Here is a 71,849-nt window from a genome sequence, read left to right on the forward strand (position 1 = left end):
TCCAGGAGGAATTCCAAAAATGTCCTCCCTTTCGAGCATCACTAAGAAGCATGAATTTATATTTATATGAAGGGTTTCAGCTTTTACTGGTCATGTCCTCCATTTTACTTGAAAGCCCTACATTTTGCAGTGCCTTGTCCTCCTTTGCGGTTAGTACAACTGGTCACCATGGGAGCCAAAGGAAGCTAAAGTGGTGTCAAACTGCAGCCCTGGTCCTCTCACCTGGTGACCCTACTGGTTTTCTTTCTTGTGACACTCTTTTCTGCCCCTTGGGTGAAGATGTTTAGTTTTCAGGGGTCATACATGGACCACTACTACCCCATAAATTCATGGGATGGGACCCAGATTTTCCCACATCATTAGAATGAATAATGCTTCCAGATTGCAAAAGGAATATGTGTGCATTAGTCGCCATTCCAAATATCACAGCAGTCAATTAACTTGTAAAAACCTAATTGGCTTTTTGACTAATTCTCAGTACTGTGATGAGAGATTGGAACCTACGTTTTATGTCATGTTTAGCTTTAACAAATGAAACAGAGGAAATCAAGGAGTGAAAATAATTATGAGGAGCGACAGGGGTGACAAAATATTTCTCGCCTAGCGCCGCAAAATACCTAGAGCCGGCCCTGGGAACAACTGTCCCCAAGCATCTCCATCTGGAATCTGCTTGAGAGCTAGGACTAGAACCACCACAATGCATTGCCCCCTATCCTCAGTTTCCTCAGACCCTTCTGGATGCCATGGTCGATGGTATCAAAAGTCGCTGAGAGATCTAAAAGCACCAGCAGGGTCACACTTTCCCTGTTGATATTCAAGTGGAGATCATCTACTAAGGCGACCATAACAGTTTCGACTCTGTATCCCATCCTGAAGCCAATTTGAAATGGTCTAGATACTCTGCTTCATCCAAGACAACTTGGAGTTGAAGAGCAACTGCCCTCTTAAGCACCTTGTTTAGAAATGGAAGATGGGAGACCGATCTGTAATTGTTCATGTCCAAGGGATCTAGGCAGGGCTTTTCCATAAACGGCTGTACCACTGCTTCTTTTAAGCAAGATGGACAATAGCCCTCCTTAAGAGAAGCATATCTCAGGTGAGTCCTAAGTGCATCTCCTCCTTGGATGACCAGCCATGAAGGGCAAGCGTCCAGAGGGCAAGTTCTCTTCTTCACACTTCCAAGGAGCTTGTTCGTGTCCTCGATATTCACAGGTTCAAATTCACCCAGCATGGACACCTCACCTATAGCCTCTGCAATAATGCCAGTGTCCAATTTGGCTCTTATCTGAGAGATGTTCTCTGTGAAATAGTAATTTAAATTGTCACAGTGAGCTGTGGAAGGCTCTAATAGTGAGTTCTGGGGGGAAGGTGCCTGAGTCAGGTCCCAGATGTCCCCCCCCCCCCCGACTTCAGCACTCCCTTTATGCTTTTCTTTCCTTGGCACTTTCACTCCATTCCTTCCTTCTTCTCCCTTAATATACATCCCTTCAAGGGAGTCCAAGGCCCTTTCAGCATGTTTCCAGAAACGGGGGGGGGGGGGGGGGGATACGTTCTGGGGCTGAGGGTCTCTCCGCTGGTCCTCCTCCACAGGCTTGTTTTGAAGGGAAAGGTATGTATGTTGGGGAGTGCCTAATCTGGAACCTGTGGGCCTTTAAGCCTAGTTCCCAGGTTGCTGGGGGGTGTCAGTCACCCCAGAAGGGGCTTTGGGATCCCTCCATCTCCCTCCTCTTGGCTTTGGCCTTTATTTGGGTCTTCTCTCCCCCCAGACAGAGCCCCATCCCCCCAGAGACAACTCCACCCCCCCGCCCCCCACCCCCGAATAATGTTGTTTCCAATGCTATTGAAGTACCTGGGCCCCAAGGCCATGCTTTTCTCCAAATATCCCCCTGCCCTCTTTTCTCATAATAACCCCCCAAGTACCTGGGCCCCAAGGAATCCCATAAGGAGGGGGCAGTGTTTTGTCCCAAGAGCAATGCTATGTACTTTGGGTGTACTAAGGCCTCTGGCTCTTGGGAACACAGCCAGAACAAAAGGCTTGTCCACAAATTTCTTAAGTTTTCAAAGGCTTTACTGGTTATAAACACAAAAACATGAAAGTGATCTCTTTTTTCTCAGTAGTCCTTCCTAAATACCTTGCTCTCTCTTCTTGGTGGACTCTTATCTTTCTTCTTCTGAGGACTATCTTTCTTCTTTTGTGGACTTATCTTTTTGTCAAAGGAAAATACTCTCTCCAGGTCTGACTTGGCTGAAATCTTACTACACACTGAAACTAACTAGACAGCATAAGACCCTGGGATTTTCCACAATCCTTGTCTTTCTTAAAGCTGTAGATTTCTATTTCCCCTCCTAAACTGATACATAGAAAGCCTAAAATAATCTCAACTAAATATATGTCTCAAGAGCATCAAAGATGCTCTGGAGGCATGACAATAATAATAATGTCTCTTGTCCACAAAACCACAGAGCCTTGTGAAAACTGAAAGACTAACAGAGATCCAAAACACACTATCCAGTTTGGGACTGTTTAACTCCTCTGGCTCAATGCTAGGGAGTTCTGGGATCTGTAGTTTTGTGAGACATTTAGCCTTCTCTGTCAAAGAGCTCTGGGGCCACAATAAACAACAATTCCCAGGATTCTCTAGCATTGAACAAAGGCAGTTAAAGCAATCTCAAAGTGGGTTATTTCTGCCGTGTGACTGGGACCTCTGTTAGTCTTTGAGCTTCCACAAGGCTTTGAGACCACTTTAGCTGCCCTGGCTCAGTTCTAGGGCATTCTGGGAAATGTTGTTTTGTGAGAAAGAGCTCTGGTGCCACAATAAACTACAATTCCCATGCATCTGAGGAAGTACGCTTAAGTCTAGGAAAGCTCACACTGCCAACTTTTCTTTCAGTGAGTCTCAAAGGTGCTACAAGATCTATCTCTCTATTATCATCACAATTATTATTATTATCATTATTAAATCCAAATGCAGCTGAAGAAATGGATTTAAATTGGCAACACTGATATAACTCTTTCTCTGGGGCTGTGATCTGGAACCTCAAACCAGGGAATCCTGGGAATTGTAGTTTGTTGTCACATGTATATATATGTGTGTGTGTGTGTGTGTGTGTGTGTTTGACTGTATATATATATATATGTGTGTGTGTGTATGTAATATATGTATATATTATGTGTGTGTATATGTGTGTGCGCATATATATAGATATAGATATATATAGAGATATAGAGATATAGATATATAGATATAGATATAGATATACCTTGAAGTCTGAAGAATAGCCAAGAAAATCCGACAAGAAAGAGGGCAAGGTAGGGCCTGAGGAAGAGGAGGGAGGAGAAGAAGGCTTAGAGGAAGGGCCTGAGGAGGAGGAGGAGGAGGAAGAAGTCTTAGAGGAAGGGCTTGAGGAGGAGGAGGAGGAGGAAGAAGAAGAAGTCTTAGAGGAAGGGCTTGAAGAGGAGGAGGAGGAAGAAGTCTTAGAGGAAGGGCCTGAGGAGGAAGAGGAGGAGGAGGAAGAAGGCTTAGAGGAAGGGCTTGAAGAGGAGGAGGAGGAAGAAGTCTTACAGGAAGGGCCTAAGGAGGAGGAGGAGGAGGAGGAGGAGGAGGAAGTCTTAGAGGAAGGGCCTGAGGAGGAAGAGGAGGAGGAGGAGGAAGAAGGCTTAGAGGAAGGGCCTGAGGAGGAGGAGGAGGAGGAAGAAGTCTTAGAGGAAGGGCTTGAGGAGGAGGAGGAGGAGGAAGAAGAAGAAGTCTTAGAGGAAGGGCTTGAAGAGGAGGAGGAGGAAGAAGTCTTAGAGGAAGGGCCTGAGGAGGAAGAGGAGGAGGAGGAAGAAGGCTTAGAGGAAGGGCTTGAAGAGGAGGAGGAGGAAGAAGTCTTATAGGAAGGGCCTAAGGAGGAGGAGGAGGAGGAGGAGGAAGTCTTAGAGGAAGGGCCTGAGGAGGAAGAGGAGGAGGAGGAGGAAGAAGGCTTAGAGGAAGGGCCTGAGGAGGAGGAGGAGGAGGAAGTCTTAGAGGAAGGGCCTGAGGAAGAGGAGGAGGAGAAGGAAGAAGTCTTAGAGGAAGGGCCTGAGGAGGAGGAGGAGGAAGAAGTCTTAGAGGAAGGGCCTCAGGAAGAGAAGGAGGAGGAGGAAGGTTGAAAGGAATAAGGAGAAGAAGAAACAACTCCTGGGCAGAATCCTTTTTGGTTGTTGCTTATTATTATTATTAAATTTAATTTATTTGTTTATAAAGACTTATTTATAAGGATAATCAGGGAGTTTCTATAGCATCACATTAGGAAAACATTTAGATGTTGTTAAGGCCTGGAAATGCTGTTTGGGGTCCCTTCCAACTTTCCAGCCCTTTCAGCCTCCATTTTCGGTTCCCTGAAGCCCTCAAACTGCCAAGTGATCAGGCAGAGGTGGCCATTTTGTGTCCTGGGGGCCATTTTGTGTCCTGGGGGCCATTTTGTGTCCTGGGGGCCATTTTGTGTCCTGGGGGCCATTTTGTGTGCTATTTGTGACTGTGGGGAATAATGTTCCGGAACCTTCTTTGAGGCCTCAGTTGAACAGAGGCTTCTCTTTCTCTCCTGAGGCTCCAGAGTCAGAAGGAGGCCAGGCTCCTTGGGCCAAAAGGAAGGAAGTGTGTCTCTTTGTGTGTCTTTTGTGTCTCTTTTCTGAGAGGATTTTCTTATTACAAAGCTCTGCTCCTTTTGGGGAACATGGGTTTTAAAAGGGATCATAAATGGGGAGGATAGTTTTAATACAATCCTTATTCTTCTTCTTCACAAACATTGGGCTTTGGTTTCTAAAAGGAGGCTAGTTCCCCAAAAAAGGCCATAACTGGCTCCTTTGGGAGGTTTTAAAGTCTCCCCAGTTTCCTTAATAATAGATTTTCAGGCAAGAAGGAAGCTGACATACCAGAATAACTCATATTACCAAGAATGATGTATACAATCATACAAACAAACAAGAACAACAAAAATAAGGTTTGGAGACTAAAAGAAATTACTTATTTTTTTTAAAGGAAAACCATTATTAGGAGGGTAAAAACAAGAATTGGGTGCTTCTACCCTTTTACAACCAACTCAGGCTGTATCTGCACTGCAGAAATAATCCAGTTCTGAAGTGAGTTAACTCTTCTGTTTCCATCCTATGGAATCCTGGGATTTGAAGTTTGTTGTGGAATGACAGCTCTCTGGCAGAGAAAGCTAAGTGTCCAAAGGTAAAATCCCAGGATTCCATAGCACTGAGTGGTTAAAGCGGTGTCAAAGTGTCATATTTTTATAGTGTGGATGTAGCCTTCTTGGAAAAGGGGCTGATGATGGAGAAAGCGCTGAGGAACTCTGGAGGTTTCAGCACATGATTTATTTATTTATGATGCACTCATTTCACATCTAGCTATGGGGACATAACCAGGGCCCTCTCCAATTCCCCATCCCCTAATCCCCCCCCACTCTAAGAAGGCATGGAGTATCTGTTGTGAAGGGGAGCTGCAGTGAATCTATGCTAGGTCCAGGGGGCTTTGTTTAGGGCAGAAGGAGGAAGGGGATGCCCACCTCTGCATTGGCCCAAAGGAGGCACATGTCACCTGTGTATGTCACCAGCAGGATGCTGTTCTCTGTGTCTTTGAGTGCTGCAGGGTTTCTTGCCAAGTCAATCCTAACCCTGGTCCCTTTTCTCAGGAGCGTCATCTCAGACTCCTTGTACACGTCTTTGGGGCCTGTCTTTCTGGAAGTGACCCAAGTGCAGGACCACCAGGACCTCTGCCCACCTGATGGCCAACACAGAGGCCAACCAGAGGGAGTTGGGCTCCAAGAGAAGGAGGCTGCCGAGGTACAACAACTCTTTGGTGAGTCACTATCCTATTAGCTTCATCTGTGTCTCTGCTGAACTAGTTTATGAAAGGAAGCAAATAAAATACTGCCCGAGTTTGGCAGAGACAGTCCTGGTTAATCCTCTGTCACCCCATTATTTTGGGGGCTTTTAAAATGTCCTGGGTTCTTTTTCCTCCTCCCACTTTCTGCCTTCTTCAGCTCACTTCAATTTCTGCATAAGGAGTGCAAAGGAGTTTGCACCACATCAACTCAAAAGTGGGGAGAGAAGAGGAAAGAAGGAGGGTATGGCCCTTCCCAGGAGGCTGAAGCAAAAGCAAACTGCTGTGCACTTCCTAGCTTGTGTGATCTTCCTCATAAACAACTTTGGCCATCTTTACTGCCTTCTGAGTTGCTTGTCCACATTTGTCTTGCTTTTGCAATCTGTGAAATGTTGGGGGCTATGGGAGAACATCTCTGGATCTAAATATGGGGTGGGCCCATTGGCCCTCAAGCTCACAGTGCTCCCCAGAACAGTTGTTAAAAATGATGTTTGCCTCTCAAATGTGGCAAAAAATATCTAAATGCACCATAATTCTTTGGTGGCTAAATATACTGTATGTGTTGGGATAGTCAGTATCCTAATCCATCATTAATATCCCAAACATGTTCTCAATTATATTGTGTATTATAGTGTATATTATATATTATATTGAAAAGCTTCAAGACAAACTGGATTTCAAAGGCAGTAACTTTTTTCTTGCTGACAGAATTTAAAGTTTATTTCCTGGACTGAATTCTAAAGTGATCAAATAATATTTGGGATGAACCATGTGCTTTCCTCCCCTTTTGCTTAGTCACTCTGTGGATGAGGGCTATTTTCTGTTGCAGGTGACCTTTGCGGATGTGGCAGTATATTTCACTGAGGACGAATGGAAACTGTTGTCAAAGAAACAGAGACTTATGTACAATCATATAATGATGGAGAATTATGAGAACGTGGCCTCTGTGGGTAAGGAACCGGAATCCACTAGCATTATAGAATCATAGAGTTGGAATAGACCACAAGGGCCATCCAGTTCAACCCCCTTCTGCCATTCAGGAATACACATTCCAAGCACCATCCAGCCTCTGTTTAAAGACCTCCAAAGAAGAGGACTCCACCAAACTCTAAGGGAGTATTTTCCCAGCAGAGAAGGAGCCGAGCCTCCTTGATATTGGGGTAACTCCGCCTCTATGGCACCTGGTAGGCAGGGAGATAAAAAACAAAGGCCAGGGGCTGCCCCCCGCCTCTATGGGCGGAGTTACCCCTTGCATCCCCAGTCTTCTTCCTGCCTCGCTCCTGCTAGGACGCATCTTCTACAGCTCTAAGCTTCTACTTTTGGATTGTTGCTCCTTGGCTCTCCTGGCTCATCTGACTCTTCCTCCCTACCTTTTTCCTACCTTAAAAAAAAAAAGATTTCCTATCCTCCCTTCTCCTTCCCTTCCTTTTTTCCCAACCCTTCTTCGAAGATGGATCTAGTCAGGGAGGACAGCCCTCAGGGAGAGCCGGTTTCCACCCTACCCGGGCCAGCCCCGGCTTTGCCGGCTGCGGGCCCTGGGTCTTCATCCTCGGATGGACCGGTGGAAGCGCGGCAGCAGCCGACAGAGGGGACCCCCCTCCCTTCGGCTGCAGAGGCCGCGGCCTCCCAAATGACCCGGCTAGGGTCCGTGCAGGGAGAGCCCATTCCCATCGACTCTGAGGACCCAGAGGACAACGTGAGTAACCCCCCTTCCCCTGGGACGGTGCGGTGGCTCAGGTCATTCATCCGCCGGGAGGCCCCATCCTTAGCCAGGGCCCACCGGACGGAGACCGACCCCACAGGGTTGCGCCCCTTCGGACCCGGCACACCAGGCTGGGGTGGGGGAATTTTCCCGGGGGGAGGGCCCCTCTGGATGTGGCCGGGCACCCTTCCCCCATTTGGCCCCCCGTCGGGCAGCGTTTTCCCCTTCCTCCCTGGCGACCTCCACTCCGCTGAGCCATCTTCTGGGGGCCGCCATCTTGGCGACGTCCACCTGCAGGGCCGCATGGCCCAGCATGGGGGCTGCCATCTTGGGGCGGACCCAGAAGTCCGCCAGGACGACCGCGGGCTATCCCATGGGGGCCGCCATCTTGGGGCGGACCCGGAAGTCCGCCAGGACAGCTGCGTGGCCCACCCTGGGGGCCGCCATCTTGGGGCGGACCCGGAAGTCCGCCGAGACGACCACGCGGCCCGCCTTGGGGGTCGCCATATTTGGGACGACCCGGAAGTCCGCCAGTCCAACCGCGTGATGCGCCATGGGGGCCGCCATGTTGGGGCGGACCCGGAAGCCCGCCATCTTGGCCAACCAGACTCAGTCGGCTCCCAGCCCCTCCAAGAAGGGGGCGACAGGCCCTCCGCCCACCAAAGCTCCTCCCATTCCGCCAGCGAGCCTTCCCAAAAGGCCCCACGGGGGGAAAAAAGGGGGGCTGCCTCCATTGTCCCTGATAGGAGGGCCAGGACTTCCAGTGAGGGTTCCGGGGGTCGTTGGGATCTGGCCTCGTCTGGATCCAGACCAGATGAAGGCAGTGACTCCTGCTCGGGTTCTGAGTCAGAGCAGTCCTATCGCCCCCCTGCCAAGAGGGCCAGACATGCTAGAGCCACCTCTAAACCGTTACGCCCCCGCTCCACCCATTCCTCCGAGGAGGAGTCCTCGAGGATTCCTCTGGATTCATCAAACTCTGAGCCTGAAGAGGGTGAGCTGTCCCTTGACGAGGGCGACAGCGCCAAGGACACTACCATGTCCTCGCGGTTGTTGAGGCCAGAGGATTATGCCCCACTCATCAAAAAGACCACTAAAACGCTGGGCATCAGCCTGCCTTCTAGTCAGCCAACCCCCCTCGAGTCAGATCTGCCCAGGGTCAGTGAGGACCTTTTCCCAGTCACAGCGCCCTCGGTCCAAGAGATCCCATGTCCCTCTAATATCATGCAAATTATTAAGGACGAATGGAATAGCCCCGCAGCTAGCAGACCCTCTCACAGCGTTACCAGAAAACACTATATCCTTCAGCCTTCTGTCATGGACAGGCTCAGGATCCCCGTAGTTGATGCCCCGGTGTCCGCCCTTGTCTCTTCGGCTGTCTTCAGCAGAGATGGCGAAGATACCCTCAGAAACCAGGAAGATAGAAGGGCTGAGGGCGCCCTCAAAAGGGCCCATGAGGCCATGTCTATAGCCATTAGGGCCGATACCACCGTCTCCATGGTCATGCATGCCAATCTCCAGTGGTCATGGGACCTACTTGATCTTCTCCCCAATGCAGATACCAGGGTTAGGCAGACAATCAATAAGATCATTAAGGCATCAGCCTTTGCAGCAGATGGCACACTCGATGCCATACAGCAGACCGCTAGAGCTCAGGCGGCGACCGTGGCGGTCAGACGCCAACTCTGGCTAAAAAATTGGAACGTGGACACTAAGTCCAAACAAAACCTAGCCTTTACTTCCTTCCTGGGCTCTAAGCTTTTTGGGGAATCTCTAGAAAGGACAAGAAAAAGGCATTGCCTTCAGCCAAGAAAAAAGAAGATAGGAGACAGTTTAGGAATCGCTCTGCCTATCATTCCTCTAGGCCCTTTTTTCCTGCTAGCTCCAACTCTAACTCCTTTCGAGCCAGGGAGCCCAGGTCTTCCAAGCCACGGTGGGGGGACTCCAAGTTCCCCAAACACAACAAACCCTCCTTCCCCACCAAGGAGGGAGGAGGTTCAAAGTCTGCTCGAAAAAACCAACAACAATGACGGGGTCCCTCCAGTAGGGGGCAGACTACAGGGGTTCGCACACATTTGGGAGACATCCACGTCAGACAAGTGGGTCCTCGACATGGTGCGCCACGGCTACAAACTAGAATTCTACACAAGACCTCACGACAGGTTCGTTCCGTCGCCAAGATCAAACGACCCCTCAAGACATCGCCTCCTACTGGAAGAAATCGATCGACTTTCATTCCCAAGGTTAATTCGGTCTTCCACTCATCACAAGACATCATTCTTCCCTCCTTCTGCCCTCGACCGTCCGAGGAATTAGAAAAGATTTGGCACACCCTGGATGTGCGTAGGGCAATCAGAATCTACCTAAAAAGGACTGCGAGTTTTAGAAAGTCGGAAACACTGTTCGTCTCTTTCCATCCAAGGTCCCAGGGTAAAACGGTGTAGCTATCGACTCTGTCAAGGTGGATCAGGGAATGCATCAGTGCCTGCTACAAAGCCCTTGATCTGGTGCCGCCACAGGGCATCACCGCCCACTCCACTAGAAGCGCGGCCACATCAGCTGCCTTAACTACAAATGCCCCCCTGGCCGAGATCTGCAGAGCGGCCACGTGGAAGACCCCTTCCTCATTCATAAGACACTACAAGCTTGACCTTTTCCAGTCAGCCGAAGCAGCCTTTGGCCGCAGGGTGCTCCAACAGATCGTCCCTGATTTGTCCGTGGGATCAGCAGGCCCTCCCTGATTGGAGTTGGCTTTTGTAAATCCCAATATCAAGGAGGCTCGGCTCCTTCTCTGCTGGGAAATGGAACGTGGGTTCTTACCTGATTACGTCCCTTTCCAGCAGAGAAGGTCCGAGCATCCTTCCCCACCCTTGCTCTGCTGATGTTCGCGGACAATATCATCGGGCCTTCATATTTGTCTCTGTTTAGAGGTTCAAGTTGGGCTCATGTTAAGTTATGAGGTCCCTATTGACTGTTCTTCTCTACCATGCTGGTCATTGACTGGGGATGCAAGGGGTCACTCCGCCCATAGAGGCGGGGGGCGGCCCCTGGCCTTTGTTTTTTATCTCCCTGCCTACCAGGTGCCATAGAGGTGGAGTTACCCCAATATCAAGGATGCTCGGACCTTCTCTGCTGGAAAGGGACGTAATCAGGTAAGAACCCACGTTCCAATTCCACTGTCAAAGAGCTCTTACTGTCCCAAAGTTCCTCCTAATGTTTAGGTGAAATCTCTTTTTCTGTGACTTGCATCCATTGTGGTGTCTCTTTTTCTCTGTAGCAGCAGAAAGCAAGCTTGCTCCATCCTCAATACGACCCTTTCCAATATTTAAACATGGATATCATATCCATTCTTAACTTTCTTTTCTCCATGGTAAACATACCCAGCTCTCTAAGCCGCTCCTCATAGGGCTTGATGGTTTCCAGATTCACCATTTTCCTTGCCCTCCTCTGGGCATGTTCCAACTTGTCAACATCCTTTTTGAATTGTGGAGGCCAGAACTGGACACAGGATTATTCCAAGTGAGGCCTGACCAAAGCTGAATAGAGTGGCACTATTACTTCCCTTGATCTAGAAACTATACTCATATTGATGTAGCCTAGAATCACATTGGCCTTTTTAGCCGCCACATCACATTGTTGGTCCATGTTCAACTGGTGGTCTACTAGGAGTCCTAGATCCCTTTCAAGCGTAGTTTAATTGTGATAGAAACATCCTGTAGAATATTTTAAGTTGTAGGTCAGTGAGGCACTATTGCTCTCCACTTTATAAGGATTCTTAATACCGCATTGTAAACTGCCAATTGTCAGAACCAACTTCTGTGGTTAATCCAGAATGGTATTGGTGTTTAGGGGGGGATTGTTAGTAGTTTAAATGCTAGTAGATTTAGGTAGTTGGTAAGTATAATGGGGCCTAGAACGGCTTGGGGAAAGGAAGCAGTTGTGGAGGCTCTTAACTGACTGTTTTTCCTTAAGTTCTTTACAAGTGGGTAAGCCTGCCAGAAGAGATCCGTCTTAAGTGCTTTCTCGAAAGCATCCAAGGTGGTGATAAGACAGATCTCATTCAGCAAGTTGTTCCATAACTTGGGGGCCATGGCTGTGTACGCTCTGTGAGAAGTTGTTAAAGGTAATAACCAACACTTAGTATTGTGCCCTGAAGCTAATTGGCAGCCAATGTAGGGATACCGGTGTTATATGGTCTGACCTAGATGTTCCAGTGACCAATCTGGCTGCCGCGTTTTGAACTAACTGAAGCTTCCCAACTTGGAACAAAGGTAGCCCCATGTAGAGCACTGAACCTAAGAACTGAACTCGAAATCAGGCCCTTGTTTTCATACATATTAAGGGTTCCATTTAGCAATTATGAGCAATGTCTATGAAGAGAGGAAAGAGTAACACAAAAATTCCTTTTTCTCTGATGTTTCTTTTCCAACCTGAGCTTGCTTAGTTCCATGGTTGATTCCAGAGGTCCTTTGTCACTCGAAATGCTGGAGTCTGGGGAGGACAAACCCAAATGTTATGCTTTTAGGGGAATTTCATACTTAGCTCAAAGGAGAGATTGAGGCAACAGTGACCTCAGGATTCATCCCAACTATACCAGGCCTGAAAGAACACAGAACTCCAGAGGCATTTCAAATAGGTTTTTGTGTTTTATTTAGGGGAAAAGCAAAATATATGCATACACACACATATACACATATAAGTGTTCACGCACACACACAAGAACTGGGTAACAAAGGTGGGAGTGGTAAATAGTGTAAAGCTTTGCTAATGGTAATACATTACCTAGATGGATCTTGATCCCAATTGCTGAGGGTCCAGGAAGGGGAGAGAAGTGAATAACTCCAATGGCAACTGGGGCTGTAGTGAGGTGTTTAGCAATGTACACCAATGGACTGTCTGTCTGCAACTGGACTTACGCTGAAGAACAGCCAGTTGGGGTTGATATTTATACTGAAATTGTTGCTTGGGGGCAGAAACAGAGCGTTCAAAGAGGTTTAAAATGTTTTAGAATGATTCCTGGGTGGGGAAAGTATTGTCTGAAACTGAAATGAATGTAATGGGTGCTTGGTAGAAATACTTCAACCAAAAAAGATTGTCACACCCACTCTTAGGTCCTTCATGGCTCTGAATTCTGGTCCCATTCACAAGCCAATGTATAGCACAGTCTGAAGACAACACTCCCAGAGCTCAACAATAACAGAGTACAGAAGCAAATCTCCAGATATAGGTATTGGCAATGCACTAACCACTTTCCACACTTAAAAATAACTCAGAGACACAGTTGATTTCCTCCAAGTCCTTGGAGGTTCTTTATCTTGAGTTGCAATAGAAAACAAATATTTACCAGTTTTCCTCTCTGACTTCCATCAACTTCACAATCTCTTGTGCACACAACTCCAACCCACATCAATCCGCATGTGAGCTGTATACTGTATTGGTTGTGAGTCATCTCCTGGTGCCACACAGCATGAAGCATCCTCTGCAGTTAGCTTGCATCATGCCATGTGCTCTGACTCAACACTCTATGGCAGTCTCACAGGAAATGATGCCACTTTTCAATTAAATAGTTTTACATATATTTAAAGGTATATATTTCAACTGCCTGACTATCTGCTTCTACTGATTTCCTCATGGCAGTTCCCCTTCAATCTCTTCTTTGGTAGTTCCTATGTGTAAGGATACAATCATTATATGGATTTGGGGAATCCAGAACAGCGTCATGCTCAGGTCACTCTCACCAACTTTATTAAGTTAATCTCAAATAGGGAGGGGTGAATGTGGGGCTAAATCTTGGGGCAACACTTTCCTCTCTTAACAGTGAGATTCAGTCTTGTCTGTCATTGTCCTCCTTTACAGAAGAATTTGTCAGTCACAAGAGAGTCCACACAGGAGAGAAGCCACACAAATGCCAGCATTGTGAGAAATGTTTTTCTCAGAAGTCAAGCCTAGTGACACATCAGAGAGTCCACACCGGAGAGAAGCCATACAAATGCCAACATTGTGGGAAATGTTTTTCTTCAAAGTCACACATAGTGAGACATCAGAGAGTCCACACAGGAGAGAAGCCATACAAATGCCAGCGTTGTGGGAAATGTTTTCCTCGGAGGTCACACCTAGTGATACATCAGAGAGTCCACACAGGAGAGAAGCCATACAAATGCCACCGTTGTGGGAAATGTTTTCCTCAGAAGTCACACCTAGTGACACATCAGAGAGTCCACACAGGAGAAAAGCCATACAAATGCCAGCGTTGTGGGAAATGTTTTTCTTCAACGTCAAACCTAGTGAAACATCAGAGAGTCCACACAGGAGAGAAGCCATACAAATGCCAACGTTGTGGGAAAGATTTTTCTTGGAAGTCAGACCTAGTGATACATAAAAGAGTCCACACAGGAGAGAAGCCATACAAATGTCAGCGTTGTGGGAAATGTTTTTCTTCGAAGTCAAACCTAGTGACACATCAGAGAGTCCACACAGGAGAGAAGCCATACAAATGTCAGCGTTGTGGGAAATGTTTTTCTTCAAAGTCAGACCTAGTGAAACATCAGAGGGTCCACACAGGAGAGAAGCCATACAAATGCCAGCATTGTGAGAAATGTTTTTTGTCGAAGTCAAACCTACTGAGACATCAGAGAGTCCACACAGGAGAGAACCCACACAAATCCCAGAATTGAACAAACATTATATTTGTAAAGAAGCATTACAAAGAATATATTTTTAATCCTGTGGTGATAAGAAAAGGCCCTTGTGATTTTGTGTGTTAGGTTTGTGTGTCCATATGTCTGTTTATGTTTTGTTAAGTTGAGGTTTTAATTCTATTAGTATAGATTATTGCTTTAGTTCATAAACTTGACTGGGGATTATGGGTGGTGGAATAGGTTAGCTAGACAGAGGGGTGGGATTTGTTGCAGCTGATTAGAATAGTTTTGGAATGACAGCTTTTGTAATTTGTGGGATGTTGGCTGAAGAAAGTTGGGGGCAGGTATTAACAGAAAGGGCTAGTTTCTGCGAATGACAAAGGGGCCTTGTTACCTGTGGGGCATAGACTGTGGGAATTGGAGGTGGGGGCTAGGTTTGGAAGAGGGTGATGTTTTAGGTTTTGGGGTTTTAATGTATTGTTTAGCTTTGGGAGGGCAGTTCTGATTTAAATGCTGAATTTCTGATTATGTGTTCTGAATAAAGTTCTTTGCTGTTTCAACACATTGGACTCTTTGATGCACAGAAGTTCTGAATTTGCCCAAAACTGACCCTTTCTTCTCTCTTCAGTCCTCAGCTCCATTCACAGCCATAAAAAAGAGGCAAACACACACACACACACACACACTCTCTCAAAAAGACAGAGCTATATGTACAAAGCAGAGCCTTCCCAGGCTTTCCCTCCTGAGTCCAGCTCCGCAGCTTGGGCTCCATTCTGGAATGAAGGAAAAAAGGCCGTAGTCCTTCCCTTCTTCCAAAGGCCAAGTGGAATAAACAGCAGCAGCAGCAAGGGCCTTACAATCCCTGCACATACTCAGGAGCGGCCTTTGGGGCATCTGCGCATACACACTCTCAGCCCCTTAAGCTGCTGCCCTCGCAGCCTGCTGTGAGGGAGGGAAGTGGGGAGAGCCCTTGGTCATTTGGAGGAACCTCCCAGTTCGGGGACCATGCTGAAAGGGCCTTGGGCCCCCTTGAAGGGATCTACGTTAAAAGAGAAGAAGGAAGGAATAAAGGAGTGAACGTGTCAAGGGAAGAGAAGCATAAAGGGACTGCTGAAGCTTTCTGGGATCTGACCCAGGCACCTTCCCCTCAGAATCCACAGCTCACTATGATGGTTTAAATGACTATTTCGCAGATAATATCTCTCAGATAAGAGCCAAATTGGACGTCAGCATTATTGCAGAGGCTGTAAGTGAGGCGTCCAGTGACTGAGTAAGATCATAGTGGATCAAATTGAATCTGAGTACTGAGGACGTGGACAAGCTCCTTTTAAGTGTGAAGAGGAGAACTTGTCCTCCCGACCCTTGCCCTTTTTATATCACCTGAGATATATCATAGATGCATCTCTTAGGAAGGTCTATTTTCCATCATGCTTAAAGGAAGCGGTGTTACGGCCGTTTATGGAAAAACGCTCCCTAGATCCCTTGGACATGAACAATTACAGACCAGTCTCCCATCTTCCATTTCTAACCAACATAATTTTGAGGGCAGTTGCTCTTCATCTCCAAGCGGTCTTGGATGAAACAGATTATCTGGACCCATTTCAAACTGGCTTCAGGATGGGATACGGAGTCAAAACTGTTATGGTTCCCTTAGTAAATGATCTTTGCTTCAAGGTGGGATGTAACTTACCAAACTTTAAGCTGTATTATTATGCAGCTTGTCTCAAATGGCTAGAAGAATGATTCAAATTAGAAAACAAGAATTTATTCAATATAGAAAAAGCTAACCTGAATCTTGGTATACATGCATATATGTGGTATAGAAAACCAAAAGATAATAATGCTTTTAACCATCATGTTATAAGAAGATCATTGCTTAAAGTATGGTATAAAATGAGACATCAGTTTTGGGTGTAATTGCAAGAGGCCTATTACAATAGAACAAAGGACAAAGATACTCCATGGCTAAGATATGGAGATTTAATAACTAAAACACCAGAAGGAAAATACAATACGAAATCTATGGAAGAACTTAATGAAAGAGGAAACATGAAGGATTGGTTTTTATACAACCAATTAAACAATCGTTTTAAGGCAGACAATAAAGCTCCTGAGTTAACGATGGATAACAATTAAATAGATAAAATTATGATGGACCAAAAAGGTAAACACATTTCCAAATATTATAAAGTATTAAAAGAAAGAGATCTAGAGGGTGAAATTATTAAACACAGCATGGTAAGATGGGCACCTGATATAAATAAAACTATAACTATAGAGGAATGGGGAAAATCATGGAAAGGAACAAATAAATTCACTCTGTGCCAAAAGTATAAAGAAAATGATATCAAAATGTTATTCAAGTGGTATCTAACCCCCCAAAAACCCACCAGAGATACAAAACTGGCAATACTAAGAGCTGGAAATGCGGGGAACCCGAGGGAAGCTTCTTTCATATTGGTGGACATGCATTAAAGCTAAAGGATTCTGGCAAAGGATTCATGGAAGCATCCAAAACATTCTTGATATAAATATTCCCTTTGAACCAAATTTATTTTTACTAAACATGACACACAACATAAAGTCAGTAAAATACAATAGACTTGTTTTATATATGGTCTCATGTGCAAGGATCTTATTTGCTCAAGTTTGGAAATCTACAATTAATCCTTCTATCGAAGATTGGTTGATTAAGAAATATGAAGCTAGAAATATGGATATAGTATCTGCCTTACTAAGAGGGAGATCAAAAGGATATTTAGAAATGGAATGGAGTTGTCTTAAAACATTTGAAGAAACGGATGATAACACTCCGTTAAATTAATAGTTAATGTTTGGTCGATATTTGGTAATTTAAATACTATCATGGGAATATCTCAGTGTAATAAACATTTTTGAAAGTCAAAAAAGGAAGACCCACATCATTGTTGTGGGGAGCGCCACACACCGAGTTGCTATAGTCACCTTCTGCGTTGCTCCTGGCCTTGCTGCAGTTGAGTGATTGACAGTTTGAGGGTGGCGACATGCTCCAACGCTGCAATGGTAAAAGGAAGTGTTTAGACTTTGCTTGTTGTTTCTTGCTCCCTTCACCCTTAAATGTAGGGGCCATTCAGACTACATTTTACCCTGGTTCCCAAACCAGTTTAAAAGTTGGAAGTACACACTCGCGCTGATTATAACACAACTTGATCAGGGGCTTGCGCAAGAGATCCAGGGCAAATCCCCCCTAGCGTGGCTTTACTGAAAGTGGACTATTGACCCTTTCTTTTTGAAAACAACCGGCTCTTCCCTGCTGCCAGCAAATATGAACTCAGCCCCGGTCATGATCGGGTCAAGTTCAGGGGGTTGATTCCCCTGATTGAGGTCAAGGGTAGTAGGAACTTGTTTCCGGGGAGATTCAATATGGGGGAACCCGGATCTGCCCAATTCTATCCAGGGCAAATGAGGGAGTGGGAATGGGGCCTTTGTGAAGGTGGGGGGACTGGCCTTCCTGGTGCTGGCCCTCCAGGTGAGCGATGCATTGGGCAAGGAGTCCCTCTCCTCATCGCCTGCAGCCTCTGGTTCCCCTGGAGGCAGGGACTCTTCTCCAGCATCACCTGGAACAATGGACAACAACAGACAAATAAGAGAAAACACAAGATTAGTATTAAACATATTGGAATTCTATGAAAAACACAACGAAAGAGAATTAGGCTTATTATTAGTAGATCTAGAAAAAGCATTTGACACAGTTTGTTGGGAGACACTTTTTGAAATTTTAGGGAAATTGGAATTAGGCACCAAGTTTATAGGATGGATTAGAGAAATATATAAAGACCAAAAAGCAAGAATTATGGTGAACGGCGAAAAATCCAATTTTATCAAAATTAACAGGGGTACACGACAGGGCTGTCCCCTCTCCCCGTTATTATTTATACTTACAATTGAAAGACTGATTAAAATGATCAAGAATAATGACCATATCCAAGGTTTAAAAATAAAAAATAAAAACACGAATACAAAGTGTGGGCTTTCGCCGTTGACCTTGTAATTTTTTTAAATGACCCGTGTAAAAGCGCAATAGAATTAGGAAAAAAAGTTGAAGAATTTGGAGAAATAACAGGTTGTAAGCTAAATAAAGATAAATCCACGATATTAACTAAAAACATGTCTCCAGACAAAAAAAGGAAATTATCAGAAATGTTAAAGATTAAAATAGAAAAAAACACAAAATATTTAGGAATAACAATATCTAACAATCTGAATGAGCTATTCGACATTAACTATAAAAAAACATGGAAAGAAATTAAATTGAAATTGGAGAAATGGAGAAAATACAATTTATCATTCATGAGGAAAATAGCAGCAATAAAAATGATGGTTCTTCTGAAAATTTTATATCTATTCCAAACACTCCCAATCGTAATCAAAGACAATTTTTTCAAAATCTGGCAAAGAGATTTAAGTAATTTTATTTGCCAAAAAAAGAGACCTAGAATTAGATTACAAACAACGCAAGACTCAATAGAGAGAGGTGGATTGGGCCTACCAAATTTAAAATTATATTTTGAGGCATGCAGTTTAATGTGGATCAAAGAATGGATTTTGCTAAAAGATGAAGAACTATTAGAGATCGAGGGTGACAAAGTAATATTTGGATGGCATGCTTATTTGGGATACGATAAAATAAAAGCAAATAAAGATTTTAATTTACATTACATTAGAAGGTCACTACTCAAAACATGGAATAAATATAAATTTAGAATTATGGCAAAATGTCCTACTTGGCTTTCCCCCCAGGAAGCTATTCAAAAATCAGAAACGAGACAAAAAACAGAATGGCTAACATATTCAAAACTATTAAAAAAAGACAAAAAGGAAAGTGTAGAATTCAAAACACAAAAGGAACTCTTTGAGGAAGGGATAGAATTAGATTGGTTTAGATACTGGCAGATAAGAGAAAGATTCAAAGTGGATTCCAAAATAGCAAATTTTGAGGCCGAATCTAATGAATTTGGGAAAATAATAGAAAAAGAAAACCCAAAATGGATATCAGAATTTTACAAATTATTGCTTAGTTGGCGGCAAGAAGAAGAAGTAATAAAAGAAAATATGATACAATGGGCAAAAAATATTGGTTATCCTCTAAATTTAGATAGATGGGAAGCGGTGTGGAAAAAGAGATTAAAATATTCGGCCTCACATAATTTGAGAGAAAGCTATTATAAAACCTATTTCCGGTGGTACTTAACGCCAGAAAAGATATCCAAGATTTATAAATCAACAAACAATTTATGCTGGAAATGCCAAAAAGAACCTGGAACTTTATATCATTGCCTCTGGTCATGTAAATTAGTAAAGAATTTCTGGAAAAAGGTATACGAGACGATAAACCTGACTCTACTTTCCTATTAAATATGTGGGAAGAGGATGTAGACAGAAGACATGGGAAGGTTTTGTATTATCTAATATCAATGGCGAGATTGGCTCTAACGCAAAAATGGAAAGGGAAAAAGTTTCCAAGCAAAAAAGACTGGCTAATGAAAGTTTATGATGCAATAGAAATGGATAAAATGACACAATTGCTCAGAAATCAATCTCTAGAGGAAGTAAATGAAGAATGGGCGAAAGTTTTGGAAAGTTTGAACAAGGAATGGGGAAAGATAGCAACAATTAGCTTTTGTAAGTAATAGTAATAAATAAAATAGTAGAGTACACATATCATTTCCAGTAGATTATAAGAGTTGGAGAGTTAAGACGAAACAAAAAATCTCGACGACCTAAAATAATAAAAGATATTAGATGGGTTTAAAATGAATTACGTATAGGATCAATAAATAGATAGCAGTAAGATCAAGAATAAGTGGAAAGGGAAGATTTAGAAATCATACCATCGCTGTGGATGGACCTTTGAAAGGAAAATAATAACGATATCATAAATCTGAAGTAAGTTCAAAAGGGTGGAAAACAAAAACAACTATACCCAATAGGATCAGAGAGAGAAGTCTGGTAAGAATGGGATGAGAGATGGTGGAAGAGTGGAAGAGGGAAGAGAATGAATGAATGAAGGTAAAGTAGGTGTTGGAAGGTGAGTGTATGTAGTAAAGATAGGAGAGAAGAGGAGTGGTGAAGGTAATTAGACGGGAGGAAGAGAAGAAGGGATCTAAGGAGAGGATGGAAGAAGTAGAAGGTAACAGTAGGAAGGAGTTCAACTAAAACAGAAGGAACAAGGAGGGATGTAATGGAAGACAAGAGGTAAAGGGGAAACAAAAACACTAAAGAAAGAAGATAAGATACAACATCTAAACTTTATGGGAATAGAGAAAGACTCACTTCTCCAACACGTAAATATATATATGTATATATATATCTGTACATGTATATCTTCCCCCTTGGGTTACGTAATCCTTTCTAGATCTCTGCTCTGTCCAATTTCCTCTTGATGTACAACTCGATATAAGGACTAGTGAGTCTGTACCGAGATACATTTGTTATTGTTGTTGTGTGTTTTTAATTTTCAATAAAAAATTTAATAATAATAAAAAATAGAATCATATTGTACAGACAATCACAGAGGAATAAGCACAACATTAAATCCAATAACAATAGTAAATGCAACATTGAAATGCCTATAGATCTATATTCTTGCATTTCCTCATGGTTTGTTGTTAACTTTCTGAAAGCTTAATTTTTTAAAATTTCTTCAAATATCCTTTATTTATGAGAAATTACAATCATTGATATCTACAGATCCTTTTCAAAAACAGATAATAAAACATACCCATCCTAAATTACTTCTGATATATACATTATGTACATCTTTGAATACTATTATATTATCTAATTCTACCTATCTCTTCCTAAGGCTAATTACCATTATCCTCCATTACCTCCTAAACTACATCCACTAGCTCCTATCTTTTTTCTTTTATGACTTTCCATAGAATCCTTTTCCTATTAATATGGAATCCTAAACTTCCTTTAATTACCCCTTTAGAGTGTTACCCCCCGGAACTAATTTCTCCTTCATATACTGTTCGCTTATACTTCAAGCCCCGTCTGTATTGTAACCGCTTTTTCTCTCTGTAAGTATTCCTTCCGAGGTTTCCATACTTGGTAAAATTTATTCAAGGTGCCTTTCCTGAGTAGTGTAGTCAGTTTGTCCATCTCTAAATAATCCATGACTTTCAGTCTCCATTCATCTATCCTCGGACTTTCCTCCACTTTCCAATATTTGGCGAATGATACTCTTGCCGCCACGATCAGAAAGAAAAGCAATTTTTCATTTTCTTTATCCAAATCTAAAGTATCTGTCAAGTTTAAGAGATACAGCTTAGGTCCGGCTTTTTCTCTAATCTTAATTATTTTTCCAATCTCTTTATGTATCTTCCTCCAATATTTTTCTGAATTACTACAGCCCCACCAACAGTGTATGTTCCTACTTTTATTTTGCATTTCCAACACATTTTTGATATTTTATATGGTGTTAAATACCACCTATACATTGTTTTGTATACATTTTCTTTTAACATTACACGTTGTGTATATTTAATTTTTGTCTGCCACAAATTTTCCCAATGTTCCAATTGAATCTGTTCCTTCAAATCTTGTGCCCCCTTCATCATAAATTCCTTGACTGTTTCTTGTTCTAATTCATACTTTCTAATTAAATTGTATAATTTGGAAATTTGTTTTGTGGGGTCTTCTATTATTTTTTCTGATTCTCTCTCGACCGAACCAATTCCACCTTAATATCCGTTAGAAATCTCTCCCTCAACTGTCTGTAGGTGAACCAGTTGCATGAGAAGCCTTCTTCAATCAACTCTTCCTGAGTTTTCATAACTCTCTCCCATTCTTGAAGTTTAGAGATATCCTTATATGTCACCCAGGGATTTTTTTTTCAATTCCTCTCTCTTAAATAGTGCCTCATTAGACGAGGTTCCTGTATTTATTCCAAATTCTTAAAAGGATTCTCCTGATTATGTGATTATTAAAATCTGCATCTATCTTAATTTTGTTGTAGAATAAGTATCCGTAAATCCCAAATTTTAAATCCATTTTTTCCAAATGTATTATTCTTTTATTTTGAAGTTTAACCCAGTCCAATACCCAATCCAACACACAGGCATGGTAATACCATTTTAAATTCGGGAGGGCAAGACCCCCTCGAACCACTGAGTCTTGTAGTACTTTTGTTTTTATTCTTGCTTTTTTCCTATCCCAAATGAATTTAGAAATTTCTTTTTCCCATTTCTTAAAAGTCAAGTCATTGCCAATTATTGGGAGAGTTTGAAATAAAAATAAAAATTTGGGAAGCACCGCCATCTTAATTATTGCTATCTTACCCATCCACGAAATACAGTGGAGCCTCGGGTTACGAAAATAATCCGTTCCGCGGCCGCTTTCGTAACCCGAACGGCTTTCGCAAGCCGAATCCCCATAGCCGCTAATGGGGAAAAGCCGCGATTTGGTGTAAAATCGCGGCAAAAAGCACCAAAAGTTTTTTCGGGACCCGAAAAAACGTTCGTAACCCGGAACAATTATTTCCAATTGGATTTTTTCGGGTCCCGAAAAATTCGTAACCCGGGTATTTCGTATCCCGAGGTTCCACTGTATGTAATTTAGCCCATTTTTCCAAATCTAATTTGATACCTTTCCACATCGTTTCATAGTTGTTCTTAAATAATTCTATATTTTTGATATTAATATTACCCCTAAATATTTTACTGATTTAACTATACTGAAACTTGATTTTTCTTGTAGGGACTTCCTTTCTTCTTTATTCAGATTCATCGTCAAAATGCTTGTTTTTTCTATATTTACATGATAACCTGCTACTTTTCCAAATTTCTTTAATATTTTTAAAATATGTTCAATGCTCTCTTCTGAATTTGAAATAGTCAGGACCAAATCGTCTGCATACGCACCTAATTTATACTCTTCCCCCTTCAGTTTAAATCCTTCAATTGATTAATCTTCTCTTATTTTGTTTAACAGTACCTCCAGGAAAATTATAAATAGCAGTGGAAAGCTTAATAAATTGTTATTATTACATTTTTGAGACTCCATTATAAACATTTTCCCCGATTTGATTTCTTTCCAGTCAGTTCCACCTGTAATGGTTGAATCTCATTTCATCTAGAAATAGTATAATGTGTAATATCTTCCCTATGCACAAGTTGAGAGGTTCAAGTATCAAAGAGAAGCTCTTCAATGGGTCCATTTTGAGTCTGGCTAAAAGAAAAAAATCAAACCAGGAGTACTTTTTTGGGCTCTGTGGCCATGTTCTAGAAGAGTTTATTCCTGACGTTTCGCTGATATCTGTGGCTGCCATCTTTAGAGAATGCTGACCTGGAAGAGAATGGGTGTGTGTGTATACACACACACACACACACACACACACTGTGTGATCCTGGGTAAGGAGAAGTGATTCCCATGTTAATCTGTGTATTGCTCTGTTATTGATGGCCTGGCTTCAGGGTTGGGGGATATCACCAGTGTGTGCATTACAGTTTTCAGTTCTTCAGGTTCCAGGAAGGGGTGCAGTTAGCGTATCAACTGAAGCTAATAACAGGCATTCATGGCCATCATATCTATCTGAGCCAACGTCTGGAGCGATGGATCCAGGAGCACCCCTAAACTGCAAACACAGTCCTTTAGGGGAAGTGTGACCCCATCCACAGATGGATTGCAGGTGACAAACCTCCATATCTGGATTAGGATCTCCAACAACGAGCAGCTCCGTCTCATCTGGATTCAGCTTCATTCTGTTTTTCCTCATCTAGACCTTTACTTTCTCAAGACATTCATTCAGAGGGTAGATGCCTTCCTTAGTTGACACTGAGGCAGCCAGGCTGGTCGCCGGAAAAAATAGGAGTGACCGAATAACACCCATCCTAAAATCTCTACACTGGCTGCCTATTCGTTTCCAGGCACAGTACAAGGTGTTGGTTACTCAACTACAAGGCTGACTCAACTGCCCCCTCCCCTGAACCCTATTTTAGAACCATCGATAACCTGCTGTGATGAATTTAACAACTTCTTCGCGGATAAAATCTCTCAGCTGAGGGCTGATCTCGACGCCAGTATTTTGCCAGAACCTATAAGAGAGGTATCCAGAGACTTTGTGGACTCTATTAAATTGGATCACTTTGAGTTTGTGAGTACCGAGGAAGTGGACAAGATTCTTCAAAGCGTAAGGAAGACGACTTGCTCTCTCGATCCCTGTCCTTCATGGTTGGCAGCCCAAGGAGGAACGGCAGTTACTTCCATGCTCCGCTGTATAATTAATTCATTCTTCAGGGAGGGACAATTTCCATCAAGTCTAAAGACAGCAACAGTAAAACCATTACTAAAAAAGCCCTCCCTGGACCCCCTATCCCCGAATAACTATCGACCGGTATCACTGCTGCCTTTCCTGGGAAAGGTGATCGAGAGAGCGGTTGCTCTCCAGCTTCATGGGATCTTGGAAGAAACAGATTTTCTAGACCCATTTTAAACCGGCTTCTGGGCGGGCTATGGAGTTGAGATGGCCATGGTCGCCTTAGTCGATGACCTCCGTCTGGGCATGGACAGGGGAAGCGTGTCCTTGTTAGTGCTTTTGGACATCTCAGCAGCTTTCGATACCATCAACCATGGTATCCTTCTGGAACGCCTGGGGGAGTTGGGAATCGGAGGCACTGCACTCCAGTGGTTCCGTTCCTATCTCTTGGGTATATTCCAGATGGTGCAGCTGGGGGACGTGTGCTCCAACAGGAGGGCACTTACATCTGTTGTCCCTCAGGGAGACATTCTGTCCCCCATGCTATGTAACATCTACATGAAACCGCTGGGTGAGATCATCCGGAGACACGGGGCGTGGTGTTATCAGTATGCTGATGACACCCAAATATGTTTTTCTGTGTCTCCGACTGATGCAGTGACTAGGGTTGGCATCTCTCCTCTAAATGCTTGTCTGGAGTTGGTAATGGGCTGGATGAGGGAAAACAAACTCAGTCTGAATCCAGAGAAAATGGAAGTACTTGTGATAGGCTCTCCTGGTCGGGGTGAGGTAATTTTCCACTTGTCCTGAATGGGGTCACGCTTCCCCTGAAGGACACAGTCCGCAGTCTGGGGGTGCTCCTGGATTCGTCGCTCCACTTGACTTCTCAGGTGGATGCAACGGTCAGGGGCACCTGTTATCAGCTTCGACTGATACGCCAGCTGCGACCCTACCTCAACCGGGGGGACCTTGAAACTGTGGTACATGCTCTGGTAACCTCTCGATTGGATTTCTGCAATGCGCTCTAAATGGGGCAACTCTTGTACCAAACACAGAAGCTTCAAATAGTTCAAAATATGGCAGCCAGGTTGGTCTCTGGATGTTCCAGGGCCAACCACATAACACTGTTTCTGAAAGACCTTCATTGGCTGCCTGTTCGCTTCCGGGCACAATACAAGGTGTTGGTTATGACCTATAAAGCCCTAAATGGCTTGGGCCCAGGGTAGTTGGAGGACCGCCTCTCCCCATATAATCCGCCCCGCACTCTCAGGTCATCTGGTAAGGATCTGCTGAAAATCCCTTCCTCCAGATATAAGTCAACCTCACAGAGAGCTTTTTCCATCTCAGCACCTGGGATCTAGAACAACCTTCCAGAGGATCTCCGTGCCACCTCCACTTTAGATCTCTTTAAAAAGAGATTGAAAACTTTTCTATTTCATCAAGCTTTCCCCGAAGTCCCATGTTAACGCGATCCTTCCCTATAATTGTGTGATAACTTCAAATATTTCAGCTGGCGTGATTGTGTTTTATCGGTTTTAATATGGAATGTGTATTTTGTATTGTTTTATTAGCCTTTGTATGAATTGAGTATTGATCATTGCATTTTTATCTTGTATTGCATATTGAATGTTTTGTACACCGCTGTGATCTAATTTTGGAATAGCAGTATAGAAATAAAACTTATAAAATAAATAAAATAAATAAAACTGCCTGATGACTCCCTCTGAGGCCGAGATGACAGTTGAGGAGGGAGGGGCCTCTTCCTTCAGGCAGTCCCTGATGTTGCTGGGTCTGCCTGATCTCTCCCTCTGAGGCCAAGATGACAGTTGAGGAGGGAGGGGCCTCTTCCTTCAAGCAGTCCAAGATGTTGCTGGTCTGCCTGATGGCTCCCTCTGAGGCCAAGATGACAGTTGAGGAGGGAGGGGCCTCTTCCTTCAGGCAGTCCAAGATGTTGCTGGGTCTGCCTGATGGCTCCCTCTGAGGCCGAGATGACAGTTGAGGAGGGAGGGGCCTCTTCCTTCAGGCAGTCCCTGATGTTGCTGGGTCTGCCTGATCTCTCCCTCTGAGGCCAAGATGACAGTTGAGGAGGGAGGGGCCTCTTCCTTCAAGCAGTCCAAGATGTTGCTGGTCTGCCTGATGGCTCCCTCTGAGGCCAAGATGACAGTTGAGGAGGGAGGGGCCTCTTCCTTAAGGCAGTCCAAGATGTTGCTGGGTCTGCCTGATGGCTCCCTCTGAGGCCGAGATGACAGTTGAGGAGGGAGGGGCCTCTTCCTTCAGGCAGTCCAAGATGTTGCTGGGTCTGCCTGATGGCTCCCTCTGAGGCCGAGATGACAGTTGAAGAGGGAGGGGCCTCTTCCTTCAGGCAGTCCCTGATGTTGCTGGGTCTGCCTGATCTCTCCCTCTGAGGCCAAGATGACAGTTGAGGAGGGAGGGGCCTCTTCCTTCAAGCAGTCCAAGATGTTGCTGGTCTGCCTGATGGCTCCCTCTGAGGCCAAGATGACAGTTGAGGAGGGAGGGGCCTCTTCCTTCAGGCAGTCCAAGATGTTGCTGGGTCTGCCTGATGGCTCCCTCTGAGGCCGAGATGACAGTTGAGGAGGGAGGGGCCTCTTCCTTCAGGCAGTCCCTGATGTTGCTGGGTCTGCCCGATGACTCCCTCTGAGGCCGAGATGACAGTTGAGGAGGGAGGGGCCTCTTCCTTCAGGCAGTCCCTGATGTTGCTGGGTCTGCCTGATGGCTCCCTCTGAGGCCGAGATGACAGTTGAGGAGGGAGGGGCCTCTTCCTTCAGGCAGTCCTTGATGTTGCTGGGTCTGCCTGATGGCTCCCTCTGAGGCCGAGATGACAGTTGAGGAGGGAGGGGCCTCTTCCTTCAGGCAGTCCTTGATGTTGCTGGGTCTGCCTGATGGCACCCTCTGAGGCCGAGATGACAGTTGAGGAGGGAGGGGCCTCTTCCTTCAGGCAGTCCAAGATGTTGCTGGGTCTGCCTGATGGCACATCATGATGATTATGATGGCACATAATCTGCCCCGCACCCTCAGGTCCTCTGGGAGGAATCTATTGCAGCCTTTAAAAACCAGGGCCTTCTCTGCAATTACTCCCAAACTATGGAACGGTCTGTGAGACGAGATCCGTCAAATTGCCAGCTTAGACAACTTTAAAGAAGCTGTCAAGACGGATCTCTTCCGGCAGGGCTTTCCTGAATAAAAGTGCCGGCCACAGAATGACTGCCCCCCACATCATGTATTAGCCCACTGCTTTGTCCTCGCTGTATTTTTTATTGTGTTTTTAATAGATATTTTAACATGTTTAATCCTGTTTTAAGGGGGGGAATTTGGGACATAATTTTGTAAATGTGGATTTTAATGTGTTGTGAGCCGCTTTGATTGTCTTGTCACAGAAAAGTGGGATACAAATAAAAGATTTATTTATTTATTTATTTATTATTTATACCCCCTTCCCCAAGTACCTGGGTCCCAAGGAAACCCCCAAGGAGGAGCTGGGAAGGAAAGAAGAACAGGAGGCCTGATAGGCCCCCTGCCTTTCTTTGGGGGAAGAAGAGGGGCTTCCTTCCTTCTTACAACACCCCAACTCTCCCCCAGAAGACCCTCCAGCCATTCCTCTGAATGGACGAGGGCTATCCCCACTTCACTCCCTCCCTCTGAACAGACTGTGAGGGTAGTAATGGCTTCAGGGGCTCAGACTGTGCATGCATAGATGCCCCAAAGGCCCCTCCTCAGCATGCGCAGGGATCGAAAGGCCCTTGCTGCTGATGCTTTTTCCACTGTCGGCCTTTGGAAGAAGGGAAAGAGTACGCCCTTCCTTCCTTCCTTCCTTCCTTCCGGAAAGGAGCCCGAGCTACAGAGCTGGACTCAGGAGGGAAAGGCTGGGAAGGCTCTGCTTTGTACATATAGCTCTTTCTCTCTCACTCTCTCTCTCTCTCTCTCTCTGTGTGTGTGTGTATAAATTTATGTGTGTTTGCCTCTGTTTTTGTGGCTAGGAAAGGATCTAAGGCCTGAGGAAAGAAGAAAGTGTCGATTTTGTGCAAATGCAGAACTTCTGTGCATCAATGAGTACAGTGTGTTGAAACAACAAAGAACTTTATTAAGAACGCATAGTCAGAAATTCAGCATTTAAGTCAGAACTGCCCACCTCAAGCCAAAGAATACATTTAAACCCCAAAACCTAAAACTCCACCCTCTTTCAAACCTAGCCCCCACCTCCAATACCCACAGTCTATGCCCCACAGGTAACAAGGCCCCTTTTGCCATTCCCATAGACTAGCCCTTTCTGTTAATACTGGCCTCTAACTTTCATCAACCAACATCCCACAAATTCCAAAAGCTATCATTGCCATAACTATACTAGCCAGCTGCAACAAATCCCACCCCTCTATTCAGCTAACCTATACCACGACCAATAATCCCCAGTCAATCTTATAAACTAAAGCAATGATATATACTAATAGCAATTAGAACATAAACCTAACAAAATAAAATTTAAAAACATAAACAGACATACGGACAGACACACCTAACACAAAACATCACAATTCTTGACAAAAATAATGTTAGTTCACTTCTGGGATTTGTGTGGCTTTTCTCCTGTGTGTCACTAGTTGTGACTTCCAAGAAAAACATTTCCCACAATGCTGGCATTTGTATGGCTTCTCTCCTGTGTGGACTCTCCGATGCATCACTAGGACTGACTTCCAAGAAAAACATTTCCCGCAATGCTGGCATTTGTATGGCTTCTCTCCTGTGTGGACTGTCTGATGTGTCACTAGGTGTGCCTTCCGAGGAAAACATTTCCCACAACGCTGGCATTTGTATGGCTTCTCTCCTGTGTGGCCTCTCCGATGCATCACTAGGACTGACTTCTGAGAGAAACATTTCCCACAATGCTGGCATTTGTATGGCTTCTCTCCTGTGTGGACTCTCTGATGTGTCACTATGTTTGACTTCAAAGAAAAACATTTCCCACAATGCTGGCATTTGTATGGCTTCTCTCCTGTGTGGACTCTCTGATGTCTCACTATGTTTGACTTCAAAGAAAAACATTTCCCGCAATGCTGGCATTTGTATGGCTTCTCTCCTGTGTGGTCTCTCTGATGTCTCACTAGGTGTGCCTTCCGAGGAAAACATTTCCCACAATGCTGGCATTTGTATGGCTTCTCTCCTGTGTGGACTCTCTGATGTGTCACTAGGTCTGACTTCTGAGAGAAACATTTCCCACAATGCTGGCATTTGTATGGCTTCTCTCCTGTGTGGATTCTCTGATGTCTCACTAGGTGTGACTGCCGAGAAAAACATTTCCCACAATGCTGGCATTTGTATGGCTTCTCTCCTGTGTGGACTCTCCCATGCATGACTAGGACTGACTTGTAAGCAAAATTTTTCCCACAGTGATGGCATTTATGTAACTTCTTTGTTGTGTGGATTCGCTCACGACTGACAAGTTCTTCTGTAAAGGAGAACAATGACAGAGAAGACTGAATCTCAGCGTTAAGAGAGGAAGGTGTTACTCCAAGATTTAGCCCTACATTCACCCCTCCCTATTTCAGGTTAAATTAATAAAGTTGGTGTGAGTGACCCGACATGACCCTGTTCTGGATGCCCCCAAATCCATATAATGGTTGTATCCTTACTTATAGGAGCTTGCAAAGAAGAGATTGTAGGGAAACTGCCATAAGGAAATCAGTGGAAGCAGAAAATCAGGCAGTTGAAAAAATTCCATTAAATATATGTCAAAATATTTTGATTGAAAAGTGGCATCGTATCTTGTGAGACGGCCATAGAGTCCTGATCCAGACCCTAAGGCATGATGCAAGCTAACTGCAGAAGACGCTTCATGCTGTGTGACACAAGGAGATGCCTCACAACCAATACAGTATACAGCTCACATGCGGACTGATGTGGGTTGGAGTTGGGTGTAGAAGAGATTGTGAAGTTGATGGAAGTCAGTGAGGAGAGCTGGTACATATTTGTTTTCTATTCCAACTCAAGATAAAGAACCTCCAAGGACTTGGAGGAAATCAACTGTGTCTATGAGTTATTTTTAAGTGTGGCAAATAATCAGTGCATTGCCAATACCTATATCTGGAGATTTTCTTCTGTTCTCTGCTATGTTATTGTTGATCTCTGGGAGTGTCACCTTCAGATTGTGCTATACATTGGCTTGTGAATGGGACCCAAATTCAGAGCCAAGAAGGACCTGAGAGCCAGTGTGATGATCCTTTTTGGCTGAAGAATTTCCACCAAGGACCCACTGCATTTAATTCAGTTTCAGACAATTCTTTCCCCACCCAGGAAACATTCTAAAGCAATTTAAACCTTTTCGAATGTTTTGTTTCTGCCCCCAAGCAACAATTTCAGTATAAATATCAGCCCCAACTGACTAGTCTTCAGCATCAATCCAGTTGCAGAGAGACACTCCATTGGTTTACATTGCTAAACACCTCACTACACTCGCCAGCCTCACTTGTCATGGGAGTTACTGACTTCTCTTCCCATTCTGGACCCTCAGCAATTGCAATCAAGTTCCATCTAGGTAATGTATTACCATTAGCAAAGCCTTGCACTATTCACCACGACCACCTTTGTTACCTAGTTCTTGTGTATGTTCATGAACACTTAGATGTATGTGTGTGTGTGTTTTGCTTTCCCCTTAAATGAAACACAGAAACCTATTTGAAATGCCTTTGGAGTCTGTGTGCTTTGCGGCCTGATATAGTTGGGATGAATCCCGAGATCACTGTTGCCTCAATCTCTCCTTTGAGCTAAGCATGAAATTCCCCTAAAAGCATAGCACTTGCGGGTGTCCTCCCCAGACTCCAGCATTTCAGGTAACAAAGCACTTCTGGAATCAACCATGGAGCCAAGCAAGCTCAGGTTGGAAAAGAAACATCAGAGAAAAAGGAAATTTTTTCTGTCCCTCTTTCCTCTCTTCATAGACATTGCTCATAATTGCTAAATATGTTAGAAAACAAGGGCCTGAACCAGTTCTCATCAGTTCAGGTCTTAAAATCTGTCGAGTTGGTGGCTGCCTCCCAATCCCCAAGGCCCCTCTCCTGGCCCTTCTTAGAGATCCCTTCCTGTCTGCACAGAGCTAGGCAATCCTGGCTTTGCTCCTGCCTTCCCCTCCTGGCTCCCAGAGGCCTGATCCCCTTCCCTTTCTCTCTCTGCTCTCCAGCCTTCACTCTTGCCCATCTGCACTGCTTCAGCATTTCACCTTCACCATCTCTTTCCTGCTTTTCTGTTTTTCACATTCCCTCCATCTCTCTATCACAGACACACACCCACAGAGTGTGATGCACAAAAGGGACACTTTGAGACTCATTTCTTGAGAAAGGCAGGGCAATCAATTTACAAATAATGCATTAGGAAAAGCAGAATAAAGGGGCTGGGACCTGGATTCCAATTTTGGTGAGGTTCATGGAGAGCCTTAAAACAGCTTTAAGACAACTCCAAGACAGGGATGGACTACTGTTGGGGACTGGGGAGAGTCACATTGGCTGCCACAGGATCTTGAGGCAACCCCACATTGTGTCGCCTAAAAATATGGCATAATATTTTGCCCCTCAATATCCCACAGCATCCCTTTGGGGAAGTGGAGGCCATTTGGCACTGCTGGGCCCTCTCTGGGCCATTGCAGGGTCAAGGGAGGACTTTTTCCCACAAAGCCTCTCCAGAGCCTGGAAAAGTGGAAACAAAAGCCAGGAGACTTGTTCAGGAATGGGCTGAGGACCATTTAGGGGCAAAAAAGCATTAATATCCATGGCTCCTTCCCACAAAATTCCAGAATTAGCAGTTTAGGGTTGGATATCCTTACAAAGTGGAGAACAATAGTGCCTCACTAAAACTAAAAATTCCAAGATTCCACAGGAATATGTTTTGACAATTAAATAATGTGTGAAAGGGAACTAGGAATGGTAGTAGAGCACAAGTTGGGCATGTGTCAACAGTGTGATGCAGCAGCTGAAAAGGCCAATGTGATCTTAGGCTGGATCAATAGGAGTATAGTGTCAAGATCAAGGAAAATAATAATGCCACTCTATTCTGTTTTGGTAGGGCTCACTTGCAATAATCCTGTGTCCAGTTCTGGGCACCACAATTCAAACAAATGCTGAGAAGCTGGAGCATGTCCAGAGAAGGAAAACCAAAATGTTGAATGGTCTGAAAACCATGCTCTCTGAGGAACGACTTAGGGAGCTGGGTATGTTTACTTTAGAGAAGAGAAGGTTAAGAGGGGACATGACAGCCCTATTGAAATATTTGTAGAGATGTCATATTCAGGATGGAGCAGGCTTGCTTTCTGCTACTCCAGAGAAAAGGACATGGAACAATGGATGCAAGCCACAGGGACAAGAGATTCCACTTAAACTTTAGGAGGATCTTCCTGACAGTAAGAGCTCTTCAATAGTGGAATATAGGCCCAGTACTGACCATGGAAAAGGGGTGGTCTGCAGCTGCCCCTTTCCGCGGAGGATTTGGGCCAGGGCAGCGATACTGGCAGCCAAGAGGCCCCAATCCAGCACAATTCCAGGCCATGGAGAAGCGGCAAAATGCTGCGTCCCTGTGGCCTGGAAATGGATGTCCTTGGGGCTTCATGCCCCTGGACACCATGGGAGCCAGAGCTATGGCAGAAAGGGGCCTCTCTCCCTGCCATCATTCTCGCAGCCATTTGGTGGCTGTGAGAATGAGGTGCGTGTCCAGAAGGAGCTCTTTCAGGTTTAGACATGGTGCGTGCATGACATCATAATAGCAGTGCCCATGTACACAGGGCGCTGGCATTATGGTGCTGCTGGTATGTATTACGGTTAGGGAGCATGTATATGATGCGCTCTTCCCAACCCTAATACCGGTGCTGGTACGCCGCTTGTTGACGGTCTGTACTGCGCCATATTCCCTCAGAGTTTGGTGCTCTTTCTTTGCAGGTTTTTTGACAGAGACGGGATGGCTATCTCTCGGAGATGCTTTGAATGTCTATTCCTGCATGGCAGAGGATTGAACCGGATGGTCCTTGCAGTCTGTTTCAACTCTTTGATTCAATAATTCTAAAGTGGAATTATAGCGTTCTGACATTGAATTATGAAAGGGCCCTCAGTCTCCACAGGAAGGGCAATGGATTCAGCTTCCTTACCCACAGAGGCCACATTTTCATAATTCTCCATCATTACAGAACTGTACATAAGTTTCTGCTTCTTTGTCAACAGTTTCCATTCCTCCTCGGTGAAATATATCGCCACATCCGCAAAGGCCACCTGCAATGGAAAATAGCCCTCATCCAGAGAATGACCAATAAAAGGGGGGGGGGGGGAGAACATGGTGCATTGCAAATATTATTTCAACACTTCAGAATTCAGTCCAGCAAATAAACTTTAAAGTCTGCAAGCAAGCAAAAAGCTACAGCCTCTGAGATCCAGATTGTCTTGAACCCTTTCAATATAATATACAATATAATAAAGAATATAATTTAGGCCATTTCTGGGATATTATTGATTGATTAAGATACTGACTATCCAGACATGTATAGTACATTTAGTCACCAATAAATTATAGTGCATTTAGCCATATCTCTCCTAATTTCAGAGGCAAATTTCATTTTTAAAAAACAGTTCTGGGGAGTACTCTGGCCTTGAGGGCCACTGGGCCCACCCTCAATTTAGCTCCAGAGATATTCTTCCATATCCCTCAGCATTTCAGAGATGGGGAAAGAAAGACACATCTGGATAAGCAACACCAAAAGGGGGTCAAGATGGCCAAAGTTGTTAATGATGAAGATCACAAAAGTGAGGAAGGGTACAGCAGTTTGACTTGGCCCCCAACTCCTGGCAAGGGCAAGACCCTGCCCCTTCTCTCCTCCCTTCTCCTCTTTTGAGTTGTTGAGCTGCACACATCTTTTGAACTTGGAACACATTTTGCAGTAACTGAACTGAAGGGACAAAGTGCGAGGAGGAGAGAGAACTAGGACATTTTCAAAGCCCCTGAAAAAATGAGGTGACAGAGGATTAACCAGGACTCTCTCTGCCACACTGGGACAGTATGTTCTCCGCTTGCTTTCATGAGGTGGCCCAGCAGGGACACAAATGAAACTAATAGTCAGAAAATTCTTCTCTATGCTATAATAGCAGCAAGGTCAGTGTTTGCAAAACAATGGAAAAAAGAAGAATGTCCTACAATTGAAGAATGGGGATTGAAAATGTTAAGATTTTTTCGAAATGAATAAATTGACTTACTTTGTAAATAATAAATCATTAGATAATTTCTATAAAGAGTGGAATGTTTGGAAGGAATATATTAAGTAATGGAATTTTTTGGGATGAGTCCTGTAGAATATGCCAAAAGAGTTGAAATCATACTGGAAAATATGAAATATAGAACATATGAAGGTAAATATATGAAGAAAAATAAATAAACAACACAGTGGTGATATTGATAACATAGTATATGGTATAAGGTGGAATGAAAAAAGTATAGAAAAGTAACGTGATAACGGGTATACAAGCCTTTATTCAGAAGTATTAAGAAGCCATTGGTAAATAGTTAGTAAAGAGATAAGAGTTCAGTTAAAATAAAATGGTTTTTATTTTTGGAGAGATCTGGAGAACCAGGAAGTTTATTTAAAGAAATCTACATAAGTCTAATAGATAAAAGGGTTTGCTTCATAATGTAATTGGATTGTCATATGTCTTTTTGTCATTTGTAATTTTTAATATTTTCAATAAAAAACTTTTAAAAAAGAAATTAATAGTCAGGATGGCAACTTACAAAAGAGTTGTTGTACCTCGGCAACCTCTTTCTCTTGGAGCCCAACTCCCTCTGCTTGGCGCCTGTGTCGGCCATTAGGTAGAGAGGTCTTGGTGGCCTTGCACTTGGATCACGTCCAGCAAAAGATACCCCAAAGCAGTGTACAAGGGGGCCAAGATGAAGTTCCTGAGAAAAGAGACCAGGGTTAGGCTTGGTTTGGCAAGAAACCCTGCAGCACTCAAAGTCACAGAGATCAGCTGGTGACATATGCAGGTCACATATGCTTCCCTTCTGGCTACCGAAACACAGCTGGATGCTTCTCTAATACCTCGCACTCAACTCTCCCACCAGGGTGGACCCTCATTCTCCCAGTGGCCAAACCAGTTGCACTCCATTGACCAGTGAAGCCCCTGGCCAGGCAGGGCAGGAAAGGAGCTCTCTCTTCTCAGGTTTCTTCCCTTCCATGGTAACCAGCCCTCCTCCCAGGATCAAGGGGCATCAGAGGATTGAGCTGATGGGAAGGGAGCACCCAATTCCCATGGCAGCCTTCTGGAGAGTGTCTCTTCCCATGTGGAGAGTGCCCACTTTCCAAACTGTTGCCTGGCCATCTTGGCTGGGGATTATTCTGTTCCAGGCATATGCTGGCCTAAATCCTAGTCTGTATCCTATGCTTAGTCCTGATCAGAGTAGAATCACTGAATCGGTTGGATTTATCTATATGTGGACATCAGCAGTCACTTATGGATTGAGTGAGCCTACACTCAAGGGTTAACCAACAGGATTCAGGACTCCTCAGATTTTTAAATGCAGGAATGCAAATTTTTCAGGCTGTGTCATCATCACTGATGAGAATTTGACTTCTCATTCACACAGAGGAAGAGGAGGAGGACCTGCTTAATGTCCCAGGTGGAGAAGCTCTAGCTCCTGGGCTGGATAAGACCTACATTACCTTAAGGATCTGATCCATGGCCTCCCCTCATCATGGCCCCTCCTCATTTACACACTGGTGAAATTAATTATTTTATTTTTGCAAATAAGACCATTTATCTGAGCTTAACTGCTGTGTTTATATTTCGGTCAGAAATGGAGCATGAGGTGTGCATCACCTCTCTTTGTTTTCTGAAGGCACGCAGAAATTGATGCATGTACATTTGTGTGCACTGTTTCTGAATGAACCTATTGTCAAAATCACATTCACTTCACTTTACCTTGCATGCTTTTAAAAAGTCTACACAATGCTGAATGTGGTGCATTTGAAAAAACAAAAGTCTATAAATGTATAGGTCTTTGATGGAACATTGCACCCTGGACTGTGGTCATTTTTAAGAAGTGAAATCATATGTAAATTCCATGAAACAAATATCTCACAAAGCTCTAGTAAACAACACGTACACACACAGTCCCCACACAAAGGACTTACTGGCGCACTGTGTGTCTGGCTCTGGAAATCTCATTTCCACCTTCTGGGAAGACAATGCTGCCAGAGACTGAATTTGGGGCTTTATGCCTGCAAAGCATGGGCTCACTCTCTCAGCTGCAACCTTTCCACACAATCCTGGACTGAAGCATTTAAACAAAGGTCCTCTTTCAGCTCCAGGAATAAAGGCCTACCTTCAGTACAAAGACCCTGATTCTTGCAGACCCAGAAAGGCCTCTTCTGCAGTCCTTTATGGCCGGAGCTTCCCTGGGTCAGAGGCCGTCTCCTCAGCCGTAGAGAAGGGTTGCTCTGAGTGCGAAGGAGGAGGACGTCCAAGGGCTGAGGGAGGGAAGGCAATGGGGAAAAGGTCAGTGCCAATGGCCATGGAGGGCAGAAGGTGACAATGCCTAGGAAACTCCTCTGAGTCCCAGTCATTCTAGGAATGAGTGGCAGGAGTGAGTCCAGGGGGCTGAGGGGGTCTCCTTTCCCAAAGGGGGAGGAAATGACTGGTGGACTCTCCCCAGCTAGGGCCCAAAGGGGGGGTCTCTTTCCCACCTCTCTCTCCCAGCCCCCAAAGCCCAGCCTCCCCACTGTCCCTTGGTCCCCTGCCTCCCTTCCTCATACCCCCACAGACCCCTTCCTTCCTTCCTTCCTTCTCCCCAAAATGGAAGGCCAGAGGCACAAAGGGACACACTTCTTTCCTTTTGGCCCAAGGAACCTGGCTTCCTTCTCTCTCTGGAGCCTCAGGAGAGAAAGAGAGGCCTCTGTTCAACTGAAGCCTCAGAGAAGGTTCTGGAACATTATTTCCCACAGTCACCAGCAGCACAAAATGGCCTCCTGAGTCTCAGCACTTGGCAGTTGGCAGTTTGAGGCCTTCAGGGAACCCAAAATGGAGGATGAAAGTCGGAAGGGACCCCAAACAGGATTTCTGATCCTAAAGAAAGGTTTTCCTGATGGCACCCGATGGCTGTGAGAACAGAAAAAGTCCCCAAACAGGACTTCCAAACCTTAACAACACCTAAACCTTTTCCTGATGCTATTGAAAGGAGGAACCTGATCCCCTCATTAATTACAATCAATAGTGAAAGATATTGATATTAATATTAAGAGAGCCCATCGTCCACAACCCAGATCAGGTCTTGACTGCTCAGGAAGGCCAGTCCAGCTGCAGGTGGCCCTCCGTCCATCCATCCGTCCGTCCTCCTTTCCTTCTGCATTCCTCCTCTTTTCCCCATCATCAGCCTCTTTCCCAAGAAGGCTGCATCCGCACTATAGAAATAAGGCATTTTGATACCGCTTTAACCAGTCAGTGCTATGGAATCCTGGGATTTTACCTTTGGGACACTTAGCCTTCTCTGCCAGAGAGTTCTCATTCCACAACAAACTACAAATCCCAGGATTCCATAGGATGGAGCCAGGAGAGTTAAACCGGTTTTGAACTGGATTATTTCTGTAGTGCAGATACAGCCTGAGTCGGTTGGAAAAGGATAGAATCACCCAAATCGAATTTTTATCCCGTTTATGGTTTTGCTTTTTCAAAATATAAGAATTTTGTTTGTCTGTATAATTCTTATTCTTTTTCTTGCTGTTTGTTTGTATGTTTGTATGTATCATTCTTGGTATAGGAGATGATCTGGTCTGCCTCCTTCCTTCTTCCCTGAAAATCTATTAATAAGGAAACTGGGGAGACTTTTAAAACCTCCCAAAGGAGCTCCTTTTGGCCTTTTTTGGGGGACAAGCCTCCTCTTGGAAGCCAAAGCCCAATGTTTGTGAAGAATAATAACAATAAGGCTTGTATTAAAACTATCCTCCCCATTTCTGATCTGTTTTAAAACCCATGTTCCCCAGAAGGAGCAGAGCTGTGTAATAAGAAAACCCTCTCAGAAAAGACACACAAAGGGACACACTTCCTTCCTTTTGGCCCAAGGAGCCTGGCGTACCTCTGACTCTGGAGCCTCAGGAGAGAGAGAGAAGACTCTGTTCAACTGAGGCTCAGAGAAGGTTCCGGAACATTATTCCCCACAGTCACAAGCAGCACAAAATGGCCACTAGAACACAAAATGGCTGCTAGAACACAAAATGTACAGAGGAACACAAAATGGCCACCAGAAAAAAAATGGCCACTTGGACACAAAATGGCTTTCAGAGCACAAAATGGCTGCTTCTGTGTCAGCTCTCGGCAGTTGTCAGTTTGAGGCCTTCAGGGGAGAGAGAGACACTGAGAGAAGAGTGGAAGGAGGCCCTGGAGGGAAGGGGCCTTGGGAGATATAGAGCCTCCTGAGCTATTCGGGGTTCACTTCCTAACAAAGGGGTTTCTGGCCTCATAAAGGATTTGGGGAAACCTGGATCTGAAAGGCAGTAGTAGCCTTTTCTCTTGCCAATGGGATTTACAGTGTATTTCCTGTACTGGATCGCCCAACATCCACATGGCCAGAGAGAGGAGGGGTCCTGCCCTGCAGTAAGGCCCCTCCAATCCCTCTGAACCCAGGACTACAACTCCCACATTTTCCTGACCAGACACATAGTCAATATCTATCTTTCTTTCTTTCTTTCTTTCTTTCTTTCTTTCTTTCTTTCTCTCTCCCTGTCTGTCTTGTGAGCTGTGATTAGGCCCTGTTAGTGGTGTTACTGCTCTTGTTGTCATTTTGTGCCTCCAAGTTGTTTCTGACTTATGGCAACCATAAGTGAAGCCCTTCACAGGCTTTATTTGGCAAGATTTGTCCAGAAGTGGTTTTTCAAGTCCCTTCAAGTGCGACTGAGAGAGTGTCACTTGCCTAAGGTCACTCAGTGGGTTTCCGTGGCCAAGAGGTAATTGATACCCTGGGCTCCAGGGTCATAGTCCAATGCTCCATCCACTAAACCAAGCTGGCTCTTTCTTGAGGCTTTGTAGTGTTTTGTGGAGGGGCTCCAAGTCATTGCCGACTTCTGGGGAGCCTCTCCTCCGGTTTTCTCTGCAAGAGTTGTTCAGAGGAGGTTTGCCATTGCCTTCCCTGAGGCTGAGAGAGTGTGGCTTCTTGCCCAGGGGACCCAGCTGGTTTCATGGAGGAGAGGGGCACTGGATCCTGGCCTCCAAATTTGCAACCTAACACTCAAACCACTGCACCACATTGCCTCTCATTCCCATGTGCAACCTGAGAAATGCCACTTTTTTCTCCTCTTCATGTGTGTCTTCAAGTCGTTTCCAACTTATGGCAACCCTAAAGCAACCTTATCATGGGGTTTTCTTGGCAGGTTTCTTCAGAGAGGGGTTGCCATTGCCTTCCTCTGAGGCTGAGAGAGTGTGACTTGCCAAGGGTCACCTAAGTCCAAAACACACTACAGCAATAATCCAATCTGAGACTGCTTTAACTGCCCTGGCTCAGTGCTAGGGCATTCTGGGAAATGTAGTTTGGTGAGACCTTGAGCCTTCTCTGTCAGAGAGCTGTTGTGCCACAGTAAACTCCAGTTCCCAGGATTCCCTAGCACTGGGCCAGGGCAGTGAAAGTGCTCTCAAAATGGACTATTGCTGCCATGTGTTTTGGACCTTACTTGACCACAAATTGTCCATAGCCTGCAATGCATCTCCTAATTCTGTTGGCAGTCCCTCCCTTCCAACACTTTCTCATTTTCCCCCCAAACCAGCACAAAGCTGGCAGATGGAAAGAGGTTTTAAAGCAGCATTTAAATAAGGAGTGTTGAGTAGTAGATACTCCAAGGAGATATTCATTATAAATAACAAAATATAACTGAAATATAAGTCACACAAGGTATTAAGAATCTTGCAGGAACAATATTTGTAAGTATATAATATTCAATTCATAAAAGCTATTAAAATAATAAATAGACCTAAGCGTCCAATTCTGAGACTAACTTCCAAGATCCGCTCTTTAACTCTCTCTCTCTCGATCTCCAACTGACACAATTCCCCCAACTGTCTCTTGGTCTCTCAGGCCTTATATCTCCTTCTCACGGAAGCTTCCAGAAGAACCTTTATCTTGCTCTCTGATTGGTCAAGAGAGCCTTCCATAGCAGTGATGTCATTCTGCATTTGCATAAACCTCCCTTTTCTGCCTGAAGAAGACCTCCATTGAATGGAGCCCAGTCTTTACACTTGCCCAAGGCAAGGCTTGCACCTATTTCCCAATGTTGCTCTTGGTGTCTGCCTTCCAGTTGTTTCCAGGTCTTATGGTGACCTTATGGGAGTCTCTGAAGGGGTTTTCTTGGCAGGTTCCTTCAGAGTGGGTTTCCCATGGCCATCCTCTGAAGCTGAGAGAGTGTGACTTGCCCAAGGCTTCAGTTCTTTTGGAAGCCTTTTTGCTTTATCTTCTAGAAGGCAGCAGAGGTGTTGCTTCTTGCATTGAAGAATGAGAGGAACCTTGTGGCATCCAAAAGGCTAACATTCTCTGGAGTTATGTCTGATAATATGTATATATAGGATTGCAATCCCTGTTCATTTATTAAAAGGTTTCATATCATAGAATCTCATAGCTATGTCCCTTAATAGCAGTTAACCAAATTAAAGAGTATATAAAACAAAAACATGAAACAAGCTAGACAAGGTAACTGTTACATACATTTCTAATTGGTTGACCGGCCGAACCCAAAGGTTGCTCAACAAAGGCTCCTTTTCATCCTGGAGAGAAGTGACCAGTGGGGTGTCCAGTGGGGTTCTCTCCTGGGCCCAGTGCTATTCAACATCTTTACCAAGGACTTGGATAGTTATCCTATTAGAAGATGACACCAAATCAGGAGCAGTAGCTAATACCCCAGAGGACAGGATCAAAATTCAAAATGACCTGAATAGACTAGAAAGCTGGGCCAAAGCTAACAAAATCCATCTGGGAGAGGGGGGGAAATATAAATAAATTTTATTATTATTATTAAAATAATCTTCAACACGGAGAAATGTAAGGTACTGCACTTAGGGTGGGAAAATTAAATGCACAGATATAGGACGGGGGACAGCTGGCTGAATGAAACTACGCGTGAAAGGGATCTAGGAGTCCAAGTAGACCACAAGTTGAACATGAGTCAACAGTGCTTTTCGGCAACTAAAAAGGCCAATGTGATTTTAGGATGCATCAATAGAAGCATAGTGTCTAGATCAAGGGAAGTAATAGTCCCACTATATTTTGCTCTGGTCAGGCCTCACCTGGAATACTGTGTCCAGTTCTGGGCAGCACAATTCAAAAAGGATGTTGAAAAACTTTAGAGTGACCAAAGGTGGGTGACCAAAATGATGAAAGGTCTGGAAACCATGCCCTATGAAGAAAGACTTAGGGAGCTGGGGATGTTTAGCCTGGAGAAGAGAAGGTTAAGAGGTGATATGATAGCCCTGTTTAAATACTTGAAGGGATGACATATTGATAAGGGAGCAAGCTTGTTTTCTACTGCTCCAGAGACTTGGACCCGGAGCAATGGGTGCAAGCTACAGGAAAAGAGATTCCAGCTTAATATTAGGAGGAACTTCCTGACAGTTAGAGTTGTTTGACAGTGGAGCACACTTTCTTGGAGTGTAGTGGAGTCTCCTTCCTTAGAGGTCTTTAAACAGAGGCTGGATGGCCATCTGTCAGGGATGGTTTGATTGAGAGTTTCTGCATAGCAGAATGGGGTTGGACTGGATGGCCCTTGTGGTCTCTTCCAACTCTGCGATTCTATGATTCTATAATTCTGAGAACACAGTGGAACAGTCTCAATGCTTCAGGTATGGAGCACAAGTCTGAAGTCACAATAGTCCCGTCTCAATCCAGATGGATTGAGGCAAGGAGCATCAGTGTGAGGTTACAAAGGTCCCGTCTCAATCCTTCAGTCAAAGAGAATCAGCCTAAGTCACAATGCGCCAGTCTCAATCCTTCAGGCAAATGTTATTTTCATTTAAGACCATCCCTATAATTTCAACAAACAAACCCTTTAATGTCTGGTCTAAAGATTTGCAATAATTTATTTTGCAAGGCAGAGAGCCCAGGATAAAAATGAGAGCGCTCCAAGATTTGAAAGAAAAATGAGGAATGGGTCTTCCAAACTTGAAAATATATTATAATGCAAGTGCATTTACATGGATTAAGGACTGGGTAAATTGTAGAGAAAAAAGACTACTAGTTTTAGAAAGTGATGGTCTGGAAAGAGGATGGCATGCATATTTGAGTTAAGAAGGTGTCACAAACTATAACATTTTCAATAAACATCTAATAAGGAAAGCATTATTTAAAAATTGGCACAAAAATTATATGTGTGTATATATATATATATATGTGTGTGTGTGTGTGTGTGTGTGTGTGTGTGTGTGTACACACACAATAACAAGATGAAGTTCTGTACTAGAAGCTTTCCATAAAGAAGAGAAATGGAAGAAAGGGAAATGGATCACCTATAAAGATATTTTAAGTAAAGATGGGGAAGATGGAAGGGTGAAAACAATAAAAGAAAGAAAGAAGGAAGGAATAGAATTATGCTGCTTAACGCACCACCAAATCAATGAAAGATTTAGAAATGATATTAAGGTTGTAGGAACTGAAAAGGAAACAAATGAGTTAGATAAAATTCTATCCCAAGGCAACAAAAGCAAACAAACAGATAACCTAAATATATAAGATACTCTTAGATATAGAATTGAATAAAGAATTGGTTAAATATGGTAAAATGGATGCAGGACACAGGCTCCCAAATGACACTAGAGAGTTGGGAGAAAATAGGGATGAAAAACCTAAAACTTACCAAAAGTGCCCATTTAATAGACAATTATTATAGATTATTCTATAGATGGCACATATCTCCATCCAAACTAGCCAGGATTGGGGGAAGTAAGGACAGTGATGGCTGGAAATGCAAACAACCTAACACCAGATTTTATCATATGTGGGGGGAGTGTACTGAAGCGACCCAATTTGGAAGGCAATACATGCTAAAATTCAGGACATTATGCAAAAGGAAATTAAATTTAATCCAAAATTATTTCTACTAAATATTACGGAAGACATAAAAGGCAAATTGGACCAAGAAGAGGAAGGTGTTATTTTGTACCTAGTCACCGCAGCTCCCTTGATATACGCGAGACACTAGAAGGAAAGAAACTTGGACCTCCTTAAAAAATGGACTGTAAAAGTTCATGATTTATCTATAATGGACAAACAAAGGATGGTTATAAATGGGAAAATGGAACAACAATTCAGGAAGAAATGGGAAAAAGGAAATAAGTTATGGAAATGAGAGTTATAAGATTTAAGGCAAAGTATTACAGTAGATAAAATAAGCATCAAGCAATTAATTAAAGGAATTAATAATGTAGTGTACCTGTTGCCGTATTGGTTTAACTCCAGAACCATGGGCTCTTAGAGGCAAAGTATCAATGTGCATAATTTGTTGTTGAAAACTGCTGCAGAGGATGTACTTAGAAGATGATATTGCAAACTTAAAAGCAAATTAAAAAATTAGAAAACAATCCTTGAGGTAAGGAGCATCAGCCTGAGGCTGCAATGGGCCAGTCTCCATCCTTCAGGTAAGGAGCATCAGACTGAACTCACAATAGGACAGCCGCCATCCTTCAAGTAAGGAGCATCAGATTGAAGTCACAATAGGACAATCTCCATCCTTCAATAAGGAGCATCAGACTGAACTCACAATAGGACAGTCTCCATCCTTCAGGTAAGAACTGTCTGTAGTTGACAATTCTCCTGACTCAATCCTTCAGGCAAGGATCATCAGCCTGAGGTTGCAAGGGGCCAGTCTAAATCCTTCAAGTAAAGAGCACTATCCTGACGTACCGTCTCAATTCTTCATTCAAGGAGCATCAGGCTGAAGTCACAATGAGCCAGTCTCAATCTCTCAGGCAAGGAGCATCAGCCTGTGGATGCAAGGGGCCAGTCTAAATCCTTCAGGTAAAGAGCACCACCTTGAAGTCACAATAGTACTGTTTCAATTCTTCATTCTAGGAGCACCAGCCTGAACTTATAATAGTCCCATCCCTATCTTTCAGGCAAGGAGCATCGGGCTGAGATCACAATGGTCCATTCTCAATCCTTCAGGCAAGCAGAATCTGTATCTGATCACAAAGGTCCCATCTTAATCCTTCAAGCAAGGAGAATCAGCCTGAGGTCGCAATTGGCCAGTTTCAATCCTTCAGGTAAGGAGCACAAGCCTTAAGTCACAATATTTCCATATCAATCCTTCACGCAAATAGCATCAGCTTGAAGTTACAATGGGCCAGTCTCAATCCTTCAGGAAAGGAGCATGGGCCTGAGTTCAAAATGGGCCAATCTGAATCCTTTAAGCCAGGAGCTTTAGTCTGAGGTTGCAATGGGCCAGTCTCAAACTTTCAGAAAAGGAGCATGAGCCTGAGTTCAAAATGGGCCAGTCTCAATCCTTCAGGCAAGGAGCATCAGCCTGAGGTTGCAATGGGCCAGTCTAAAATCTTCAGGTAAAGATCAGCACCCTGAAGTCACAATAGTACCGTCTCAATTATTCAGGCAAGGAGCATCAGCCTTCGGTCACAATGGTCCAGTCTCAGTTCTTCTGGGATAGAGTATCAGCCTGAAGTCACAATGGGCCACTCTAAATCCTTCAGGGAAATAACCTCAGCCTGAGATCACAATTTAACAGTCTCAGTGCATCAGGTAAGGAGCATTAACTGTCATAGAGGGAACAAGGCAAAGAGTGCAAGGACCCAACAGTGGGAGGCAAAAAATCTTGCACAGGCAGCTAGTAAAGTGGACACATCATCTGCGATGTCTCTACATTAATGCACAGAGCATGGGAAATAAGCAAGATGAACTTGAATTCCTAGCATAAGAAAGCAAATATGATATAATAGTCATCACTGAAACCTGGTGGGATGAGTTTCATGATTGGAATGTGGAAATAGAGGGGTATAACCTTTTTGAGAAACAGGCCAAACAGGAAAGGAGAAGGAATAGCATTATATGTCAGGGATATTTACACCAGTGAAGAGATCCAGGGCACCAAACTGGAAGCCAGATGGAGAGCATCTGGATAAAAATTAAAGGGGAGAGAAAAAACAGGGATGTTACTGTAGGAGTCTAGTAGTGATGGGTGACTTCAACTATCCTGGTATTTGCTGGAATTCAAACTCAGCCAAATCCTCAAGGTCTAGCAAATTGCTCACTTGCCTGGAAGACAATTTCAGTGTCCAAAAGATGGAAGAGGCAACAATGGGGTCAATTACTTTAGATCTGATTCTAACCAACAGGGAAGACTTAATTGATGGGGTGCAGGTGGTGGGATCATTAGGTGGAAGGGACCATGTTCTCCTGGAGTTTGTTATACAGTGAAAAGAGAAAGTTTGTTTGCTGCGTCTCCCCCCCCCCCCCTCCGGCAGTACTGCAGTTTTAGGGTGGAAAAATGAAATGCACAGATGTAGGATGAGAGACACCTGGCTGAAGGAACTACGTGTGAAAGGGATCTGGAAGTCCAAGTAGAAAATGAGTCAACAGTGAGATGCAGCAGCTAAAAAGGTTAATGCAAATTTAGGCTGCATCAATAGAAGTATAGTGTCTAGATCAAGGGAAATAATAGTGCCACTCTATTCTGCTCTGGTCAGGCCCCACCTGGAATATTGTCTCCAGTTCTGGGCCCCACAATTCAAAAAGGATGTTGAGAAACTAGATCGTGTCCAAAGGAGGGTGACCAAAATGATGAACATTCTGGAAACCATGCCCTTATGAAGAAAGACTTAGGGAGCTGGGGATGTTTAGCCTGGAGAAGAGAAGGTTAAGAGGTGATACAATAGCCCTGTTTAAATATTTGAAGGGATGCCATATTAAGGAGGGAGCAAGCTTGTTTTCTGCTGCTCCAGAGACTAGGACCCAGAACAATGGATGCAAGTTCCAGGAAAAGAGATTCCACCTCAACATTAGGAGGAACTTCCTGATAATGTCTGTTCGACAGTGGAACAAACTCCTTCCTTGGAGACTGTAGTGGACTCTCCTTCCTTAGAGGTCTTTAAGCAGAGGCTGGATGGCCATCTGTCTAGGATGCTTTGATTGAGATTTCCTGCATGGCAGAATGGGGTTGGACTGGATGGCCCTTGAGGTCTCTTCCAACTCTTTGATTCTATGATTCTATGAATCCCCTTAAATCTTGCATCATTTTGATATAGTCCATCACTTTATCCCATTCAACCAGTCTTATTATATAATGTACTATATTCCAGTATTCTTTCACTTTGACACAGGACCACAAGAGATGGAAAAATGTGCCCTTTTCATTTCCGCACATCCAGGTCCCATCAGGTCTTAGATATTTTATGTATTTTTTCAGGTTTCAAATACTATATAAAATACTTTGTAGTAGTTTTCCTTAGGGCTTGGGAAGCTGTGTTTTTTATCCTCTTCAGATTCCATAAAATGTTTTAACAGGATTGTATACAATCTCCTCACAAGTGAACCTTTTCCGATAGCAAGCACATTTCCTAGTATTTCTGTACTAATTATTTCTATTCCATATGTTTTCATATCCAACAAAAACCTCTCTCTTATTTGCCTGAAAATAAGCCACTTACATTGTTTACTTTCTTCTCTTATTTCTTCTAACGTTTTTCATTTAATCATATTGCCTTGCTTATTTATCATTGTATTATTATTATTATTATTATTATTATTATTATTTATATCATGCTTCTCCAAACAGATCAAAGTGGCTAACAGTAAAACCATCAGTAAAATGCAATAGCAACTTACCATTGTTGCGTCCAAAACTCTCCGAATTCCTCCCTTCCACATTAAAATACAATTAAATTCTTAAACAATTATTAAAATAATTATTAAAAATAGATCAGAGGCAGTTAGAATAGTTGTTGAACAATTTATTAAATTAATTGGAGATTGCTGTAATGTTATTCTGGAAAGGCCTGCTGTAAGATATAGGTCTTGATTGCCTTTTTAAAGCCTTCAAGACGGGTGATATATCAGACCTCTTCCGGAGGCTATTCCATAAACTGGGAGCAGCAGAAGAGAAGGTCCTCTGGGTAACTGCAGCCAGCCTTGTTATTGCTGGTTTCATTAAGCTTTTACTAGAGGACCTCAATGTGTGGGGCAGATTGTGTGGGAGAAGGAGATCACGTAAGTAAGCTGGACCCAAGCCATGAAGGGCTTTAAAGGTTATAACCAAGACCTTGTACTGTCCCCGGAAATTAATGAGCAGCCAGTGAAAAGACGTTAGTATAGGTGTGATATGGTCACCTCTAGATCTTCCAGTGACCACTCTATCTGCCATATTTTGGATTAGTTAAAGTTTCCGGACTTGATACAAGGGTAGCCCTATGTAGAGCACGTTACAGAAGTCAAGACATAAGATTACCAGCGCATGCACCATAGTTTTTAGGTCTTCCGGTTTCAGGAAGGGACGCAGTTGGCGTATCAATCAAAGATGATAACAAGCACTCTTGGCCATCGCATCTATCTGAGCTGACATCTAGATAGATGGATCCAGGAGCACCCCCAAAGTGCAAACACAGTCCTTTAGGGGAAGTGTGACTCCATCCAGGACCGGTTGACAGACCTCCATACCCAGAATAGGACCTCCAACAATACACATCTCCATTTAATCTGAATTCAATTTCAATCTGTTTTTCCTCATCCAGCCCATTACTGCCTCAAGACATTCATTCAGAGGGAGATGCCTTCTTTAGTTGACACTGAGATATCTCTGGATGTCATGAGCATACAGATAACATATAGATAGCACCCGTCCCATGCCTCCGGATGAACTCTCTTGGCGGTTTGATGTAGATGTTGAATAGCATTGGGGATAGGAAGGCACCTGGGGAAGGCTGAATTTAAGATCCCTTTTAGAGGAGCAACTGTCCCCAAGCATCTCCATCTGGAATCTGCTTGAGAAATAGGACCGGAACCATTGCAATGCACTGCTCCCGATCCCCAATTCCCTCAGGCCATCCAGAAGGATGCCATGGTCAATAGTATCAAAAGCCACTGAGAGGTCCAAAAGCATCAACAGGGTCATACTTCTCCTGTCAATACTCAAGCTCAGATCATCTAAGGTGACCATAGCAATCTTGACTCCGTATCCCATCCTGAAGCCAGGTTGAAATGGATCTAGGTCAGTGGTTCCCAACCTGTGGGTCAGGACCCCTTTGGGGATCGAATGACCTTTTCATGGGGGTCCCCTAAGACGATTGGAAAGCACCTATTTAATTAGAGTTATGAAGTAGCAACGAAAATAATTTCATGGGTTTGGGTCACCACAACATGAGGAACTGTATTAAGGGGTCACGGCATTAGGAAGGTTAGGAACCACTGATCTAGGTAATCTGTTTCATCCAAGACCATTTGGAGTTGAAGAGAAAAGAAAGACGGGGGATCGTTCTGTAATTCTTCATGTCCAAGGGATCTGCGGAGGGCTTTTTCAGAAGCGGCTGTATCACTGCTTCTTTTAAGCAAGATGGAAAAGAGCCCTCCCTAAGAAATGCATCTATAATATATCTCAGTTGAGTCCTCAAAGCATCTCCTCCTTGGAGGACCAGCCATGAAGGGCAAGGGTTGAGAAGCCATGTTGTCTTCTTCACACTTCCAAGGAGCTTGTCCATATCCTCGGTACTCACAGATTCACATTGATCCAGTATGATCTTTTTCACAGAGTCACTGGACACCTCACCTATAGCCTCTATAATTTTAATCAAATGTTTTTACTGTTTTACTGTTTTAATTGTTGAGGTATGGAGCAGCATTGAAAATGTTCCGATGTGGCAGAGAAGCTAATGGACACTTGCTGCTCTTAACCAGGAATTGGTTGCAGCTGTGGCTCCAGACAGCAGGTGATTGTCCAAGATTGTGGCGGAGTGTGCCAGAGAGCGCATAGCACTTATGGAAATATGCTGTGTCATCTGGAATGGTGGACAGTAATCCAGGTAACACAGGAAATTGTTCAGGAAGGGGCGGAGCTAGATTGCCACATGGCAAATGTGTATATAAGCTCAAATCATCATTGTACAGTGTGGGTTTTGTAATTGGTGGATGGTGTTGGTCTAGCTCTCGTGTATGTTTTGCAACCAAAAATAAACCGTGCCTCTTTGGAGAAAAGCCAGCCTACAGTGCTTTAATCTAGCAGCTGTGTTTCCTGGCAAAGCTCCAGTCTGCCAGTTTGTCTATCTACTCACAAACTTCCAAGATTACTCTAAGTTCATCTCTGCATTTTCTCCCAACATCATTTATACTGTCATTGTTTAATCCAGTTTTAGTACTGGGATCGGGAGGGGAGTAGGCATAGGGATTGATTTCTTTGGGATTTTATTGTAACGATGTATTTTATTGTTATAACCAGCCCAGTTTCTCCTTCATTGAGCGGGCTAGAAATAAATCTTTTCTTATCATATTATGCTGGCATCCAAGTCGGCTCATATCTCGTGTGTGTGTTTGCCTTTGCTGTTCTTATGGCTGGGAATGGAGCTGAGGACTGAAGAGAGAAGAAAGTGTCAGTTTTGTGCAAATTCACAACTTCTATCCATCAAAGAGTCCAGTGTGTTGAAATAGCAAAGAACTTTATTGAAAACACATAGTCAGAAAATCAGTATTTAAGCCAGAACTGCCCTCCCCAAACCAAAGAATATATTGAAACCCCCAAACCTAAAACTCCATCTTCTACCAAACCTAGCCCCTACCTACAATCCCCAACATCTATACTCCACTATTAACCAGCCCCACTTTGACATCCTTCTCACATGCACAATCTCTCCCTGCCCCATACATTTGAAGAAACTAGATCCCTTTCTGTTACTACCGGTCCCCAACTTTCTTCAGCCAACTTCCCACAAATTCCGAATGCTATCATTGCTATTCTAGCCAGCCGCAACAAATCCCAGTCCCCCATCTAACTAACCTAAACCATGACCCATAATCCCCAGCCAAATTTATAACCAAAGCAATTATCTATACTAGTAGCAATTAAAACCTAAACTTAACAAAACATAACTTTAAAACATAAACAGACGTATGGACAGAAGAACTGTACAAATAAATTCATAAGGGTTTTTTAGCACCTCTGGATTCACTTCTTGGATTTGTGTGGCTTCTCTCCTGTATTGCCTCTCTGGTGACTGAATAGGCCTGACCTCCAAGAAAAGCATTTTCCACACTGCTGGCATTTGTATGACATCTCTCCTGTGTGGACTCTCTGGTGTATCAGTAGGCTTAACTGCTGAGAAAAACATTTCCCACAATGCTGGCATTTGTATGGCTTCTCTCCTGTGTGGACTCTCCGATGTCTCACTAAGTCTCCCTTCAAAGAAAAACAGTCCCCACAATGCTGGCATTTGTATGGCTTCTCTCCTGGGTGGACTCTCTGATGCATGACAAGGATTGACTTGTATGCAAAATGTTTCCCACATTGCTGGCAGTTGTATGGCTTCTCTCCTGTGTGGACTCTCTGATGTCTCGCTAGGTTTGACCTCCGAGAATAACATTTCCCACAATGCTGGCATTTGTATGGATTCTCTCCTGTGTGGACTCTCTGATGTGTCACTAGGATTGGCTTTAAACAAAAACATTTCCCACAACGCTGGCATTTGTATGGCTTCTCTCCGGTGTGCACTCTCAGATGCTTTACAAGGATCGACTTGTACGCAAAATGTTTCCCACAATTCTGGCAGTTGTATGGCTTCTCTGATGTGTGGACTCTCTCATGACTGACAAGTTCTTCTGTAAAGAAGGAAAATAATACTGAATATCAGAGTTAAGAGAGGAAAGTGTTAGCTCAAGATTTAGCCCTACGTTCAAGCCTCTCTATTTGAGATTATATTAATAAAGTTGGAGTGGGTGAACCCTGTTGCAGATGCCCCAAATCCATGAAATGATTATATCCTTACTCACAGGAGCTGCCAAAGAAGAGATTGTGGGGGAACTACCTTGAGGTAATCAGTAGAAGCAGATAGTCATACAGACTGTTGAAAAAAGATTCTTTTAAACATGTGCAAAATATTTTGATTGAAAAATGGCATCATATCCTGTGAGACGGCCAGAGAGTGCTATGTCTGAGCACATGGCATGATGCAAGCTAACTGCAGAGGATGCTTCATGCTGTGTGGCACCAGGAGATGAATCACAACCAATACAGTATACAGGACACATGTGGATTGTTGTGCATAGGATTGGATTGGAGTTGTGTATACAAGAGATGGTGAACATGATGGAAGTCAGAGAGGAGAGCTTGCAAATATTTTTATTATTTTGCAACTCAAGATAGAGAACCTCCAAAGATTTGGATGAAATCAACTGTGTCTGTGACTTATTTTTAAGTGTGAAATGTGGTCAGTGCATTGCCAATACCTATATCTGGAGATTTGCTTCTGTTCTTGATGTGTTATTGTTGAGCTCTGGGAGTGTTGCCTTCGGACTGTGCTATACATTGGCTTTGAATGGGACCAGAATTCAAAGACAAAAAGGACCTGAGAGCCGGTGTGGTAATCCTTTTTGGCTGAACTATTTCCACCAAGCACCCATTTCATTAAATTCAGTTTAAGACAATTCTTTCCCAATGCAAAAAACTTTCTAAAGCAATTTAAACCTTTGTGAATGCTCAGTTTCTGCCCCCAAGCAACAATTTTAGTATAAATATCAGCCCCAACTGGCTGTTTTTCAGTGTCAGTCCAGTTGCAGACAGACCCTCTGTTGATTTACATTGCTAAACACCTCTCTTCACTCACCAGCCCCACTTGCCATTGAAGTTACTGTCTTCTCTCCCCATTCTGGACCTGCAGCAATTGGAATCAAGTTCCGTCTAGGTTATGTATTACCATAAGCAAAGCCTAACATCTATTCACCACTCCTACCTTTGTTAGCTAGTTCTTGTGTGTTTTTGTGAACACCTATATGTGTGTGCATGCATGTACAGTGCACCTGTGTCATACGCGGGCACGCCTTATGTGGATTTCAGCATACACTAAAAGCCACACTGTGAAAAGGGGTGACATGCCCCATAAGGGTTAATGGCGCCTGTGTCTGTGGCGGGAGCGGCTGCTCCACTGGCGGAATGCCATTCATTTAAATAGGACCCAAAAATACACAAATTCCCCTAACGCGGGGGGGGGGGGGAGAGTCCGGAACGGGATGACTCCCAAGGTTGCTTGGGCCCAGAGTACTTGAGGGAATGCCTTCTTCCCTATTGTCCGTCCCACACACTAAGGTCCTCTGGAAGAAATCTACTATAGCCAAAAAAATCTAGGCTAACATCAGTCTCCCAGAGGGGCTTTTCTATTACTGCTCCAAAACTATGGAACGACTGTCAGAAGAGATCTGTCACATTCCCACTCTGACAGCTTTTAAGAAAGCACTCAAGACGGATCTCTTCCGGCAGGACTTTCCAACCTAGTTACCCTCCCCAGATATAGAGATATTTGTCCCCTCATCTGTCTACTCTTCCCCGCCTATGTTTCTACCTATTTTTTAAAATGTCTTTAATGTTTTTTAGTGTTTTTACTGTTTTTATAGTATTACTGTTTAATCCTGTTTTAATAATGGGAAATGGGGGTTAGGTCAAGGTTTTTTTTAAAAAAACTCTATTGTAATTTGATCTATTTTATTGTTGTAACCCACCCGGATTCTTCATATTGGGTGGGTTAGAAATAAATTATTATTATTGTTGTTATTATTATTATTATTCTCTCTGGCTTTGCTTCGCGAACGAAGATTCAGGAAGGACTCATCCTGCACTTTGTACAAGCGCGTTGGTGACTAAAAAGGCCAATTCGGGATAAGCAGATCCGGTTGCAGAAAGCACAGCAGAAAGTCTCCTTGGGTGATGTTTCCAGGTTGCAGTTCTTTCTGCGTTGTCGTTTCTCTTCTAGGCTCATTCGGTGTGAGCTTTCAAAGAAGGCTGCAGAGTCATGGATAGTGCATCTCCATGTCTCCCGATGCGAGGCCAGGGAGGACCATTGTTGGTGATCTATCTGGCTCTCCGCACAGAGCTAGGAGATTCTGGCTTTGCTCCTGCCTTCCCCTCCTGGCTCCCATCTGCCAGATCTCCTTTCCTTTCTCCCTCCGCTCTCCAACCTTCCTTCTTGCCCATCTGCACTGCTTCATCATCTCATTTTCAGCCTCTCTTCCCTGCCTTTCTATTTTTCACTTTCCCTTCATCTCTCTATTACAGACACAAACCCACAGAGTGTGATGCATAAAAGGGATCATAGGCGGGTTACAGACGGGCAGGGGAAGACGTCTTGGAGGTGTATTCTGCTGAATACGGAGCCTCCAGACCGCCCGCCCCGGGGGCATGCTTCAGGTGTTGGGGCTTCCACACGGGGGGCAGTGAAGACGCCTCACCTGGGTCCGTTTCGGACCCGTAGCTTCTATACCGCCGCCTTGGAGGACGCCGCAAAGAAAGAGGCAGCTTCCGCACGGGCGGCCCAAACCGCGGCTTTTTTTTCTTTTGCCGCATGAGAAGTACACAGCTGCGGCAGACCAGCACCAGCCGGCAATTTCCCTTTTGCCGGCTGCGAAGTGCGCATGTGCACATTTAAAGCGCCCAGGCCCCCTGGCCAGAGTGGCACGCCTCCGCCGATGCTGGAAGGTCCCTGCATCGCAAGACTTGTGGGACAACTTTGTGTCAACCATATGGTCTGACGAGCAATGGAGGCATTTCTTCCAAATGCCCCATGTCCTCTTCCACAGACTACTGGGCATCCTGCGCCCAGAACTGGAGAAGTCAGACACAGTGATGAGGAAGCCATCCTGGTGGAGAAGAGAGTGGCCATTGGTGTCTTTTCACTGGCACACAAGTCCAGCTACATTGTGACGGGGGCGCTGTTTGGGACTGGCGTTGCCACCGTGGGGGAGATCGTGGTGGAGTTTGCCCTGGCCATGGAGAAGCTGCTGCTGTCACGGACCGTGTACCTGGGGAACGCACGTGAGGTAGGGACAGCCACACCACCTTCCCTTTAATCTTTGGCAGCTCTGTGATATTCTGTGTCAAGTGTCACCCCCTCACTGTACATTTGCTGTTCTTGCTATGATGCAGTTGCGCACGTGTAAAAGAGTTGTCATGTCAATTCCTCTGTTTCTCTCCCTTCTTTTCCCTCACAGATTATGGATGCCTTTGGTCGCCGCGGCTTCCCACAAGTAGTTGGCCTCATGGACAGGTGCCACTGCCTGATCATACCACCCTTGGGGCTGAGGAATGCCTATGTCAACAGAAAGGGCTCCTATTCTGTCAACCTGCAAGGGACATGTGACCACACAGGAAGATTTGTGGACGTGGAGCTCGGATGGCATGGGTCAGCCCACGATGCCAGGGTGGCACGGAATTCTCTCATCTACGAGGCCATGGAGGCTGGCATCTATGTGCAAGGGAACCCCAGCATCAACATCAGAGGCCAGCAGATCGGGCCCCTGATACTGGCTGACTGTGCCTACCCCATTCGGAAGTGGCTCATGACACCCTTCAAGACCCCCCCCCACTCCCAAACAGAAGCTCTTCAACAAGAAGTTGAATCGCATGAGGGGGGCCGTGGAGAGATCGTTTGGCAGATTGAAGGCGAGATGGCGCTGTCTCACTGCCCCACTGCTGGTGGCAGAGGAGAACGTGGTGCCCATCCTGGCATCATGTGTCATTCTGCACAACATCTGTGAGACCAAGGGCAGGGTCCTGGATGAGGGCATGCGACATAGGCGCCGTTTTGTGCTGCCCACCCTGGGAGCAATCACGGCGGATGAAGAGAATGCCAAGAAGGCAGCAGGGGAGGCTGTGAGGGATGCCCTGGCAGATTTTTTTCTGACAAGGAGAATCTGAAGGATGGCTCCTGTGCCATCATCTGTGATGTCAGAGTGCATTGTCCTGTAATAGCATAAGCACATGAATAAATGTATCCCATTATCCACAGTTTGAGTCTGCCTATCATTCCTGATCTGTGCTGTGGGCATGTTTTGCCACGTGCCTAAGGGGGACACACACAACCACACACACACAAAAGGTCTCCTGGCGCCTGTTTTCCTGGGTCAAAAAGATACATCAGCTCCAACTGCCAATTTCCCCTTTGACAATGTATCAATCCCCCTCAAATTCAAGCGTTCCTAATGGCTCATTTGAATGTATCAATAGGGCACCCAGAGGGCATCTATTGGGGGACAGATTCAAACTGCTCCTCTGAGAGCTTTCATTGGCCTAGGACCACCTTGGCCTAACGGCCCTGAGCCACAGGTGCCCATATATACCCGTGCGCAACTGTGCAAGACCCCAGGACGGCGATCAACATGGCAGCGCCACGCAGGAGGGTCCCGGTCCGATTCACCTACTGGACCGATGAGGAGGTCGGGATCCTCCTGGACTCCCTGATGCCACAGGCAGCTGCGAGGAGGGTGATGGCCAGCACCAACAAGCCCAACCGGGGGCATTTTCTCGAGTCATCTCGTGCCCTCCGAAACCAAGGGTTTCAAAGAACGCTGCACCAATGTAGAGTTAAGTTTAAAACTCTCAAGGCAGCGTTCTTTGAAACCCTTGAAGATTTCGGAGAGGAGCCCCCGGTTGACAAGCGGCCACCATTCTTCTCGCGGCTGAAGGACCTGTGGGTCAGGGGAGATCGGCCCAGACCAGAAGATCGCCGTCCTCCAGGTAAGCCAGAGCTCTTGCCATGCCCTGTCCTCCCCTCCTTGACCCTTCCCTTGCCCTCCTCTCCTTCCTGCATGGTGCCAATGCCATCCCTCCTCTTCCCTTCTGCAGGCGTGCGACCGAGGCGGAGGCGGAGGGAGGGAGGGCACCGTGCCAGGTCGCCCTCTCCACCATCCTCGGGGGACGAGGATGTCCCCGAGGGTGGGCCACAGCCAGGACCAGCTGCTGTGGCCCCTCCGCAGGCAGAGCAGGCTCCTCTGGCGGCAGGTAGGTCCCCAGGGTGAGGGGTGGGGGTTGCCTGACTGCAGCCCCCACGACACTTGTGCCCTTCTCTGCCATGCCAGCATGGTAACTTGGGCCTTTTCCCCCCCTTTGGCAGGGCTTCATGTCCTTGCTGCTGTCGCCGCTGCTGAGGAGCCTGGCCCGAGCCGCCGCCTGCCAGCAGAGCCAGGGGACTTGGCCCTCGATGCCAGGACCCTGGATCGAATCCTCCAAGCCCGGCAGCGGGGGCACCCAGAAACCCTGCCTGTGGGAGTGGGTGATGGGCTCCACAGGCTGGCCCTAACCATCCTCTTTCTTTTCCCCCCACAGAGAACCGGACGGAGCGGAGGTTCTCTGCGCTGGAGGAGAAGGTGGACAAGCTGGCGGAGAGAGTCTCCTCCATGGAAGAGACCCTCCGGGAACTCCTCCGCCGGCTGCCCGCCCCACCGCCTCCTCCCCCTCCCTGAAGCAGCTTTCCTCCCCTGCCCCCTCTGCCATCCCCCCTTCACCACCACCCCCTTCACCCTCCCCCTTCCCTTTGTAAATAGTTGTAAATAAGTTTTTTATTGTTAATAAAAAACTTTATTTTTTTAAAAAAATTGTGTGGTTCATTATGCGCAACTGCGGCAGTGTGGCTGTGAGTGTGAATGTGACAGCTTAGGCGCAACTGTGCAGTCTAAAGCTAGGCAGGAGTGCTGGGACGTAGCAGTGTCCAAACTCTGTCCTTCCAGGCATTTGGACTTCATCTCCCAGAATCCCAGACCACAGGGCAAGGTGGCTGGGGATTCTGGGAGATGAAGTCCAAACACCTGGAAGGACAGAGTTTGGACATTGCTGGTTTGGGGACCAGCGAGCCAGGCATGGTGGGAGGAGGGAACAGGAAGGGTAGACTAGAGTAGATAGGGCTGGGAGGGAACACATGCCCTGGGAGGCGAAATGATGTCTTTATGGGACATCATGGGACCTAGTGCCTTGTCAGTGCTCCCTGCCCCTTGATCCCAGGCCCCCTCTAGTTGCCCTTTGCCTTTGGGGGCGGGGTGTGGGCGGTGGGATTGCCACAGAGTCACTGAAGAGGCTGGAGGATGGCCCAGCAAGAGGCTGCTGAGACAACTCCACCTCCATGGCAACTCCCTGCTCCTCCGCTGGAAGGATTGCTCTTGCTGGGGGCTCCTGCTGCCCTACTCCTTCTTCCACGACCCTGGGGACAGCCCTGGCTCTTCCAGCTCTTGCTGGGGGCTCCTGCTGCTCAACCCCTTCGTCCACTACCCTGGGGACAGCCCTGCCTCTTCCACCCTGCTCCCTACGTACCCTTCTGCGTCTCGGGCCACCCTGCCCTCCCCTCATGATCTCCAGCATTTGCCCCATCAGAACAGTCTGCGCTTCCAAGGTGGTGTTGAGTCGCCTCTGCTCCTGGTCTGACCTGTCTATTGATCTCTCCTGGTTCTGAACGGCCCTCTCTTGAACGTCTAGGTTCCTCTCTTGAAATCCCAGTGCCCTCACTTGAACTTCTAGGTTCCTCTCATGAACTCCCAGTGTCCTCTCTTGAAATCCTAGTGCCGTCTCTTGAAATCCCAGTGCCCTTTCCATGAGCTCCCTGCGGGACTGTCTGCCCCTCTCCCTGTCCTCAAAGGCTCGCTGCCCCTGCTGCATCAGTGCTGCCATGTGCTCTTCTGAGCAAGCCTTGAGCTGATCCACAGCCGCCACAGTTTTAGTAGCTGCTGACGGACGCACCCTTTTCTTCTTGGTGGCAAGTCTCTCCTCTGCTGACATGGCAGCTATGGGATTAGCTGGAGGTGGTTCTCCTTCTCCTTCTCCTTCTTCTTCTGCTTCAGTTCGTCCTCCTACTATGGGACATACAAGCAGAGAGTCACAGAAGCCTACAGTTAGCAGAGACCCTGAGGGCCATCTAGTCCAACCCCATTCTGCCATGCAGGAACTCTCACTCAAAGCTGTGGCAAAGGGTAGAGCTTCAAACTAAGGGCATGGGGAAAGGAGAGATTTACATTCAAGGGAGGGGTGCCTTAGGAATGTGGGACACATGCAGCACATGACCATGCCAGGGACACTCACAATCCTACTTCCACAGCAACCTTGCAAACATACCAGCACAGTAAGCAGTGAAAGAAACATGCCACAATTGCGCAGTTGAGCCATGCAGTTATAAACATAAATATAGGGTTTACCTTGCATACTCTCTTCGGCCTCACTGCCATCGCTGGCGGGTGCACTGGCCCGGGAGACAGGTGAGCGGTCACGGTAGCTGCTGGTCGTGGAAGAGGATCCAGCACGAGATGGTGGTCTCCTTCTGGAGCTCCCAGCCCCAGCAGACATTTGTCTGAGCAGGGCGCGGCGATCCAGAGGTCTCTGGCTGCTGGAGGAATCGCCTGAGTCGGGGTGTTTCTCCTCCTCCTGCTCCTCATCTGTATGACAAGGGACAAGGGTCATCTCTGCCCTGTGCCCACCCCGGGGCCACATCTTCCCCTTCTCCCATTTCCCCCTCCCTTCCCCCCAGGGGCCCTGGCGCATCTTACCCTGAGGGGGCATCAAAAGGTCTTGGGCACATTCAAGGTCCGGGGTCTCGTCCTCGTCCTCCTCCACCACCACAGGCTCCGCTCTGGCTGGCTGGCCCGCCGGGACCCTCACACGCTCCCCACTGGTGGCTAGTCTATTGGGTCTGATGCTTCCATCACTTTTAATGAAAGCATGCAGCTCCTTGTAAAAGGGCAGGGGGGTGCCCTTCTTAGTACCTCTGGCCAGGGCATCTCTGTATTGTTTGTATTGAGATTTTAGCGACTTGCATTTTTGGTGACACTCCTCCAAAGTTCTGTTGTGGCCCTTGGCTCTCATGGCTTCTTCCACTTCTCGATATGTGTCAGCATTCAGGTAGGTGCTCCAGTTTTTGCAGAATGTTTGGCTGGGACCATATAGCTATAAGGTCAGCCGTCTCCGCATGAGACCAAGACGTCCCCCTGCCTTTTTTCGGGGTGCTGGTGGATGGCTGAGCCATCCTGCCTGGTGGCAAAGGGGAGCCGCCGCACAGCTGTGCCACGAGCAGCCGAACTGTGCCCGTTCCCAGGTGAAAATGGCGCAGGAATGTGTGTAGGGGGTCACTTTAAATTCCAAACATTCCCTTATCACTTTCTACAACCAAAACATCCGCCGGCAAAACTTACAACTTCCCGCGATTCCAGCAACGCATGCGCACATGGAGCTCTAGGGTTAGGGTTACGAGACTTAAAATGCGCCGCAGCTGTGCCGCAGCTTCCACAGCTGTGCCGCAGCTTCCACAGCTGTGCCGCAGCTTCCACAGCTGCATGGCAGCGGACGCTGCAATTAAAGCCCGATTGCAAACCACGCATGTCCCGGACCCCGACCCAATATGCGACGCAGCTGACACGGAGCTTTTAAACGGGCAACTTATATTTGCGGCGTGGCAATTCTGGCGTACCGGTGCAGCAGCTTACAGACGGAGATGCGCACATACGCCGCATATCAAAAAGAAGCGGAAAAAAGCAGCACCTTTTTAATGCTGCTTCTTCCCGTTTGGGGCGTGCGGGGGGCGTGTTCATGGCGGCATTCAGGTAAGGCCCGTCTGAAGGCTCTACCTTCATGACGTCATGAATACACCCCTTTTTGCCCGTCTGTATCCCGCCTATGAATGCTTCAGGTAAGGAGCATCAGACTGAGGTCACAATGGGCCAGTCTCAAAATGGCCGCTGGACCACAAAATGGCTGCCAGAACACAAAATGGCCACCTCAACCTTAGCGCGTCACAGTTGGCAGTTTGAGGCCTTCAGGAAACCCATAATGGAGGATGTAAGGTCCCTAAAGTCAGAAGTGACCCCAAACAGGATTTCTCAACCTTAACAACCTCAGCCTGAAAACCAAGGATAGTATAGGGATTCTGTTAGTATACCGTCCACCCTGTTGTCTAACAGACTCCCTATCCGAGTTGACACAGCTGGTCTCGGAGTTGTTGTTGGAGTCGCCCAGACTTAAAATTCTGGGCAACTTCAACATCCCACTCGAGACCAGTTTAACAGGTGTGGCTCAGGAGTTCATGGATTCCACGACAGGCATGGGCCTATCCCAATTGGTTTCCGGGCCAACACATTGCGCAGGTCATACCCTTGATGCGGTCTTCAGTACGGAGCAGGAATATCCATGGGCGGAGGTAACTAGTACCACCGCACTGTCGTGGACAGATCATTTCCTGGTCAAGGCTGAACTAAGAGCCACAGTCTGCCCCGTGGGGGTGGAGGACCCATTAGAATGGTCTGCCCTCAAAGGTTAATGGAACCAATTGGATTCTAGAAAGCCTTAGAGGGTTCCTTGGTTGGTAATGCCTGTGATTCTGTTGATGCTCTGGTTAATACCTGGAACACCGATATCGCCAGGGCCATCGACACAATTGCTCCCAAGCGTCCTTTCCAACCCGCTCCTAATCGTAAATTATGGTATACTGAAGATCTGAGGAAAATGAAGCGGGTTGGACAACGACTAGAGCGTGACTGGCGTGACACTTGACTCCTATTTGACAGAACTCATCATAGGAAATTCCTTCATTCCTATAGAGAGGTGATACAGGCAGCACAGAGATCTTTCTCCTCTACATGTATTGCATCTGCGGAGTCCCGTCCAGCAGAGCTGTTTAGGGTGGTAAGGGAACTGACACAGGTTCCACCTGTGCAGAACCTTTTGCTTAACCCGACAACAGCCTGCTGTGATGTTTTTAACAACTACTTCGCAGATAAAATCTCTCAGATAAGAGCCGACCTGGATGCTGGGATTGCAGCAGAATCGACTGATGAGGTGTCCAGTGAACCCATTGTTGAGGTTAAACTGGATCGGTTTGAGCTTGTGAATACCGATGATGTGGACAAGATCCTTGGAAATGTGAAGAAGATGACATGTCCCCTTGATCCCTGCCCATCATGGCTGGCCATCCAGGGGGGTGATGCCTTGATGGCATTTCTTAGAAATGTCATCAATGCATCCCTTAGGGAAGGTTGTGTTCCAACTTGCTTAAAGGAGGCAGTTGTCAGACTGCTCCTGAAAAAACCTTCCCTGGACCCCCTGGATATGAAGAACTACAGGCCTGTATCCTATCTGCCATTTTTGAGCAAGGTGATCGAGAGGGCTGTCACCTTTCAACTCCAAGTCATCTTTGATGAAACCGATTATCTAGACCCATTTCAAACCGGCTTCAGGACGGGATATGGGATGGAGACTGCCATGGTTGCTCTGGCTGACAATCTTCATCTAGCCATTGACAGAGGAAGTGTGACCCTGTTGGTGCTTCTAGACCTCTCAGTGGCCTTCAATACAATTGATCACGACATCCTCTTGGAACACCTGGAAGAGTTAGGAATCGGTGGCACTGCACTCCAGTGGTTCCGGTCCTTCCTCTTGGGTAGATTCCAGAGGATGATGCTCGGGGACAGTCGCTCTTTGAAAACGGATCTTAAATATGGCATCCCTCAAGGCGCAATACTGTCCCCGATGCTATTCAACATTTATATGAAGCCCCTGGGGGAAATCATTCGCAGACATGGGGCAGGGTGTTATCAGTACGCTGATGACACCCAAATATATTTCTCCATGTCCCGATCAGCAGCTATGACAACAGATGGCATTTCTGCCCTCAATCAGTGTCTTGAAGCGGTAATGGGCTGGATGAGGAAAAGCAAACTGAGGCTGAATCCAGACAAAATGGAGGTACTTACAGTAGGGGTCCCCAAACCAGGTACAGGGTAGCAACCTCCAGTCCTAGATGGGGTCATGCTCTCCACAAAGGACTGTGTTCACAGTCTGGGGGTGCTCCTAGACCCATCGCTTCACATGAGAAATCAGGTGAATGCGCCGATCAGGAGCGCTTGTTATCAGCTTCGGCTGACACGCCAGCTGCCCCCTTTCCTGGAAGTAAAGGACCTGGAAACTGTTGTACATTCACTGGTAACTTTATGACTTGATTTCTGTAATGCGCTCTACATGGGGCTACCCTTGTGTCTAGTCCGGAAACTTCAACTAGTGCAAAATGTGGCAGCCAGGCTGGTCGCCGGAAAAACTAGGAGTGTCTGAATAACACCCATCTTAAAATCTCTTCACTTGCTGCCTATTAGTTTCCCGGCACAGTACAAGGTGTTGGTTATAACCTTTAAAGCCCTACATGGCATGGGCCCAACCTTTTGAGGGATGGCCTGCTTCCATGTAATCCGCCCCACTGCACCCTCAGGTCCTCTGGGAGGAATCTATTGCAGCCTTTAAAAACCAGACTAACTGCTACTTCCCAGAGGGCCTTCTCTGCAATTGCTCCCAAACTATGCAACGGTCTTCCAGACGAGATCCGTCAAATTGCCAGCTTAGACAGGCCTTTCCTGAATAAAGCGCCCGTCCACAGAATGACTGCCCCCCACATCATGTATCAGCCCACCGCTCTGTCCTTGTTATATTTTTATTGTGTTTTTAATAGATATTTTAATTGTACACGTTTAATCCTGTTTTAAGGGGGGAATTTGGGACATAATTTTGTAAATGTGGATTTTAATATGTTCTGAGCTGCTTTGATTGCCTTCTAACAGAAAAGCGGGATATAAATAAAAGTATTATTATTATTATTATTATTATTATTATTATTATTATTATTGCAATACCTAAAGGTTTTTCTGATGCTGTAATATAGAGACTCCCTGAGATAGTCAGTATTCGCAAGCAAAGGAGGGCCAGGAGAGCCCTGGAGAAGCTCATGTTGGGGTGGCTCTGGATCTCTGGTGCCGCAACAAACTACAAATCCCAGGATTCCAGAGGATGGAGCCAGGAGAGTTAACAGTTTCGAACTGGATTATTTCTGCAGTGCAGATACAGCCTGAGCTGGTTGTAAAAGGGTAGAAGTACCCAAGTCTGGTTTTTATCCTCTTAATAATGGTTTTACTTTTAAAAAATAAGCACTTTTTTGTCTAATCCTTATTTTTGTTGTTTGTTTCTATATTAGTTTGTTTCATTCTTGATAATATGAGATTGTCTGGTTTGTCAACTTCCTTCATGAGTTAAAATCTCTTAATAAGGAAACTGGGGAGACTTTTAAAACCTCCCAAAGAGCCACTTTTGGCCTTTTTTGGGGAACAAGCCTCCTCTTAGAAGCCAAAGCCTAATGTTTATGAAGAAGAAGAAGAAGGATTGTGTTAAAACTCTCCTCCCCATTTCTGATCCCTTTTAAAACCCTTGTTCCCCAGAAACAGCAGAGCTGTGTAAGAAAACCCTCTCAGAAAAGAGACACAAAGAGACACACTTCCTTCCTTTTGGCCCAAGGAGCCTGGCCTCCTTCTGACTCTGGAGCCTCAGGAGAGAAAGAAAGGCCTCTGTTCAACTGAGGCCTCAGACAAGGTTCAGGAACATCATTCCCAACAGTCACAAGGAGCACAAAATGGCTTCCAGAACCCAAAATGTGTGTCTGGGGCAGGGGGCGGGGTCTTCCATCTGCTCTGCCCCCATTGGCCAGCCTCAAAAAGAGGCGGAGCTTCTGCTTCTCTATTTAGCTCTACGCGCGGAAGAGTGAGAGAGGAGGGAGCGGCAGAGTGTCTGAGGGAGAAAGAGAGAGGAAGGAAGGGAGTTGAGAGACAGAGAGGAGGGAGTGGAGCGGCAGCAGAGAGACAAGGCCTGGAGCCACTAGGCTTCACTGCTGCACTGCGATCCGGCTGGGCCTGGCTTGGGTCTACTGCTGCTTCTGCTATTCTTTGGCCACCACCATTAAGGTGGAGAGGAAGGAGGCCCAGCAGTCCTTCTAGGCAAGGCCCACTCTCTCTGAAGGTGGGAGAGTGGGACTCCCCAAAGGGATTTCAGTGCTTTTAATGGTGGCTCCCATGCTGTAGCAAAGATGATGATGATGATGATGATGATGATGATGATGATGATGATGATGATGATGATATCAGGCTGGGGGGGGGGTAGGATGGAGCTGCTGCCAGACCTTAATCATCATTAATGCCACCATTGCTGGGCATTTATGTTCTGCACCACTGTAATGGCCTTGGCTCAGTGCTATGGAACTCTGGGAGTGTTCTTTTGGTTTGGCATTTTAGGTGTTGTTAAGGTTCAGAAATCCAGTTTGGGGCCTTTCTGACTTTGGGGCCCTTTCATCCTCCATTTTGGGTTCCCTGAAGGCCTCAAACTGCCAACTGCCAAGCGCTGAGACAGAGGTGGCCATTTTGTGTTTTGGCAGCCATTTTGTGCTGCTTGTGTTTGTGAGGAATAATGTTCCAGAACCTTCTCTGAGGCCTCAGTTGAACAGAGGCTTCTCTTTCTCTCCCTGAGGCTTTAGAGTGATAAGGAGGCCCAGCTCCTTGGGCCAAAAGGAAGGAAGTGTGTCTCTTTGTGTGAGTTTTGTGTGTCTCATACAGTTGTGCTCCTTCTGGGGATCATGGGTTTTAAAAGGGATCAGAAATGGGGAGGATAGTTTTAATACAAGCCTTATTCTTCTTCTTCACAAACATTGAGCTTTGGCTTCTAAGAGGAGGCTAGTCCCCCAAACAAGGCCAAAAGTGGCTCCTTTGGGAGGTTTTAAAAGTCTCCCCAGTTTCCTTATTAAGAGACTTTCAGGGAAGAAGGAAAGAGGCAGTCCAGACCATCTCATGTTATTACCAAATAAACATAGAAACATACAAGAACAACAAAATAAGGATTAGACAGTCCTCATTTAAATTGTAAAACAGTTGATACAAAATCACTCTCATTAGATTAAACTAAACATCATTGGGCTTTTAACCTTCCAACATACTTCTGTTTTACAGCCGTTATATTTCTTTGAATAAATTAAAATACTTCAACTTAAATTATTTCTTTCTCTAAAGTAGCATTTTCCCTCCATGCTTCTGGAGATATTCAATGATATTATTGCAGTTTCCTTTATATAAATTTGACGCTCCTTTCTAATTCCTCTTGAGAGTTTGTCCATTTCCATCATGTCCAGAAGCTTAAATATCCAATCTTCTTTTGAAGGAATTTCTTTACTTTTCTATCTCTGAGCAAACACTATTCTTGCAGATGACAACATATAAAATAATAACAAACCATTTCCCCCCTATGGATTGTTCTATTATATTTAGCAAAAAAATTCAGGCACGAATTTAAAAGATAAAGTTACAACTTTCTTAATTTCAAAATAAATCAACTTCCACTATTGTACCGCTTTCCCAAAGTCCACCACAAATGATAGATTGAGCCCTTCTCTTTTTCACATTTCCAATACAAATTACTGCAATTCTTTTTTTTTTAGTATAATCTTTATTAGGCATTAAAAACACATAAAGATACACATAACAATATAGAAGATGAACGACATATACAGCATTACATCTTAAATAAATGTATTAGTAATAAACTATACACAATATACAGTATTCTAATCTAAAAATAAAGCAAGATTAAGTAAGACTTCCAAGAGAAAGATGGGACACGATTATGCCAAATTATAGCCCTTAATGCAATCAGATCTAAACGAATAGAATTAATCCATGCACAATTTAAATATAGTAAAAAAAAGTCATATATCATATATTATACTTATGTTTTTGCTTCTGTGCCTAATCTCATATCCTTCCCGATAAGATAAATCAAAAATCATAGCTACCATATAAAATTAGGGGATAGGCCTTCCTTCTTAATAAACAACATAAAAGGATGCCGTACTTTCTTTGTTATTTCCCAGTCAAGGTTTTTCATGTAGCAAGTGAGTTTCTCCAATTCCATATAATCCAATAGTTTCATAGTCCAGTCCTTCCACAAGGGCTGCCCTGACCCTTTCTAACAAGAAGCATACACCAATCTGGCCGCTGAAAGCATATAAAACAGTAATTTTCCATGCATATTCTCAAATTTAACATCCATAATCATATTCAACAAAAACATTTTCGGGCCAAACGGGGATTTATAATTAAGAATCATTTGCATCTTCTGATGAATCACTTTCCAGTATTTCTTGGCATGCTGACATTGCCACCACATATGTACCAGGGATCCTGGGGAGTTACCACACTTCCAGCAGTCCAAATTTTGGTTTTTGTAAATTTTGGAGAGCTTTAAAGGAGTTAGATGCCACCTATTCTGCATCTTGTAATAATTTTCTCTGATTGCTATACAATGTCTTTACATCAGGAAGTCCCAAGCCCCCGTTTTTACATCATCCTGCATTATCCGAAAGCGGACTCTAGGTTTCTTGCCTCCCCACAAAAACTTGCTAATATCTCGATTCCACGTTACAAATGGTGCTTCATTAGTTAAGATTGGGTTAGTTTGAAACAAGAAAATCATTCTAGGTAAAACTAACATTTTAATAGCATCCACTTTACCCAACCAGGATAAGCCGATTTTATTCCAACGGGATAAATCTGCTTTAATTTTAAGCTAAGTTTTACAGTAATTATTCTTATACAGTTCCGAATTTTTAGTGGAGAGCCAAACCCCCAGGTATTTAACTGTATCAAATTACTGCAATTCTTATACATCTTGCTTATTCTCTCTGGTGTTAAATACCACCAAAAATGTTTTATAATAACTCTCTTTGATGTTTTGGCTGCAAGTATAGTTCAATCTTTGTTTCCAAGTGTACCCCCAATGGTCTAATTCAACTGCAAAACCAAAGTTTTGAGACCATCTAACCATCTTTTCTTTAATAACTTCCTCTTCTGTACAAATTTTTTAAGAATACAATTATAAAATCTTGCTAACAAGGCATCTTTATTCAACATTATTTCCTGTTCTAGATCAGAGTCTGATTTGCAAATACCGTATTGTTTTTTATCCATTAGGAAGAGCTCCCTTAATTGTCTGTAAAAGAACCATGAAAGAGCATAACCCTGATCATTAGGATCTTCTCATGTCTTTATTCTATAACCAGTTCTATCTATTTGCTTTCATTCTTTATAGGAGATCCAATTTGCGTCCTTTTTTGAATCTCTGGTTTCCTTTTGCAGGAACTTCATCTCGGCCCCCTTGGACACAGCTTTGGGGCACCCTTTGCTGGAAGTGACCCAAGTGCAAGACCACCAGGACCCCTGCCCACCTGATGGCCGACACAGAGGCCAAGCGGAGGAAGTTGGGCTCCAACAGAAAGAGGATGCAGAGATACAAGAACTCTTTGGTGAGTCGAGGTTCTTGAATATTAGTTTCATCTGTGTCAGTGATGGGCCGGTTCATGAAAGCAAGCAGACAACATACTCTCCCAATTTACCAGAGACAGTCCTTCGGTAAGTCACTATCCTATTAGCTTCATCTGTGTCACTGCTGGGCCAATTTATGAAAGGAAGCAAATCACATACTGTCTGAGTTTTGCAAAGACAGTCCTGGTTAATCCTCTGTCAACCCACTTTTTCAGGGGCTTTTAAAAATGTCCCGGTTGCTCTCTCCTCCTCCCACCTTCCCCCTTCTCAGCTTACTTCAGTTTCTGAGTGCCATTCAGTTTGCACCCCATCAACTAAAAACTGGGGAGAGGAGAGGAAAGAAAGAGGCAGGATATTGCCCTTGCCAGGAGGCTGAAGTAAAAGCAAACTGTTGTGTACTTCCTAGCTTGTGTGATCTTCCTCATAAACAACTTTGGCCATCTTGACCACTTTTTGGTGTTGCTTGTCCACATGTGTCTTCCTTTTCCCATCTGTGAAATGTTGTGGGATATGGGAGAACATCTCTGGATCTAAATATGGGGTGGGCCCAGTGGCCCTCAAGCCCAGAGTGCTCCCCAGAAGCGTTATTAAAAATGACGTTTGCCTCAGAAATGTGGCAAGAAATGTCTAAATGCACCATAATTCTTTGGTGGCTAAATGTACTGCATGTGTTGGGATAGTCAGTATCCTAATCCATCATCAATATCCCAGGCATGGCCTAAATTATATTATGTATTATATTGAAAAGATTCTAGACAAACTGGATCTCAAAGGCAGTAGCTTTTTTCTTACTGACAGAATTTAAAGTTTATTTCCTGGACTGAATTCTAAAGGGATCAAATAATATTTGGATGCACCATGTGCTTTCCTCCCCTTTTGCTTAGTCATTCTCTGGATGAGGGCTATTTTCTGTTGCAGGTAACCTTTGCGGATGTGGCTGTATATTTCACTGAGGACGAATGGAAACTGTTGACGAAGAAGCAGAGACTTATGTACAAGGATGTGATGATGGAGAATTACGAGAATGTGGCCTCTGTGGGTAAGGAAGCTGAATTCATTGCCTTTCCTATGAAGACTGAGGTCCCTTTCATACTACATTATCATGGCACTATGATTCCACTTTAGAATCATAGAATCATAGAGTTGGAATAGACCACAAGGACCGTCTGGTTCAAGCCGTTGCCATGCAGGAAACACATTGAAAGAATACCCAGTAGATGGCAACCCAGCCTTTGTTTAAAGTCCTTCAAAGACCTTAACCCTTCAAAGAATGAATAATAGTAATAACCAGAATGAGACGCTAATATGCTCTGAGGGAGTATATTCCACTGTTGAATAGCTCTTACTGTTAGGAAGTTCTTCCTAATGTTTAGGCTGAACCTCTTTTCCTGTGCCTTGCTTCCATTGTTCTGTCCTTTTTGAATTGTGGTGTCTAGAACTGGACACAGTATTCCAGGTGGGCTCTGACCAAAGCAGAATAGAGTGGCACTATTACTTCCTTTGATCTAGAGACTATAGTTCAATTGATGCAGCCAAAAATTGCATTGACCTTTTTAGCTGCCGCATCACACTGTTGACTCATGTTCAACTTGTGGTCTACTTGGACTCCTAGATCCCTTTCACGTGTAGTTTCATTCAGCCAGGAGTCACCCATCCTATATCTGTGCATTTATTTTTCCGGCCTGAGTACAGTATCTTACATTTCCCTATGTTGAAATTCATTTTTTTAGCTTTGGCCCAGCTTTGTCTATTCAGGCCATACTGAAGTTTGATCCATTCCTCAGAGGTATTAGCTACTCCTCCTAATTTGGTGTCATCTGCAAATTTGATAAGTATACCCTCAATTCTGTCATCCAGGTCATTGATAAAATTTTTGAATAGCACTGGGCCCAGGACAGAACCCTGTGGGACCCCACTGATCACTTCTCTCCAGGATGAAAAGGAGCCATCATTGGGTTCAGCCAGTCAACCAGTTACAAATCCATGTAACTGAGTGTTCAAAAAGGTTTAAATCACTTTAGAATGTTTCTGGCGGGGGGGGGGGGGATGGTCTGAAACCAAATTGAATGCAATGGGTCCTTGGTGCAAATATCTCAGACAAAAATCATTAGCACATAGCATCTCAAGTCCTTCTTGGCTCTGAATTTCGATTGTGTTCAAAATCCAGTGTACACTACAATCTGAGGGTGACACTTTGAGATGCAACTCAGCAATAACATAGCAGAGTACGGAAGTAAATAGCCAGATATATAGATATTGGCAATGCACTGACCACTTTTCACACTTAAAAATAAGTCACAAACACAGTTGATTTCATCTAAATCCTTTGAGGTTCTCTATCTTGAGTTGCAAAATAATACAAATATTTGCAAGCTCTCCTCTCTGAATTCCATCATCTTCAACATCCCTTGTACATACAACTCCTATCCTATCCACACCAATCCGCATGAGAGCTGCATACTGTATTGGTTGTGAGTCATCTCCTGGTGCCAAACAGCATGAAGGGACCTCTGCATTTAGCTTCCATCATGCCTTGGGCTGTGACTTAGGACTCGATGGCAGTCTCACAGGATATGATGCCACCTGTCAATCAAAGTATTTTTGCACATGTTTAATGGAATATTTTTTCAACAGTCCTTTGTCTGAATATCTCCTTCTAGTGATTCCCCTAAGGTAGACCCCCTCCAATCTCTTCTTTGTTAACTCTTATAAGTAAATATACAATCGTTCCATGGATTTAGGGCCATAAACAGCAGGGTCATGCTTCAGTTACTCACAGAAACTTTCTTAATTTTATCTCTAATAAGGAGGGATGAATGAGGGCTAAACCATGGGGTAATACCCTCCTCTCTTAACTCTGATTTTCAGTCTCATCTGTGCTTGTCTTTCTTTACAGAAGAACACTTGAGTCATGAGAGAGTCCACAGAGGAAAGAAGTCACATAAATGCCAGCATTGTGGGAAACATTTTGCTTACAAGTCAATCCTTGTCATGCATCAGAGATTCCACACAGGAGAGAAGCCATACAGATGCCAGCATTGTGGGAAATGTTTTTGTTTGAAGTCACACCTAGTGACACATCAGAGAGTCCACACAGGAGAGAAGCCATACAAATGCCAGCATTGTGGGAAATGTTTTTATTTGAAGTCAGTCTTAGTGAGACATCAGAGAGTCCACACAGGAGAGAAGCCATACAAATGCCAGGATTGTGGCAAATGTTTTTCTCGGAAGTCACACCTAGTGACACATCAGAGAGTCCACACAGGAGAGAAGCCATACAAATGCCAGGATTGTGGCAAATGTTTTTCTCGGAAGTCACACCTAGTGACACATCAGAGAGGCCACACAGGAGAGAAGCCATACAAATGCCAGCCTTGTGGGAAATGTTTTTCTCAGAAGTCAGACCTAGTGAAACATCAGAGAGCCCACACAGGAGCGAAGCCATACAAATGCCAGCCTTGTGGGAAATGTTTTTCTCAGAAGTCAGTCCTAGTGACACATCAGAGAGTCCACACAGGAGAGAAGCCATACAAATGCCAGCATTGTGGGAAATGTTTTTGTTTGAAGTCACACCTAGTGACCCATCAGAGAGTCCACACAGGAGCGAAGCCATACAAATGCCAGCATTGTGGGAAATGTTTTTCTCAGAAGTCACACCTAGTGACACATCAGAGAGTCCACACAGGAGAGAAGCCATACAAATGCCAGCCTTGTGGGAAATGTTTTTCTCAGAAGTCAGTCCTAGTGACACATCAGAGAGTCCACACAGGAGAGAAGCCATACAAATGCCAGCATTGTGGGAAATGTTTTTCTCAGAAGTCAGACCTAGTGACACATCAGAGAATCCACACAGGAGAGAAGCCACAAAAATCTCAGTAGTGAACTAACATTATATTTGTCAATAACGAATACAAAAAATATATTTTCAATCCAACAGTCCAAAACAGGCCCTTGTGATATTGTTTGTAAGGTTTGTCTGTCCATATGTCTGTTTATGTTTTAAAGTTATACTTTGTTAAGATTAGGTTTTCATTGCTAATCGTATAGAAAATTACTTTGGGTTGTATGTTTGGCTGGGGATTGTGGGTCATGGTATAGGTTAAGTAGATGGGGGGGGGGGTTGGGATTTGTTACAGCTGGCTTTATTAGTTATGGGAATGATAGCTTTTGCAATTTGTGGGATTTTGGCCTAAGAAGGTTGGAGGCCAGTATTAACAGAAAGGGTTAGTTTGTGGGAATGACAAAGGGTCCTTGATACCTGCAGAGCATAGACTGTGGGAATTGGAGGTGGGGGCTAGGTTTGGAAG

At 44.8% G+C, this 71,849-nt stretch overlaps 2 protein-coding genes across 2 annotated transcripts; one reads left to right on the forward strand and one right to left on the reverse strand.

The window, feature by feature from the left end:
* The first annotated feature begins 6,741 nt into the window (after positions 1-6,741).
* LOC149276476 (uncharacterized) lies at positions 6,742-14,746 on the forward strand. The gene is made up of 2 exons (XM_089503588.1): positions 6,742-6,799; positions 13,405-14,746. The coding sequence occupies exons 1-2, from the start codon at positions 6,751-6,753 to the stop codon at positions 14,220-14,222; spliced, it is 867 nt and encodes a 288-aa protein (XP_089359714.1). The 5' UTR covers positions 6,742-6,750; the 3' UTR covers positions 14,223-14,746.
* Positions 14,747-15,160: 414 nt separating this feature from the next.
* LOC149276477 (uncharacterized) lies at positions 15,161-36,136 on the reverse strand. The gene is made up of 4 exons (XM_089503590.1): positions 36,119-36,136; positions 33,563-33,683; positions 29,237-29,884; positions 15,161-15,225 (listed from the first exon to the last, which is right to left on the reverse strand). The coding sequence occupies exons 1-4, from the start codon at positions 36,134-36,136 to the stop codon at positions 15,161-15,163; spliced, it is 852 nt and encodes a 283-aa protein (XP_089359716.1).
* Between the last annotated feature and the right edge of the window lie 35,713 nt (positions 36,137-71,849).

Source organism: Sceloporus occidentalis, unplaced genomic scaffold, assembly GCF_023333645.1.
Source record: "Sceloporus occidentalis isolate IW3139 unplaced genomic scaffold, rSceOcc1.0.p SCAF_237, whole genome shotgun sequence".
Taxonomy (NCBI): domain Eukaryota; kingdom Metazoa; phylum Chordata; class Lepidosauria; order Squamata; family Phrynosomatidae; genus Sceloporus; species Sceloporus occidentalis.

What these genes read in the sequence shown, in the direction of transcription:
- LOC149276477 (XM_089503590.1), bottom strand. An exon ending in TGAAAATGTGGCCTCTGTGG is followed by an intron (nt 29,885 to 33,562) that starts GTAAGGAAGCTG and finishes TCTCCTTTACAG; the next exon opens with AAGAACTTGTCAGTCGTGAG. An exon ending in GCCATACAAATGCCAGCGTT is followed by an intron (nt 15,226 to 29,236) that starts GTGGGAAATGTT and finishes CTTTTAACGTAG; the next exon opens with ATCCCTTCAAGGGGGCCCAA.
- LOC149276476 (XM_089503588.1), top strand. Translation starts at nt 6,751, where the DNA reads ATGTACAATCATATAATGATGGAGAATTATGAGAACGTGGCCTCTGTG. An exon ending in TGAGAACGTGGCCTCTGTGG is followed by an intron (nt 6,800 to 13,404) that starts GTAAGGAACCGG and finishes CCTCCTTTACAG; the next exon opens with AAGAATTTGTCAGTCACAAG.